The sequence below is a fragment of the Ictalurus furcatus genome, chromosome 2 (assembly GCF_023375685.1).
Source record: "Ictalurus furcatus strain D&B chromosome 2, Billie_1.0, whole genome shotgun sequence".
NCBI classification, from domain to species: domain Eukaryota; kingdom Metazoa; phylum Chordata; class Actinopteri; order Siluriformes; family Ictaluridae; genus Ictalurus; species Ictalurus furcatus.
The window spans coordinates 25,544,091-25,616,179 of record NC_071256.1 but is presented as its reverse complement, the minus strand read 5'-3'; the positions used below and the strand labels follow the sequence as shown (position 1 = coordinate 25,616,179).

General features: G+C 38.9%; 1 protein-coding gene across 4 annotated transcripts; it reads right to left on the bottom strand.

The window, feature by feature from the left end:
* Positions 1 to 19,436: 19,436 nt before the first annotated feature.
* Positions 19,437 to 66,450, bottom strand: plppr2a (phospholipid phosphatase related 2a). 4 transcript variants are annotated; one of them, XM_053610783.1, is made up of 8 exons: positions 65,934 to 66,450; positions 62,796 to 62,923; positions 37,301 to 37,489; positions 24,275 to 24,395; positions 22,736 to 22,986; positions 22,182 to 22,358; positions 21,897 to 22,024; positions 19,437 to 21,051 (listed from the first exon to the last, which is right to left on the bottom strand). In XM_053610783.1, the coding sequence occupies exons 2-8, from the start codon at positions 62,862 to 62,864 to the stop codon at positions 20,943 to 20,945; spliced, it is 1,044 nt and encodes a 347-aa protein (XP_053466758.1). In that variant the 5' UTR covers positions 62,865 to 62,923; positions 65,934 to 66,450; the 3' UTR covers positions 19,437 to 20,942. The 4 variants fall into 4 exon arrangements, with proteins under 4 accessions (XP_053466758.1, XP_053466766.1, XP_053466774.1 ...); XM_053610805.1 differs by having other exon boundaries at positions 20,937 to 21,051; positions 21,881 to 22,024; XM_053610791.1 differs by lacking the exon at positions 65,934 to 66,450 and having other exon boundaries at positions 62,796 to 63,674.
* Positions 66,451 to 72,089: the final 5,639 nt, after the last annotated feature.

The following is a 72,089-nucleotide window of genomic DNA, read 5'->3' as shown; positions in this document are numbered from 1 at the left end:
TGATGTTGATTTTGCCTTATGTTTTGGCTTATTCCTCTGTTGCAGGATAGATCACCATTTTGATTTTAACTTACAATTAGTTTCTTTGTAGAATAAAGCAATATATCCATTTGTTTTCATTGAAAACCATGGTGAATGAAAACATTAGTTCTAATGTAACTGTACATATGTTACTGTTAATCAGCCATCAGTAGATCTTCACTGAAATTTACTGGAAAATAGAGTCACTAAAAGGATGCAGGAAAGTTTATACTATTGCCATGTATTCAGGAATTCAAATAGTATACAGGAACATATACTATTTGCTAAACGACAAAAAGTGCGAAATGTATATTTTTTTTATCCTGCAATCACGTATGGTTTCAGGGGAACGAGTGAATGGAAATTCACACGTGCCCACCTACAACCAGGAGGGCTGATGAGGACAACACACTGCCTCCCCTACTCATCACGATGCCAGCTTGGCACAGTTGAGTACCACAGTCGCCTCTTGTGGGCAGACAAAAAGAGAGAGAGAGGATGAAAAAGGGAGACTAAAGCTTCAGGCAGAAGCTAAATTCAGCTGCATGTTTAACCACTGTGTGCAAATAAAGTTGTGACATCCAGAATTTAGTGTTTGCAAGTATCTTAACCCCAGGCATTGTCAACAACTATTCTGGCATTTAGTTGTGAGTGCGACTCACATGTAAACTCACACATCACACAATCACATGCAAGCACGCACGCATACAAACACGCTCTTTACTGGGGGTGCAGAATACACCGACAGCACACTGAGACTGAGAAATAAAAAAAATTAAAAGAGAGAGATGGAATAGAGTTTGACATATGCCCATTTTGAATGCCCCGAATGAACTCATTTTCTGAAGAATACATGTAGGTCTTCTTAATTCATCTGGAAATCAATGCAAAAGGAAAACTCCTTTCCCTGCACTGAGCAAAGCTAAAATATCAAAGCATAAAAAAACACAGACGCAGCTTGAAAAGCAACCTGTGTGCATCCTGAAAAACACATCTTTTTAAAGGGTTAGATTTCTACAAGAAACACTCACTCTCATGAAAAGCCACATTAAAGACAGAACCAAAAATATGTCAGCCTCTTTGTAATGCTGAGCCAAAGATCCCCCTTTACCTCCCTTCATCTCTCTTTCTGTCTTTCAGTAAAGTCTATAGACTCTGTGTGTGTGTGTGTGTGCGTGCGTGCATGTGAGTGTATGTGTGTGTGTGTGTGTGTGTGTGTGTGTGTAGCTATAAGACTTTGTCGGTTAAAAGCTGCAAATGTGGCAACTTTGATGGTGCTGAAACCACATATTAAAGCAAAAGACTTCATGGGTCTGCTGTAAAAACTTGCTAGCTACATATATTTAAAATAATAAATTGCCGAACCGCTACAAAGGCATATGTATGGTCTTATGTATTTCTAGCCAAATGTAAATTTCATATTTCTCATATATTCATACTAGTGCAATAGCAAGCAATTTGTAAGGAATAGATATGGATAGAAGACCTTAAAAATAACCATTAAGAAAAAACCCATCATTTTCACCAGCTTAATTCAAGTTTGAATTCAACACATAATTTTGTCAATGGCAATGTTAAAAGTGACAGTGGTAGTGGAATCTAATTGTTGAAAAGATATATCTATATCATATATCATCAAATTATAGACAGGAGATGTTTGGCCTGCAGCTGCTGAACATGGTTATGTCAATTTTTATACACATAAATCTTAAAAAAGAATAATAAAAAAAATTCATAGTCATGGACATATCAGCTCAGAGAGTGTGTATTTGGAAACAGGAAACTTGAAGTCATTGCTCGCTTCTTGCTAGAATTATCTATAGTACAATAAGTGAAGCCCACATGTGGTGAAAAGATATAAACCATAGAATATGCAATAATTGCAGTTTTCCTTGTGCTGTTTGTTAAGCCCTTGGGGTGGTATAAATGGTAAATGCACTTATATAGCACCTTTTAACCTTTGCGGTTTTAAAAGCACTTTACACTGTTTCTCATTCACCCACACACCAATGGCACCAGAGCTGCCATGCAAAGTGCTAGCGTGCCATTGGGAGCATCTTGGGGCTCAGTCTAAGACTAAGATATACACACTCACCAGCCAGTTTAATAGGAACACCTGTACACCTACTCATTAATGTAATTATCCAATCAGCCAATCATGTTGCAACAGCGCAGTGTATAAACTCATGTAGATACAGTTCAAGAACTGATGTTCACATAAAACGTGAGAATGGGGGACAAAAATGTGATCTTAGTGACTTTGACCATGGAATGGTTGTTGGTGCCTTTTGATCTCCTGAGAATTTCATGCACAACAGTCTACACGGTTTACACCGAATGAAAACAAAAATAGTGTCTGGCAGTTCTGTGGGTGAAAAACGCCTTGTTGATGAGAGAGGTCAGGGTAACTCAAATAACCACTCTTTACAACTGTGGGGAGCAGAAAATTATCTGAAAATGCACAATACGCCAAGGTGGATAGGCTACAACAGCCGAAGACAACATCAACTTCCACTCCTGTCAGCCGTATATATGTACATATATATATATATATATATATATATATATATATATATATATATATATATATATATATATATATATATATATATATTTATATATATATATATATATATATATATATATATATATAAATTTGTGCATGTGTCTGTTAGATGGGTTATGCGAAGGTGTGATTTAGGGCCACACATAGCAACAGGATCACAGATGTCAGGTCTGCAGCCCAAAGGCTCCCCTGTTCCCTCATGCTGCATCAATTATTTACCATGTTTATCTATGCAATTTGAGGGCTGCTGCTAAGCAAAGCTGCTCACAAATTGGTTGAAGCAGAAGCTGAATTCCTTTAACAACAACAACAACAACAACAACAAAAAAGACCTGGGTAAAAAGATGCATTGTCTGTTTTAATCCACTGTTTTAGTGAAATGTTACAGGTTACAGTAAAGCCAAAACACAGAGGATACTCTGATTTACATCAGCTACTTTCTATTTTAAGTAAAAATGCACAATTTGTATCATGTTATAATTTATTATTTGACATCATAAGTTCTAGTGAAGTAACGGACAATATCCAGCTACCACATTTCCACTCCTCACTACTCTCTGATGTCCCATTGCAGTGCACAAAGAATCATGAAAGCATAAATTAGTGAAAAAAAAAAAACAACCAGAAGGATAACAAACCCTTTCAGCTGTAGCTGTATGTGTTCAATAACGTCAGGCATAATTGAGCCCGCACGGACTGTTCTAATCGCAGCCGCTGAATTGAAACAGGTGCTAATTAAGGGGGCAGCCAATAGACACCTTGAACAGGTGAAGCGGAGGAAGCTCAACTGTGAAAACAGAATGCTAGATTCTCTAGCAACTCAGGAGGTCTCGTGTGGAATGCGAGAGATAGGAAAAATGCTTTTCGTTGAGCAGCACACAAAGATGCATACACACATACACCTCTCTCTGCAGATTCTCTCTATCTCTCTTTTTTTTTTGGAACGCCAAAACTGGCATTTAGCGGAACACAAGCCGAGAGAGGATACAGGGAAGCCAATTACCAGACAGATGTCAATGTATGCGCTACAATACTAAAGGGAGTCCAATTACCACACAGCTGTTCTGTTTTTCCTTCCCTCTCCCACTCCCTTGCTGCCTTCCCATATTCCCCCTACTCTCTCTCTCTCTCTCTCTTCCTCCAGCTCCCTTTCTTTATTGCTACTCCTGTTACTCATCCTACCTTACCTATTAACCTATTACTCCCCTCTCTTTCTCTCTGTGTCACCCACCCCCACCCCTGCTTCATGCCAAATGGAAAGGGTGAGAATGTCAATCTTGACACTCAAATGTGTGTGCATGTGTGTGTTAGAGAGAGAGAGAGAGAGAGAGAGAGAGAGAGAGAGAGAGAGAGACAGACAGAGAGAGAGAGAGAGAGAGAGAGATTTGTTTGAGGGGGGGTGCACACACGCACACATCAGAACCAAGGACAGCTCCCAGAGGAGGGATCTCGGTACTGGTTTGCTGGTTGCTTAACAGGAGGCTCTTATGCCTTGATGCACACATGTGCACACATACATAAGCACCCATTAATGTGGGAGCACGCACACACCCACACATCTGCCACACACACACTACTACTTTCTTTCCCCCTTTTCCTCTCACTTCCTCCCTTTATGTTCATCTCTTTTGCTCTGAAATGGACCTGTCTTCATTTAGATCTTTTGGACTTATTAATTATCCTATTTTCTGCATGGGCCCTCCAATTTTAGGCCATATTAAAAAATCATTACTGATGAGCAATTCCACTATTAAAAAAAAAAACAAAAAAAAACTATCACAATATTCAATATTTTATGCTTCCTATAAAGATGTAAATAGATATTAAATCTGTATATGATATGATTACTTGGACATGATGCACAATTGAAACCAGAGTCCACCCTTTAATTCTAGAGAACTAGAAAGACACTTCACAAAGTCAATTTCATTTCCACGGAACGAATCAAGTAAGCACAGACCTTCCTACCGTCAGTCAGCTCATTTGTAGTATTCCTACAGAATTCGATTCTCTCAGTTCCACTGAGAAATTATGCCATATCCAGATGTTCTTGCAGAGCTCTATATAGCTGTACTCAAAGCTTGGTACGCTTTTAGCTCCGGTATGCTGTGCTTTCCTTTCTGCATTCACAGGAAAGCTGTATTTAAGCAGAGTCAAAACAGTGAACTGAATTGAATTGAGTATTTGAATGCCTTTTGTCTATATCTAAATCTGCCTTTCTCTTTCAGTCTATTACAAAGAACAATCTGAAAGTACGCAGGAAGGCAGGGGACTGCCAGAAGCTAGAACAGAGTGTGTGTGAGAGAGAGAGATAGAGGGAGTGTGTGTGTGTGTGTGTCCGCTTATTCTCTCCCCCTCCCTTGATCAATATGAATCTAACTGAGCAAGGAAGGAGTTCAGAGAGTTCATCTTCACCCTGCCATGCCTACAGGCGCACACGCCACCACACACTGATCACACCATGCCACCTCTCCCTCTGTTTTTCTTTCTATTGTAACTCACTTGTTCATTCCCTTTACTATATCTACCATATCTCATCACCTCGCTTTTTTACACCCCTACTTTCACTGCTATTTACCCATGAACTAAGTAGGCTGAAGTAGAAAGAAAAAAAAACGCATTGCAAAAGTAGGCTATCTGAGAAAAAACGCCCTAATCCAATAGCGTTCATCTTTAGCATCCCAAACCCACGTCTGACCATCTGCCACATATCCATGTCATAGGGCAGAGTAATGTGATCCCGTGCACCCTTCTGGCCAATTTCGAGTGTTATGCACAGAACGGGCTACTTCCTTACTTACTGCTGGGCCAGTGGTCAGAACTCATCTGAATGACAAGCTCATATGTATATGCAGTCCCACAGCAAAAACAAAAGTGACTAGGCAGAATATGTTGACGGACTTAAACACAGTATGAATTGAATTACACATTTCGTTTATTTCCATCACCATGACTAAATCAGACCACTCGACAGACCAGCTCGTTTTGTCCATTCTCTTTTGCTTGTTTAGGAGGTAGGTTGTTTTTGACCTGCTGGACTTATGAGCCTATAGGCCGCACATACACGACACTCTCAGAAATAAAGGTAGCAAAATTTTTCATTGTCACTGGAGTAGTACCTTTAACGGTACATCTTTTGTAACCTTTAGTACCTTCAACCTTAATCGTTTAAGGTGCATAACTGGACCTTAAGGACCACTGATGTACTTTTAAAGCAACACATGCTACAAGCTACTGTAGACCTTCCCAGGTAAAGGTGCAAAAGATGCTCCTTGATGGTACCATCGACCATACCAGGCTACAGGGAAAAGTATAGTCTGGTCGCTTTCTATCTGAGAGTGTAGTGCACACTGGAGTGCACAGTGAGAGTGTAGAGGGTTGCGCCGGCGGAAAGCGCATTGAGCACTGAGCGCTCGGTTACACTCATGGACAACGAGTAGTGAATACAGCACTCAGCCCGAATACAGATCAGCGCACGAGCGGAAGGGGGAAAAGCCACACACACACACACACACACACCCACACACACTACTATTTCCACTTAACGTAGCTTTTATTCCGACAGACAAAGTGTCATTCACGTATAAAGCTAGAAACGAAAGAGTCTCGTGTATTCTTTAACACGCTGGAAACCATAACGGCGCGCGAGCTCGATACCGTTTCAAATAACCGGTTTTCGCATCACTGCGTACTACTGAGTCTTTGGAAATGCTGTCGCGAATTAGAAAACACACAGACACACACACACACACACACACACACACACACACACACACAATCTCTCTAACTGTCTATAAAAGATTTTAGGAATAAACAGTAACTCACCCCTCGCTGTTAAATCCTGCCAACGGGGGTAAAACAGCTGAGATGAAGAAGGAGGCGGAAGAAATCTGGAGGAAGACTACAGAAAGAACACATAATAGCCATACTGGGGAAACGCCCCCTCCAACAACTATACCTCTCTCTCTCTCTCTCTCTCTCTCTCTCTCTCCCATTGTTGAGCCAAACGCGGTCAAAAAGGGGTGCGGTAGAGAAAAGAGGCGATCGAGTTGGGCACAAATCCCATTCAAACAGACATAGGTGAAATGTATACACGAGAAATGCAATTATTTCACGTGAATAATAATAATAATAATAATAATAATAATAATAATAATAATAATAATAATAATATAGCATTTCTGTGTGGCAGCTGTTATTAATCACATTACATCCATCCCATAATCCACAATCTCTAATTCACAACATTACAGAGACCACGCATAGATATAATTGAATTCAATGCAGGGAATTAAAGGTCAATTTCGGAGGAATGAAAAGTAATTAAAGTGGTGTAAAATTGCCAGGATGCCCCCTCCTTTAAAGCAGATGGCCCTTGACAAGATAGTGGTATGATTAATTAATTTCCTCATCATTACATTTCCAAAAATAGATGAAAAGTGGAGCTGCCTATTGGGCTATTAAATGAGCTATATATAAGACTAAAGCAGTAGGGATCTGGCTAGACTTTGCCAAAAAAATAAAATAAATAAAAAATAAAACCAAGCCAAGCTCTTTTGTTAGAAAAAACTAGCTAGATACAATCTAAATATATGTTTTGTTGCTCATTTAGATGTTTGTTTAGGGCTTTGAGAAATTTATGAAGAATTGAATGATGAATCAAAATACTGCTGAAATTGGATTGATCTCAGGATCTTATAAAAATGCTGAGAAGTGTGTTAGAGTAAAATAAGCGTTATGATTTCAAAACAAAACACCAGCTGATCCGTATTGCACTTAAGCGAATAGGTTACTCAATGGTTTATTTATATTGTATAGAATTGTTAGGCTACATGAATTCCTTGAATTAAAATAGGCTGAATTAAACACTGTGCACATGTCCATTTAGAACCAAAAAGGGATTTCAGTCTGATGCCATAGGAGAACCACTTAAGTTACACACAGAATCTTTGACTCTCAAGTTCTTTAGAAAACCATCTATTTATTGGTGCTTTAAAGAAGCCAGAAATGGTTCTTCACGGCAATCCAACACGGTACCATGTTATAATAAGTTCTTTAAAAGAAATCCTTAGTTAGTGTTTTAAGTAACCAAAGTACGGTTGTTAAGAATAATGCAGAAGAACCTTTTCCAGTCCCATAAAGAACCTTATACGGTTCACTTTAACCTGTTAAGGTTCAAGAACCAATACACTGCTCTGAAAATGAACCATGTTCTTGACAAGAAGAAGTGGTTCTTGACAAGAAGAAGGTTCTTTGCAGAACATCTGGTGCAGCAGAGAACCACTGAAGAACCTTTATTTTTGAGAGTGTAGGAGTCAAAATGCCCCCCCCCCCCCCATTGGAAGGACTCACATATCCCTGATGGCATGAACACATTTCTCATTCTCGCTCTCTATCACTCTCTCTATCACTGTCTCTATATATCCATTCAAACATCCCTCTTATTAAATAGTAATTCTTAATGTTCATCTTGTATTTTTGTGTTGCATTACTTCTGCTTTCCCCTTTCTCAGATTGCTCTTACACACAAGACCATTTATTCATCTACTATATTTTACAGTAGCAACCTTGCAAAATCTTTAAGAGTCTATGAGAAACACCACCTACTCCACCTCTTCACTGTAATATTGAGTTTTTCCCACTGATTTTTGGAAAGTCTGCAATATTTTAAAGCTTCTGGCACCATAAACACCCTCTGGCCCACAGTACAGGAGTGTCAGCCTCTTTTCTTTTTTTCCTTTTTTGAGTCGTGATACTGAAGCAAATAGTACAGCAAGCAGCAGCCCACACCCATTGCTTTTTTATAGCTATGATGAATTTATTTTCATATGTTCATCACAAATAACACTTCCTTCTCTTTGTCCCTTATTATGGCATACACACCACAAGTTTCCCTCTCCCTCTCTTTCTCTCTCTGTAGCTATATTTAGCGGCAGGTTAACTGCCCTGTCAGAGGTCTGATTTGTATTCCTGGCATGGTTCAGTGTCTGAGCGTGCTGTGGGTCTGAACAAAAGGAACCGTTTGAATATGAACAATTCTGAAGGCCTAGAGAATCGCCATCCTGTGCACACACCCCCCCCCCCCACACACACACACACACACTGCCACCTGCTAATGGAGGAAGAGAGAGAGAGACAGGGTGGTGGGGGTGGTCGGGGTGGTTGAGGGGTTATGTCCCTTATGGAGATTTTTTGCAAAGAAATCACTGGGACACAATTATACCTTATAAATTAAAACCTTATAAATTAGTGCTTACAAATGAACCATTGACTAATAGGCCTATCACTATCACGGCAGGGGTTAATCAAAGAAACAGAGTAAACTTTGATTAATGAAGCTTTCAGTGGGTCATATTTCTCATTTGTAAGACATCTGGTTGAATGTCAGATAAATTGCACATGATTTTCAGATAATGAGTTGAATACAGAATCATTTTCATTTGCTAAATGTATGTGCTAAAGTAGTTAAAAAAATATTTAAAGATTTTTTATAAATCTCCTTGTTTCTGAAAGCATACGGGAAATAAATGAGGCTATACTGACATGAGAATTTTGATCATGCTCTTAAAAAATGGGCAGAATGATAAATGACAAAACACACAGCCTTGTAACTTTTGAGACCAATCTCCAGTGCCATTCTTGCCCTGGGCTGTAATTTACCTGTGACTGAACACATCAGTTCAATGAAGAGCTCCTTATTTCAGATCATCAGCAAAAATGCAAAGTGAACCAATGTTCCAGTTCTCTTATAGATGGATTCATTGTTTTATAAGGAGGTTCATTTTGGGGTTCTTTCAGTAATACCTTAGCACTTTCTACTGTATCATTAATATATGTGCACTTATTATGGACAATACATTTCAACACATTTCCTAGTACTGAAAGAAAAATGTTTAATAAAATATTCTTCAAAATGCCTACAGAGGAAGCCTAAGGTCTATTGTTGTGGAAGTTATTAAGTGTTTTTAACTGATTTTTTTGGTATAATCCTTTTTGTAGAGGGACTAACAACAACAACAACAACTACTACTACTATTATTATTATTATTATTATTATTATTATTATTATTTTAGTTTTGTGTGGATTCGATCATGTCTGACTACCACAAAACCTAAAGGAAAGCAATAATTAAAAAAAATACCGTATCACTTCCGTGATGAACATTTAAAAAAATTAAAAATGAATTTGCTTTATACTGACACACACACACACACACACACACACACACACACACACACACACACACACACAGCATTTGGTATTTAACAGCTGCCCTTAAACTTTTATTATAAGTACATTTTGAGTCAAAAGGTTGTCTGTTCTTTTTTCACTATTGGGAAATATGTCTAAATTATACTAATGGGCACATATGCTGCTGATGCAGGATACTAATGTGGATACATATTACATAAAAATGGTGGAGTATTAAAAAAAGAAGATGATCTGCTTCTGCTTTAAATTTGAACCTTTTATGCCTTTCTGGTGATGTTAGCAGAGCAAATGTAGCAATTACTGGCTTTTCAACATCACACACCCATATTATATCTTTAACATAATATCCATCCATCCATTCATCCATCCATCCATTTTTTTGTACCGCTTATCCTGAGTGAGCTAGATTAGCTAGCCTTTGGATGTTTACAGTATTAAAGCTATGTGTTTAACTTAAGATGTCCTTTTACTCTTCGGTAGTGATTGTTGAATTAAATATAGTTAAATGCTGCTACAGTTTATAAGTAACGCTCATGGCAATGTGTAAGGGACATCTTTGCTAGCTAGCTAACTTTGTAGCTAGAAACAAGTATGAATGAACTAACAAGCCACTGATACCCAACAGCCATTGGCTACATTTGGCTTTTTTTTTTTTTGTATGCTGTTGATAATGGAGGTGGCTTTTACTTCAGCACTTGGTTAGTTAACATAATTGTTCAAAAACTGCATGTCTTTTTTCCCTATACACACACTATTACTCAGATCAGTGTGTTTTGTACTCTTATCACCACTGGATATGACTCAAAATAATGCCAAATTGATTCAGTGGGTGCTTGACATGATTTTAGTCACCAGTTCCTCTCACAGAGCAAAGCATTTAGATATAATGTAATGACTAGTGTTCAGTGGAGGTATAAGTGTGCTAACATCCAGCTGTGAACATGTATTAATAATGCTTACATTGAATGCAGAAATGGTTAGAAAATGCTTTTAGGTTCATTTAGTAGCAGTTAATAGCTATTATATCTTGTCATATATATCAATATCTATGTCCAGAGAAGAATGATTAAGTTAGTAATTATTATGAGCCTAAAAGAGGGAGGATAGCTGGACACATGTGCTAGTGCTCTTGAATGTACATAAATGAAACCAGTATCTGCTCATTTGTGTGTATGTGGCCACACCGACCACACAGAAAATAAACATGTTTTATTCACCTGAGAAGAAGATATAAGACCAGAGAAGGAATGGACAGTTATGCTATTATTTTCCGGTCACAGATGGCTGTCATATGGATGGGAGTCCCAATTGGGAGAAACTACTTTCTGTCACACTCATGGTGTGTTGATGTATGACCCTAACATTCCACCTAATCTTATCATGACTTCAAATTGTGAAATAGTTGACCACATATTGCTAATGCAGTTATCACGGCAATGCACCACTCAAATGATGAGCAATTGTCAACACCCAAGTGCTCAGTTTTCAGCCCTAATGCCAAAGCCGGCCAGACTGAACCATAAAGACAAATTCATAACTCTTTTGTCTTCGTAATTTCTCCTATCAGGGCAAGCCTTAGCTATTACTTACATCTCTTTTTTTCTACATTTCTACATAATTCACATGGCAGAATAGTCTTTGAGTTTCATTGCATGAAGTGGGATAATTCCTCTATAAACATGACATGACATTCGTGACATTTCACGTCAGTGCCTGACAAACTGTCTGCAAACATCTCCCTCAGTGAGAGCATGATGCAAGTTGGGCATCACGCCCTGCAACAGAGAGAGCGAGAGAGCGAAAGAGAGAGAGAGTGAGAGAGAGAGAAATAGAAGAGAGATAGAGAGAGAGGGAATTGATATTTCCATTATTAACTGAATATTTGAGATATGACTTTAGAATAATATAAATAAGTTATCAATTTCGAATTTTATCACCGGATTATTTAATTTCCTACTTGTTACTCTGTGAGGTTTCAACCTTCCTGAACTGTGACAGTTTAAGTATAAATCTACATTATAGAATATCACAGGTGCCTTTGTGGATAATCATTACATGTCATTTTAATTTATGAACAAGCTTTGTGTGTGTGTGTGTGTGTGTGTGTGTGTGGGTGTGTGTGTGTGTGTGTGTGTGTGTGTGTGGGTGTGTGGGTGTGCAGGCAGGATGACTCAAGAGGATGACAATGGTAGATCGCTCATATTCAAACCCCATAATGACGATGATGATGATGATGAAGATTAGGATCATGGTGATTGATTTGCAGAACAGAAGAGGAGGGGACAAGGAAAAGAGACAGACAGGGAGATGAGGTTAAAGAGAAAGAGCAAGTGAGGTTATTGCATGACAAGGTAATATTTTGCGTCAGTCAGAATTGTACACAAGGGAAAGTCAGAAGCAAAGGTGAAGGCAAGTACAATTAAAGTGTGTACAGTATGTATGCACATTACTTTCTTTCCCTCTCCCTTCTTCTCTGTGGCCTTTGTGTCCACCCATCGTACTTCTTGTAAACAGTCCAAGCTCTGGGATGTGGGATGTCCATCTGGAAGTTTGGCCCTGACAATTCAGTTTCTCTCAATCCCTCCCTCTACAAATGTGTGTGTGTGTGTGTGTGTGTGTGTGTGTGTGTGTGTGTGTGTACTGTACTGTACACACAAGACTGGATGGCTGTCTGTTTGCTCTGATCTCATCCAAGATACTGATGGGTTTTTTTCCCCTCTATCTGTCTGTGTATATGTGAAGACTGTTTGCTCTCTTTGATTGTCAAGGAGTTATGTTATGCATCGTTTATATCTTCGTCTCCTCTTTTCTTGTCCTTTGTTCCTGTTCTGCTGTGTCCTGTCTCCACTCTTCTCCTCTCATCTCCTCTCCTCTCTTCTCATCTCTTCTCCTCTCCTCTCTTCTCCTCTTGTCTCCTCTCCTCTATTTTCCTCTCTTCCCTTCTCCTCTCTTCTCCTCTCCTCTCCTCTTTTCTCCTCTCCTCTCTGCTCTAATTTCTGCCTTTCTCTCTCCTCTCCATTATAGGGAGGGCAGTTGGAGGCCATGGGCCTGCTCTGGAGATCAGGGTAATGGTCAATGTTGAGGAGGGCTAATAACATTACAGAGGCTTTAAAGAAAGAGGAAGGACTGATGGGGGGAAGAAGCGTAGGGTTGTTGGATAATGGGGGAGGGGCAGGTGCAGCTCTAATGGCTTTTTAAAAAGGTTACAGCATGTCTCTCTGCTCTCATAATGGGGCCCTGCCTGTGCTGGAAATGCAATTTCCGGGAAAGATAATGTTGGAGTGAGTGGTGGGTCCTGAGTATTGAGAGAAAGAGAAAGAGAGAGTGAGAGAGAGAGAGAGAGAGAGAGAGAGAGAGAGAGAGAGAGAGAGAGAGAGAGAGATGGTGGAGAGAACATGATAACTGACATGATAACTGACTAGAGATTTTAGACATTAAAGACATTTTGTCCATCTATTTTCATGATTATGACCTATGTTCTGCCTTACAAGTGACACAACCCTGGTTAAAAGTGGTGAGCTCATGGCTAATTGATATAACGTCACTCGGGTTTAGGGGAAAAGCAAGTAGGATGTGAGTCATCCACACTGCATCTGCTTGAATAAAGTACTTGTCTTCCTGCATCATTGAGTACTCCGGCAGTGCCCCGATCCAAACGCCGAGCCCTCCTGCTCACCCCCTACTCACTTCCTGATTTACTGATTTACACTGCAGGTGTACTCACACTTAAGATCCATGCTGGAGGTGGCAAATGTATTTAGGCAGCATTAAAGGCTGCAGATGATATTTGTATAAATGACTACTGGAGTACTTTGGATCAACATTGATTGTGATATAAAAGGGAGAATTATATGCTGTATTGCACAAAAGGTAAAATTAAGCACCTGGTCTGTATGAATATTGCAAATATGTAGTAATCACTGGAGTTAAAGGAAAGCCTAAAGAAGAATCTCTTGACTAGTGTGACTGACTGAGACACATTTGATCATAGTGAATCTAGGTACCAAAGTAATTAGGAAATCATATCCATATCCATATCAGAATATCCTTGACAGAAAGATTTGATAGCTCTTTAGATATTTCTCACTTTCTCTTTTTTCTCACTCAGCCACAAGAAGCAAGTGTTTTATTATAAATGACAAGAACGGAAAAAACAAAACAAAAAGGCCATGTCATGTAAGTGATTGCATCAATGCTTCTTAAAATGGATGAAAAATATAATTATATTACATTTCTTACATCACTGAGTCTCAGTGGTGCCATGATGTTGTTTAGACTTTTAGGTGCAGGGACCAAAGATAATAAGTCATTAACTATTAAAAACAGTTCCACTAGTAGCATGTGGCTATGAATTTAAATTGCCTAGCACTGATATCGCAGCATTCCAGTAATACACAATATTCTAGTAATACACGCTATATTTCAGCTAACTTAAGTCAAGACAACGCATTTTCTCCGGACTTTACATAATAAATGAAAAATAATTCTGTCACTTGTCACCAATATGCATTATTTAGATGAGATAATAAAAATCAAACCATCGTATCTTATGTACCATAATTTATGTATTAGTTTATGTATGTATATAAAATCATAAACCAGATGAGTAACTAATATATTTATGAGAGTAATGCTGTCACTGATCCTCTACTTCAGAAACTTCATACTAATAAGCAGTAATTTTGATTAGTAGTCGGCCAAGACCAAAGACTGCTGTATGGCCAGTTATTGACTAACAAACTAGCTCCATCCAGTGGCAACTTTGCAAACAGCATGATGCTCTGAGTGTCATTGAGTCCCCTCCTGGTAATACTCAGTTTCTGCAATGGACAGGTTTCTAGTACTGGTTTTAGTACTAGTATTGCTACAGTTTTCAGTAAATGGTCTTACATAGCGCCAACCTTAACAGTTCTACAAAGCACTTTGCACTGTTTTCTCAGTGTAAAATGTCTTCACCACGGACACGTTAGCATGTGGAGGTACGTCAGCCGGGAATTGAACTGCCAACCCTACAATTAATGGACAACCCGCTCTACCACCTGAGCCATAACTGCCCAGTTTCAATAAATGCAGGTTTATCAGTTAAACACCTAAGTGTCACAGCTGTGTTCAGAAAGCACCACCAACCCAAAATAATACTATGGTCAGAAAGGACCAAAGATTATAAACACAAAATTCTCTAATTGCAAACCTACTTGGTGGCCCAAAATGGTATGTAGTGTGACCAAGATACTGGTAATTTTATTTCTGAACTACTCACGGAGACAGTGATACTACTTTGTTAAAATGTACTATGTTACCTTAAATACATGACAGTGATGTTAGAATTTAAAAGCTGTGATTTTGAATTTAAAAACATCCTATAGGTTATTTGAGGTTGTAGAAGTTGTGCAGGTTTTGTCACACCAATCGACCCTGCACAACAGAGCGGCCAACCTTTATAAATGCGAGCATAAATGACTACTAAACACTAGTTATGCAAATGTAAAAAGTTGAATAGTTGTTTCTTTTTTGAACATTTTAGGTCATCCTGATATATTCAAATAATAGTTTTAAGTCTCTGTGTAAATGTTAAATATAATTTGAAATGTTAAATCCATCCATTCCATCCATTTTTCGTACCTGGAGCCTGGAGCCTGTCCCAGGGAACTTGGGGCACAAGGAAGGGGACACCCTGGGTGGGGTGCCAACCCATCGCAGGGCACAGTCACACACAAATTCAAACACTATGGACAATTTGGAAATGCCATTCAGCCTACAATGCATGTCTTTGGACTGGGAGAGTACCTGAATACCTGGAGGAAACCTCTGAAGCATGGGGAGAACATGCAAACTTCATGCACACAGGGCAGAGGCAGGATTCAAACCCCAAACCCCAAACCCCAGAGGTGCGAGACAAACATGCTATCCACTAAGCCTAAATCTAAATGTTTTATGTAAATGTTAAGGATGTGTTAAAAATAAATATAAATGTGAAATATAAATATAAATCTCCAGAATTGCCATATGGCACCCTCAATTTGCTTCAGCTTGGTTCTCAGTGTTCCAGTTTACACATAAGTTCCCCAGGCTTTGGACAAGCTCTAAAAAGGCCACATGCAAGTGCCTGGGTGTCAACCCATTCATACCTTGTGTATCTGCACAATGCATATTTCCATGTCCCCATCAACCCAGAACACAGATGTTTTTTGAGGTTCGCCTTCCAAGGACAGGCATTCGAATACAACGTATTACCTTCCTCTAGTCCCGAAAGGGTTCTTGAGCTGTATGCAGGTGTCCACCATTCTCGCACACAATACAGTACATGTGGATGTTACTTTGACACATCTTACCTACCTAAACATTGTTGCAGCCCAAGTACACCCCCTCATGGCAACAATATTCCCTAATGGCAGTGGCCTCTTTCAGCAGAATAATGCACCCTGCCACACTGGAAAAATTTTTAGAAATGGTTTGAGGTGTTGAATTGGCCTCAATCTGATCAAGCATTTATGGGATGAGCTGGACAAACAAGTCAGATCCATGGATGCCCCAGCTTCAGAGGTCTTGTGGAGTCCATGCCTCGATGGGTCAGAGCTCTTTTGGTGGCACAAGGGGGACCTACACAATATTAGGCAGGTGAAATTAATGTTATGGCTGATTGGTGTACGTACAGTCAGGTACATAAATATGTGGGCATTGACAAAGTTATTGTTATGTTAGCTGTCTCTAACAGTATACTGGAGTTGAAATTGAATGACAAAAGCAGCAGGATGAATTATGAAGTGTACAGGGCTATATTGTCTGCTCACATTCAATGAAATGTTTTAAACTCACTGGCTGGCAGTTCCACACTGCAGATGGACAATGACCCGAAGCATACTTTGAAAACAACCGAAGACTTTTTAAAGGCAAAGTGTGGAATATTCTGCAATGGCCAAGTCAATCACATTACCTAAATTCAATTGAGCATGCATTTCACTTGCGGACAAAATGCCCCAAGAACAATCAGGAACTGAAGACAGCTGCAGTAAAAGCCTGGCAGAGCATTACAAGGGGAAAAATACAGTATTTGTTGATTTCTCTGGGTTTCAGACTTCAGGCAGTTATTGGACTACTAATGACTTGCAACCAAGTATTAAAAATGACGATTTAACTTATCATTGTTAGTTTGTCCAATTACTTTTGATCCCTTATAAAGTGGGACCACATAAAAAGTGCTGTAATTCCTACCTCGTTCGCCCAATTTAGATGTAAATAAAGCTGAAAGTCTGCCCTTTGATTATAGATAATTGAATAACAATAACTTTGTCAATGTCCAAATTATTATGTATCTGACTGAATATATATATATATATATATATATATATATATATATATATATATATATATATATAATATATATATATATATATATATATATATATATATATATATATATATATATATACACACACACACCTTAGGTTATACAGTATATCAATTATTGCTCATTATAAGGCCATAAATGATGATGTTGGCTGTATATGGTATAGCCATGTCAGTTTGTTGATTTCCACATGGTGGAGCTGTATCTTAAATATAAAGAATACACCAACTCAATCTTCAAGAATAGACATTTAGTGAGGTAATGTTTTCTAGGAAAACTAGGAATGAAGAAATTCACGAATACTGATTAACCATAAATGTGTTAGTAGACCCTTTAAAAAAAAACTTTACAATAACACATTATTCAATTCATTTGAGCGAGATTTCTTTGTTGTGTGAAAAGGCAGCAATAGAAATGATATCCAAGCCAGTGTATTGAAATATCCATTTAATGTTATCTTCAGACAGACATTTACAAAATGGTGCACACACTGTAACAGCATGAATATGAAACCTTCAGAACACCCCAGCTAACCTTAAAATCAAACCTGATCTCCAGTAATGCAAGAAAGTCCCATGCACAGAAGAGTCTCAAAACCAGTACAAAATTGTGGCTATGTCTTCACAAAAATCACTTCCAATATTGAGTGTCTTCATGATTGTATGTCAAATTCTGGTCAACAAATCACAAACGTCATCAGCTTGGCGTTCAAATCATAATGCCAGTATATTTAATGGTATAATTATATAGTAATTAAATGTTAGATGTCAGGTATTCAGGTACGTCCATCCAATAAACCTTAAATATCTAAATAGCAAAGCAGGTGATGCACTCTGGGTAATGGGTTGAGCAACTGGGTAAGATAAGCCACCCAAAATACAAAAGAGCATATGGAGAATGTAGCAAGTGAGTTATGTTAAAAATATATTATTTTTCCTTGCCACTGAAATGTACGAAAATCAAAGGAGCATTATTTTCCAATAAATTTAAGGTTCAATGTTGCTTTCATAAACTGTGATTAAAGAAAATCCTAGGCAAGGTAAAAAGGCAAGTTAGCCCTATTCTGCTTTGCTGAGCAGTTTAGTCAGAATGTTGGTGATAAGATGAGCCATCAGGCTTGAGGCAGTGAATTGATTCACGGACACTCCACACTCCTATTATGTGTATTGTACAGATTAACAGCATACATGCCATTTAGCTCATGTGCCAGACTTATTTTTCGATGTTAAATAGATTTAAATGAAAAGATGAGTTAAGGAGTAGTAAGGAATCACGCTATGAAAACATTTATTGGTTTACATGTCTTTGTTCGATCTGCTTGGCTGTTAACTGTTATGTGGTGAAAATGCAGTTGAAGTTACAGATTGGTATTTTATTCTATATAAAAAAATATGGATTCAATGCAAGTTAGGCCCTTTGTAGTTTTGTATAAAATGCTTTGTGCATCCTAGAATGTACTGTATAGCATGTAGTAAGTTTTTGAAGAAGACAGAAAATTCTCCATTTGGGGGAGCTAAAAGCACCCAGAGCAAAAAAAAAAAAGCACCTAGATCAGTGACACTGTGTGTCCTTGTTATGATTCAACACCTATGATTCAACCCACTCATTGGCTCATCTTACCTCTCAGCTGGATAAAGTAGTGAATTGTGTATTCAGAAAACTTATTTTAGGTAACTACAAACACTCATTGCTGAAGTCAGTAATACAGGTGCATTAAGCATTGTGCATTGTCACTAGGTTACAATCTATCAATTTGACAAATGAAAGAGTAAAAATGGCTCATCTTACCCGTTTCTCTCATAATGATATTTAAGCTTGTTAATTGTACTTCACAGGTTATTGGTCAGGTGCTACCATATACATAGGCTTTGGAAATGGCTTCACTGTCCAAACACCCCAAACTGGCCTGTTCTGTTTTTATTTCCCAAAATACGGATGATGATTAGCTCCATGGTTAGAATGTTAACTAGAATACTACAGTATCAACTATGGGTGCACAGAGGTGCCAGTGTAAACACACAATTTCTTCTTTCTCTTATTATTATTATTATTTATTTATTTATTTATTTATTTATTTTTACCAAAAACATATATTTACAAAACTGTACAATCATTATATGTAAGAAAGGAGGACAGTCTAATTAAGTATTAGAATAAAGGTTTGACAAAGTGTGCAAAGTGTGTGTGGTTGTGTCTGTAAGCATGGTGGTCGTGTTGGTCCAGCAGATATGTTACCTTACACAGCACAGTGAACAAACTTTACATAGCCAAAAAGAGTAGATATAAAGTTCTTGGAAAGGTATTTCAGGAAAATAGAGTAATACAGATGCATGAAGCATTGTGCAAATTAAAAGCAGCAAAACTGTCAATCTAAGTGAAGACTAGTGCTGTTCATAACACTTATTTTTTACCAAAAAAACAACAACAAATGACTCCAATTCAATAATAAATAAAACCAAAGTCATCATGAACATCCTCTTAAAGTAGGAATGCTGGGAAATTGTGCTAACCAGCTGCAATAATGTCCATTCAACCGTCAACCACCTCAACCGTCAACCACATCAACCTTTTTTTCAGGCCAAGGCAACTCAGAGTAAACAAGCCAGTGGTATAAAACAGCAATGAAAGTAATTAAATAAAAAAAATTCCCCACATCTTATAATGTGAGTGACATCTCAAGGCATTTTAACTACAGCAAATTAAACTGACACAAATGCCTTGTTGGTCCTGTTTTTCTTTTCTTTTTCCTTTTTGAGAAACAGACGTGTATTGGCTTTGATCTGTAAAAACTGTGGCGGGTGTTGAATCTGACAGAGCACTGTTGTGTATGAGACAAGCTTTTCCCGGGAACGAGGGTGATGAAAATGCCATTGCATCAGAATGGTGTCATCGCGGTTAACAAGCTAAATCTGCCACACTCTCAGGACTGGTGGGAATAAAATCCTCGGAGAAGAACCAAGCATTGTGCAGTTACTGTGACAGAGGATTCTCAATGCATCCCTTGTGTCGAATGTACCCTTTTAAGCTGCCTATTACTGATGAGAGAAAGAACGTGAGCACAGACTTAAAAAATTGTTGTAAATTGATTTTAAAATATAAATAGGTTAACAAAACAAAAAAGGTGCTGTCCACCTGAACAAAATTCAGTTTTTCACAATATACACACTGGTGACTGAGAATGACACAGGGGAAACCTTTTCAGATTTCAGTTGTATTTGCCGGCATGGTTATTGAAATCCAAACCTTAAATACATTATGTACATTGAATGCTATACATAAACACTACTTAAACATGCCTCTTTAAAAACACACAATAATGAAACAAAAAGAGGCCTATCAGACACAGTACTTTTAGTCTTTTTTTCTTTTGTTCTCAGGAGTCCAGCACATGGACTCCATATCGGTTCCCCTGGGAATAAGTTGGATGGATTTAGGGCCAAATGTCATTAGGTGGTCCAAAGGCTACTACGCACTGCTCAAGCAAACTGTAACAAACTCAAAGATCTTGTCAATGTCAAGCCTGAGTGCCTGGAAATTATCCTAAAACTTTCAGACTGCTGGACGAGTTTGATTCAGTCTCCATATCTGAGCTTTCTGAAGCAAAAAAAAAGTCTCCTCTCGTTTGTTTGAGAAGTGTGCTTGAGACCTGAGGGCAGCATGGAGGGGGCATGGAGATGAAAAGTGAAGCAAGGAGGAAAATGTCTAGACCTGCGTCGAGTAGGAGCGGTAGAGGGTGCTGTAACGTCCAGTGTGGTGGGCTGCGATGCATTGCTGAGCGTGCTCAGAAGGCTGGTCTAGACTTCGCTGGAAATGGAGCGAGACGGTATGAGGACATCGGGGGTGGCGGGGAACCGATAGGGCTGATGGTCATGTGATCTCAGTGAATGAAGATCCCCTTGGAGTCTGTAAGGATGGAGAGAGAGAGCGTGAGAAAGGACGAGGTGGAAAGAGAGAGATAGACAGATAGAGAGAAGTGTGACAAATAATAGAGTTTGTGGGCAGACAGAAACAAGATCTGTGAGGAAAGATTGTGATGGTGTTGCAATATGGTGCGGTAATATGATCAGATCAGTGGTAAAGGTGTGAGTTAGAGGGACAATGATGAATATATGGGCAGATAATGGTGAAGAAAAAGTGATGAATAGATGAACAGAAGAAATTATGGTGGTGGCAAAATGTGGGAGACACTAATCTTCTTATATCATTTTCATTTAAAGCAGAAGTCCTCCAGGCATCCACTACTGCCTGACTGTCTGAATGAGACAGGCAGTCATAAAAAAATCATGACTGACAGTTTTCTGACAAAAGAAATCAGGACACCATCTTCAAAGTCCATTCATTTCTCAGGTTGCTACAGTATGGGGAATTAAGGTATAGTATTAGAGCCTCAGAGGGTAGTTTGGAGGACGTATGTAATGGTAGTCATAATTAGGGCTCAATGGTGGCCCACCTTGGCCTCAAACTGTTCAGTGTATTACTCACTGAAGGGCAAAGTCACTTAAGGCTTAGAAAACCAATGGCCTCCCTCTGTGAGAGAACAGTAACGGGTAGTCCAGGGTATACAACAGGTTGGTGTTGGGGTTCTGGGGTATGTTGGTGGTCAGGCAGGGGCACTGGTGTGCAAGAAGGGTTAGCGGGTCACTTTGGAGGTCCACTAGGTCAAGAACAGAGGGGACAGGTGTGTGCCACCCTATGTGTGCAGCCCTGCCTCTCACCTGCCCCCACCCCTTACCTGAGTGCCACTTAACTTTTCGAGTGGACTCTCCACACAAGGCAGAGCCACCATGGGCATGCCCAGCACGGATTCAGGACGCCGGAGCCGCATGGGTGGAGGGGATGGCTTCGCATGCTGGAAGTTGTTGATCACGCAGGTCACCTGAGGATTGGAAAGGGCGGGTGTGACTGAAAGAAACATGGATAATAGTAGCAATGGCAAAATGAAAACTAAAGACAGTCTTACACTTTTATGTGCAGCCTAATTCCTCTTAACCTTTCCCTTCTCAACATATTTTCATGTTTACACCTGCTCTCACCAAAAAAACAGCGATGGCTCCTCCAGTGAAGTACCCAGCAAGGACATCAGCCCAGTGATTGCGGTACTCAGCCACCCTCACAACTCCTACCAGCATGGCCAGACACAGCAAGGTCAGACTGACTGTCGGCTTTGTCAGACGTGTTCCCTTCGTCCTGAACACCAGTGTCACGTACATCTAAGACAATGGGCATGCAGATTTGGACAGATTTGGCTTCAAGTTTTAACACACTCGCTCATTGGCCTCACATTATAAATAAAAATTATATAGCACATTAAAAAAAGATAGAAAGAACTTCTAAATTAAGGCAGAATATAGGCCCCAGGGAACAAAAAATACATGGGATAAGGGCGATTCTCAAGAGCATTAAACAGATCACAAGAATAAGGAATTAACCTATCATGCGGTCAAGACTTCCTGTTGGTGTTCTGAAAGTTTCTAATGGTTTCATATTGTTTGTTTAATTTTATTTATTTATTTATTTTTTTACATTTGTTTCAACAACATTTTAACTCTATTTGTAACACTAACAAAGAATCACACACAGAACTCACCACAGTGTAGACAGCAGAGTAGACACTCAGTGCTGCATCCTTTGAGGGGAAGGATTTACGGGCAGATGTCACTATGAGTGGGTTCCCTGTGCAAGCACGACGCTCTGTGATGTACTGAAGATTGGAGTGGCAGCCCAAAACTGTGTAGTTAGGCCTACATGCTGACAAGAAGTGAGGTGTCTGGTTTCCTGTGACCACCTGTCCAGCATTGGCAAAGATAGTGGTAGTGAAGAGGCCAAAGGAGTAGACACCTTAGAGAGAGGACAGACACCTGTGATTTTAAGGGGTAAACTGAACCATTTATTGGAGCACCTATTACTCTGAAGATAGATTGAGTGTACTAAATGTAGTTCAAAGATGACTATAAGCAGCTGTTTTGGGTTTACTGCTTTAAGTAATTACTCAGTCATTTTCTTTGATCAGTAATCAGTGACACCTACACTATATGGCCAAATGTTTGTGGACACTTGACCATCACACCCATATGTGGGGCTTCTCCAAACTTTGGCCACAAAGTTGCAAGCACACAATTGTGTAGGATGTTTTTGTATGCTGTAACACTACAATTTCCCTTCACTGGAACTAAGTGGCCCAAACCTGTTCTAGCAGGACAATGGCCCTGTGCATGAGGTCCATGAGGACATGCCTTGCCAAGGGCGGAGTGGAAAATCTGGAGTCATCTGCACAGAGTCCTGACCTCAACCCAACTGAACACCCTTGTGATGACCTCCTTGCCTGACATCCTTGCCTGACCTCACTTGTGGCTGAATGAGCACAAATCCCCTCAGCCGTGCTCCAAAATCTATTGGAAAGTCTTCCAGAGAACAGTGGAGGTTATAATAACAGCAAAGGGAGACTAAATCTGAATCACATATGGGTGTGATTGATTGGGTGTCCACAAACCTTTATATATATATATATATATATATATATATATATATATATATATATATATATATAAAAATGTGATTCAGGGGTCAGCATGAACACTCTGACCATTCTGTGGCTATACAACCCCATACACAGCAAGCTGCGATGCACTGTGTGTTCTGACACTTTTCTACCATAGCCAGAATTAACTTTTTCAGAAATCTGTTCTACAGTAGCTCTTCTGTGGGATCAGACTGAAGGGCTAGCCTTAGACTGACCCTGTTACCGGTTCACTGATTGTCCTTCCTTGGACCACTTTTGGTAGGTACTAACCACTGCATATCCAACAAGACCTGCCATTTTGGACATGCTCTGGCCTAGTCGTGCAGCCATCATTATTTAGCTCTTGTCAAAGTCGTTCAGATCCTTATGTTTGCCCATTTTTCCTGCTTCCAACACATCGACTTCAAGAACTCTGACTGCTCACTTGCTGCCTAATATATCCCACCCCTTGACAGGTGCTATTGTTATGAGAAAATCAATGTTATTCACGTCACCTGTCAGTGGTTATAATGTTATGGCCGATCGGTGTATACATTAACATTTGCTGAAAAACATTCCTCATTCCTGATCTGAGATTACTGTCCCCTTTTCATTATGGTCCATTACCTAGGAAGCGTATAATGCGTCTCAGCAAAGGACTGAAGTAGCAGCAATCTGCCGTAACAATAGTCTTCTCTCGTGTGCTCTCTGACTTCATGAAGAATGCCATCAACTCTCCAGCCAAAATCTACAAATAAGCAAAGAACAAAAAATTATTAAACAAATCCAGAAACAAAGCATAGCATAGCCAGACACATGATTTCCATGTTCTTGAAAATCTCAATTATACAACAATTATTTTGGCAATTGCAGATGCTGTAGCTTTGAATCAGTACTGATTCCCAATTAATATATAGCACACACACACACACACACACACACCTCAGAATGTGCTAAGCAGACCTCGTCAGTTTAAGCAAGAAAGTGATTTTTGAGAGGCGTCCACACAAGTACGCCCTGCTTACATGCTAATAACATCTTGTCAGTTCCTCATTATCCCATATTCCCCTGGGCATGATTAAACCTCTCAATGACAAATGGCTGCTCATTATTGAGGCTAAAAATAAGTGCAGAATGTAGAGAATGTGCCTGTCTGGTCAGTAAAGCTTGGCTAGCAGGTGTGTTGTCATAGTAGATGGTTCACACCATGTAGATGGCTGGAATTATTGTGGCCCATTGTGTTACTAGGATATGTCTCACAACTCTGTAGTATCACAGACAGTTAGTATGTTTTCACTGAGCTATTTACAATTAATTTCTAGACATAAATGCAATTTCCTGTGTTTAGCAGAATGTGAATGTAGGCTGAAATTCAGCATTATAAAGGGGCATAAAGGTCATGCAACTGTGTGTGAACCTGCAGGGTGCAAAAATAATTCAATTAGGAGAAAGGACAGAGAGACAGAAACCGGGAAGATAACAATGTCTTTGCAAAAGGATAACATTATTGGCACCCAGGGCTCGATTGGAGAGTGAATACAGGGAGATGACATTGTCCCAGTTTTAAAAAATAACAAATTCACCCAGTGAATTCACCTATGAAGCGGGGTATTTATAATGAACTACAAATAAAACCATATCACATTATAAATTATAAAAATGCACTATACAATATATATAGCTACTATATAGCCCAAACTATGTAGACACCTGACCATAACACCCAGGTGTGGTTGTTCCCCAAACTGCCACAAAGTTGGAAACACACAATTGTATAAGATGTTTATTGTATGCTGTAGCATCAATATTTCCTTTCACTGGAACTAAGAGGTCTAAACCTGTTCCAACATGACAATGCACAAAGTAAGTTCCATGAAGACATGGTATACCAAGTTTGGGTGGAAGAACTCAAGTGGCCTGCACAGAGCCCTTATATGCCAGCTTCGCACCAGGCCTTCTTGCTCGGATATCAGTGCCTAACCTCTTGTGCTCTTGTGACTGAATGAGCACAAATCCCCAAAGCCAAAATCTACTGGAAAGCCTTCTCAGAAGTGTGGAGGCTGTTATAGCAGCAAAGGGGGGACCAACTCCATATTAATAGCCATGGTTTTGTAATGGGATGTTCAATGGTTAGATGTCCATACTTTTGGCCATATGGTGTACGTTTACTATGAATTAGGCACAGAAAACCTTGCCCCACTTTTTATGTAGTGATGAGTTATATCATATCTCATATATGTATGAGATTATCATACTACATGAAATGTCACTACTAAACATAACAACAATATACCACAAAACTATATAATTTCACAATGTATGCTCGATAGCTATATATAACTGTCCATCCTCTCTGATTTAATGTCTGCATGTGATATCACTTAGTTAAAGTGTCAGTTAAAGCTGTCCAGAGTTCATTTGAATTTGTAACACTGGGTGAGTGTCTTTATATAATTATTCTATGCCACATTAATTAGGCTATTTACAGTTCATAACCACTGATCGCATTCTTAGGCTTTTGAATTTCTGTCACTGAATCATCTGTCTGTTACCATCTCAGCCTCAACTGTCACAATGACGTCAGATGGTACATCACAAGCTCATCTGAAGGTCACTATTCAGCACCAGAATATCAATACAGAGTCATCATCGTAGAACCAGTACTGAATTACACTGACTATGAATGCTCGACCTGCAGTAATGAGAGACTTAATATGGCGTCAGAGATGAGACAGCAAGAGACAGAGATGGGGACACTGTGTTTAGGGACACACACACACACACACACACACACACACACATAACAGGAATAGAGATTGAGCACTGACATGGACTGACAGGCTATGACATTATTTTCACATGGAAACAAAGGTGGAGAGAGAGATGAGTTGAGAAGGTTAGAGAGAGAGAGAGCGAGAATGAGTGAGCCAGAGGGATAGGGAGCATGGCTTGAAACTGTACCCATGCTCTAGTGCTTCATCAGTCAGATGCAGTTAGTCAGAGAATAAGCAATCAGGATAAACTTGTTTCAGTGTGTGTGAGAGTGAGTGTAGGTTGTACTTTCAATGACCTCTCAGACTCAGTGACTGTGTGTCTGTGTCTACATGTCTCAATCCATGATATAGCTCTCTTTTTTATGCCCTGCGATGGGTTGGCACCCCATCCAGGGTGTCCCCTGCCTTGTGCCCCAAGTCTCCTGGGATAGGCTCCAGGCTCCCCACGACCCTGTGTAGGATAAGCGGTACAGAAAATGGATGGATGGATAGATGGATGGATATCTCTCTTTTATTTTTTATCTTCAATCAATTTTTAAACTGTGATTGACTAAAAACGTCAACATTCAAATGACAAGTATGAACATGAAAGAGATCCTAAAAATACCTGTAATTAATGTTTACCTGTAATTAATGCGACAATTCATCAGTTACTGTAAACAAAGAGAAATTTTGCCTTGCCTCTTTCCCCACACAAAACAAAAAACAAAAAAATTTTTCCTTCCTTCGATAAAGTTGCTATGTGTAGGGGTTGTTTTTTTTTACACAAAAAATAAATGCAATTAAATGGAATCATATGAACATTTTTATTTAAAGCCACTAGCTTACATAGGCTGTTGTAAGAGCTCCAGTTAGAGCACATGGCGTATTTCATATTTCTAAAAATGTGTCTATATGAATATTATAAGTAAGCACACTGTATAGGCAATGGTGGACAACTATAATCATAAACACTAATTACTAACAAAATCTACATACTGCACATTTTTATAGTCATGTTCATATGACACATGACATAAATGTGGGTACAAAATTTATTTAATATTGTGGTACATCCTGCCAGGGTTGGCAGCTTGGCCCTGAATCAGCTATCACACCTTGGCTACCAGATCAAAGCTGAATAAGAAATAACACATTTCCGAATGTTCAGGTCAAATGATTTCATAGCTTTATATGACTATAGCTTTATAGTATTATAATTGTGCCCATTGAGTGCATATTGGAGAAAAAACATCAGTGTTCACTGTTAACTGAAAATATGTTGTTGGCCTATGGTTACCAGGCAGTGAAAGAGGCAACACTGACTCACATTTTATTAGAAGAAGAAGAAGAAGAAGAAGAAGAAGAAGGAGACATAGAAGAAGAAGAAGAAGAAGAAGAAGAAGAAGAAGAAGTAGAAGAAGAAGAAAGTGTGTAATGTGTTGTAGCCTGTTTAGTATCTTTTTCACAAAAGGATTTCCAAGGGATTTGCCTGTAGCACTTCCTTAATTAGTAATTTAATGTCAACAATCAGCCCTACTATATTCCTGGCTGGTTCTGGCTTTGTTCTATAGGACATTTAGTCATTCCTGTAATGGACTTTGCTTTTACATTTTGCATAGCAAATGCAACAGATGTACTATATTGTATATACATAAGGCTTCTATCTTGGCTTGGTGTGATATTGGTCTACATAACACCACCCAACACTGTTTCAGTTGCCTGTAAATTTTTGTGGTGTTTGTTCATGTTCAAAGGCATCTTGCACGTAACCTTCAACCAGTTGAACAAGATAAATTTAACATACTATGTGACTTTTTTTTTTTTAGTATCTTCAGCAGAAAGGAGTCATGAAAAAAAAAAATCAATATCCCCATTTTCAGTGTCCACCCCCTCAGCTTTATAAGGCATCAGCTTTATAAGACATCAGCTTTATAAGACACAATCAGTTCAAACCACGAAAAATATCACAAATATATAATCTCTTATTATATCAGGATGACACAACATTCCCTTCATTTTCCTTATCAATGTTTATCTGAACTCAAATTGGAATATGCAATAATTAATTGGCAAACCATATTCAGCAACCTATTCTCTATGTCCTGCAACACTAAGATTCACATCTCTTCACACAGTAAACAATACAGTACAGTAAACACCAGCATACAGGTTTTAGCACTACTAATAATACATCTAAACATGGCCCAGATTCCATGGATGATTACTTTCATGTTCTCTGGTCATATCCATATATCCAGTTCTTCTGGCCTTGAGCAGGCTGTCTGAGATCCTCAATGCCCCTAATCACTTTAAATAGTCTGACATCGCCACTTGTCCTAACATCACTAACAAATATCCAGAAAATTCATACTATAAATATGGAAAGATAAAATGAAAAGATTCTCCCTGCACTGGCTTAACTTTACAACAGAAACTAGAAACAGAAACGAATAAAATTTAGACACCTTGCTACCATTGCTGATTCCTCCTAAAAACAATCATCTCAGATTTTTTTAAATGACATGTTCTTATAAAACTATAAGAGACAGTAAAATCTGTAACATTTGATCCTGTCGTAATGTTTTCTTACCTGACATTATCCTTAATTGTGTTCCTTATTGCTGTGTGCAGTAGTTTACTCATTCCGTGTTACATTACATACTTATTCTATGTTTTTAAAAAAGGGCTTTGGTTAGGTTTTTTTTATATATAAATATTTTTTATCTAGCTTTTCATGGCTGCTGTATGGGAATGACAATTCTTGATATCAAGGGTGAAGGTGAATAAACAGCACTAGACTCGATCAAACACTTTGCTGGCTCTTTTTTTAAAAGTGGGGCCCAAAAGTCTTCTATTTTGCATTCTTTTCTTATTTAATACAATAATTTTCATTACAAATTTATATTACTGAGAACAACTAGGGTGAAAAATAGAAACTCTGAAATATTTACATGAACTCTTAGTATTTAGTATGTCGCCTTTTTTACATTAATGACATTGTGCACTCGAGCTGGCAGGGACTTCAAAGGTTTGTGCAAAACATTATGATCCATTTTAGATCAAATCCATCAATGTGTTGTTTGAACACATTTGTCAAGTAGAAGAGATAAGGCATGAGGAAAATCTGACCTTTTGTACTAAGCAGTCACAAATACATAAGAAATTTGCATACATTTAAAGAGGGACATAGAAATAGTACAAAATCGTGAATATTAAATATGCAAGATATTGAAAAGTTACTTTCTGTGTGTTTTAAATAATTCAAAATTCAAAAAGCCTTCTGCTTATTCCCAAATTTAAATGAAAAATCCCAGATTTCTGGACCAGACTTTTGGACCCCACTGTATATATACTGTATGTAAAATAAATAAATAAATTATATATATATATATATATATATATATATATATATATATATATATATACACACACACACACACACACACACAAATATATATATATATATATATATATATATATATATATATATATATATATATATATATATGAGAGAGAGAGTGATTATATATATATATATATATATATATTGATATATATATTGATATATATATTGATATATATGTTGATAGAATTTGAACTCATGACCTCCCAATCAGTAGCCAAATGCCTTATTCAATGAGCCACCACTGGTGCCACTAACCTTTCTTTCTCATCATTCTTTCAATTCTTGAAAGGATTACAGTGGAGTCAAAGCATTAAAAATCCTCTGCTATTCCAACAGGCCAATAATCCCTTAGCAATATTCCAGCACTGGATATGTAATGCATTTAGAATACATGTCTGAATATTTTTGTCACACACATTTGTGTGTGTGTGTGTGTGTGTGTGTGTGTGTGTGTACTCATGTCAGCATGAAAGGCTTCCGGTAATGTATGTGCACTTAATGGAAGTGTCAGGAGAGCTGTGTACACGTATCTGTGTGCTAATCTCAACATGAGTATGAATAATCTCAAAGATGAGATCAGATAGATCCATCATTTTGAGAAGGCTAATGGATGATCAAGGTCATGGCTCTATTACAGAGCTCTAAAGTAAGACCCTCTACAGCTGCCTGCTCAGACCAGAACACAAACAGAATATGAGCTCAAACCACCTGGCCCAGATAACACTTTAATTATGACGCAAATGGTTTCAAATGGCCATCTAAGCTTTATCAAAAAGAGATTCATCATGGGAAAACCACATCAGTGGATACTGTGTGTGGGGGGGGCAAGAACAATCTAGCCTTTCAGTTCACTTATTTTCAGAACAATCTAGCCTTAAAGTTAGGAAAGATGACAATGAATAGATTCCTGAATCTGAAAATCTACCCATGATTATTTGTTTAACCTGATGCTCCCATTCAATCTTTGAGCTAAAATCATCTGAACATCACTTGCAACAACTGTTCAGATTTTGTGCCATGAGTATGGATCTGTGCTTGTGAGATTTTTATCTCAAAATTGAATATACTTCCTCCTGAAAGTATATTTTGGCTGCTGGACAGTTTGCAAAATACAGCTATATCAAACGCTTGATGATAAACAATAGAGGAGCCTGAGGGTAAAAAAGAAAGCAAATTGAGGAAATGAATTCATGTCTCACAAGTAAAATAACTACATGTAGTAACGTTATTGTGTCTGGAACGTTTGTACGTGTGTAAGTGTGCAGAATTTAATAACAAAATAAATTGGAACATCTCTTCTGGGTCTCCTCCATCTCAGTCTAACCCTTATTTAGACACAGTTTTTATGACTCATATGACTATCACCTTCTGGTGTCATACTTAATTCTGAATGTGTGTGTCTGTGTGTGTGTGTAAGTAGAGTGAAGATTGAGGACATATCTAATGGCTCATACACAAGAGTAAGCACGTGGTCAATGCAGAAGAGATTATGCAGAGAGAATTTTAAGGAATGCAACAACAAGCACTGTTCTGTATGATTAAGTAATGGAGTTTTTCTGCCTGATCTTTCCAGCAAATCTCATGGTGGATAATGTTGCTGCCTCATAACTCCAGGGATCCCAGTTTGATTCTGAGCTTGGTTTACTGATTCACATGTTCTCTTTGTATCCTTTTTGGTTTCCTCTGAGTTCCCTGGTTTCCTCCCACCTCCCAAAAAACATTCCGGTAGGCAGAGTAGCTACTCTGAATTACCTCCAGGTGTGAATGAGTGAATGAGTGTATGAGGGTGTGTGTGCATGGTGGTTTGGAGGGTGTATTCATGTGCCTCATGCCCAGTGTTCCCAGGATAAGCTCTGCGAACCTGACCAACATAAAGTGGTTACTCAAAACTAATGATGCCTCTATCTATCTATCTATCTATCTATCTATCATATGTAAAATGCTCATCCGTTTTCATTGTCCTATATTCTTTCTAAAAACTACATTAGAAAGATAGATTAGTGTCTCTCTCTCTCTTTGTTTCCTTATACACTCGTCTCTCTCTCTTATTTTTTTTCTATTGCATTTCACGCTCTCTTTGTCTTGCTCTCCATTCTGCCTCTTAAAATCTACAACCCTCATACTAGCACAGTAATACAGCTGTATTATGAAAGTTGCTGAGCGAAGGAACAATTTTCAGGCTGATTGTACATGCCTCCCTTCATTATTTCTTTTCTTCTCAAATTCAATTCCTCTCTGTCAGATCTGTGTCAAGAATAAAGCTGCTTTGCTTTCATGACATGGAGCAACAGCCTGCGTGAGTCAGTTGAGAGCACATACACACATCACTCAGAGGATATTCTGTAGTTGTGAAGAGAGAGTGTGAGCAGGGATTTGTGAAGGTATAAAATGAATATGGTACCCTTTTTAGTGCATGCATAAGACTGAAATGGCATTATCTCTGTGTCACTATCCTGATGTACATTAAAACATGTTCAAACTATCCATCCATCCATATTCTGTACTGCTAATTCTACACAGGGTCTCGGGGGAGCCTGGAGCCTAATCCACGGGACTCGGGGCACAAGGTGGGGGACACCCTGGACGGGGTGCCAACCCATCACAGGGCACAATCACACACAGTTTATAGTTTACACACCCATTCACACACTATGGACAATTTGCCAATCAGCTTACAACGCATGTCTTTGGACTGGGGAGGAAACTGGAGTACCCAGAGCAAATCCCTGAAGCACAGGGAGAACATGCAAACTGTGCACACACAGAGCGGAGGTGGAAATTGAACCCCCAACCAAGGAGGACAAACTATTCTTATATTATATGTTATTATACTATAACTGTTTCTATACTTATATAGGATGTTGCAAGTATATCATCATACATTAATCACATTTATTAAGTGTATCTTTTACTGTACATGTATTTTGATCATGTGGTTACAGTGAACTCCAGAATTATTGACACCCTTCATGAAAATGAGCAACAAAAATTTAATTAAAATTAGCACTGCATGTATTGAATCAAAAGTTCCAAAAAAAATGTACTTTTCCTTACCTTTTGAAAAAAAAAATTTCATACAGACTTTTTTTTAAATTAGCATTTTCTCTCAGAAAAACAAAAACCCATTTGACCATTTGACCATGTCCTGTTTTCATAACGGATAAACACGAGGTTGCACACATATAAAGACCCCTTTCACATCAGTCATGTTGAGGAAAAACAAAAAAGCTTTTAACGCCTCAGAGACAGATGGTGTTGAACTGCACAATTCAGGTAATGGCTATTACATGAATATACAAGCAATTAAAACCGTGTGCTGTGAAAAGGTAAAACCAAAATTGGACTGTTTGGTGAAAAGGGGGACTGAACACATGTAAAATAGCACCTGATAACCGCTATAAAATATAATAGCGGATCATTGAAGCTAAAACCCTGTTACCTCTGTCGGAAGACTTAGGAGTATCTTCTAGATGGATCTCAGACTCTGCATTTGAATACTATTAAGAAGTTATGATCTAAATTGAAATGGGCACATTGTCCGCATGCACAAATCTAATATAAAGGACCTTGAGATGTTCGGCATGGAGGAGGTTCCAACTATAAGTATTCTTATTAAGAAAACCTTTTAATTTGAAGAAATGTGTTAAAAACACTATACAGTGTCCTCATATGTAAAAGCACTCAACTCGCATGCTGAAAATGTAATAGTAATACTAAAAATATTCTTTATTGCATATATATTTTATAGAAATATTCGTCCTTATGTTCATGAAGTGTGTCAATAATCCTGGAGTTTTCTCTGATAGAGGATGAAAGGATTTTCTTCAGAGCCTAGCATTAGTGTTCCTTAGAATTAATTTAGAAAGTATCTGGCAAATATACTGAAATTCAAATGAAAGTAAAATATATTATCACATTACCCAGAGCGTACATCTCCTTTTTACATTAGTGTGTCATTGTGATTAAACAATATAACATAAAAAAAAAAATCAAAGTGTTATAAATAACAAAGTGTTACTGGCTAGCAAAGGTGAAGGTGAAGGCTTAGTTGCTAGTCTCACACACCAATATTTAAAAAAATAATAATCTTGAGTTTATTTTTAGTACAAATGTTTGTTTACAAGTACAGTTGATTGTTTTTTTGTTGCTACTAGACCTAAACAACAGTGTAATTTGTCGATCTATCACACATCACTTTTATTACTAGCCTACTCCTGTTTGACACCATGCCAAGCATATTCACTACACACTCTGTGTGTGTAAGCACAGGACAGAAAGAATTTGAATTGACAGATCCGTTTACATCAGTATATGAAAAAAGAATGAAATTTATACTTGGAATATGTCAAGTAACACATGTACACATATCATGTGTACATTATTAGACAGTAACATTTTGTCATTTAGTCTCTCTAGTCTTACATCGCAGACTTGAAATGAAACAATGACCATGAATTAAAGTAAGAGTAAGGTAGAATTTGCATCTATAGTACATTGGAGCAATCACATACTGTACAAATGACTATAGATCAAATGTGAATTCTCTCATCAAGGCCACAAATGTTCATTATATATATATATATATATATATATATATATATATATATATATATATATATATATATATATATATATATATACACTGACATATGACGTACAAGTTAATGGAAGATTAAAACTATGTAATGATATCTGTCATGATAGAAGAGACTATGGGTAAGTACTAACAAATAATTCATACGTATTTATAGATTATAGTACAAACAGTGAAATAACAATTGTTGTTATTAATTCAGATTAAAAGCTTGAATTATGTGAGTTTAACCCCTGTGTAGCTATTACCACATAAAAGTGTGTAAAGAACAGTGAATCATTAACTAATAACCAGTTTCTTTGCCTTTTTGGGTTTTGTGCTCTTTTCATCAAGTAGTGTTGCTAATTTTAAAGGTGCTGGCATCTCTTTCATCAGCTGTCCTGATCATGCTAATGGTCTTTCTGCCTGTATACTGATCCACCATTATTAGGATATCAGTCTAATGGCTGCTAGCAGACCTTCAGTACTGCTAAATACTGCATATATTACCTACATGGTGAAAAGACTTTTATATTTAAGCTAATGCATACTTAGCACTCAGATTTTTTTTTGTTATTTTTTTTAGTTAGTTAATAAGAGTGTTTGCTTGTTAAGCTCCAATCAAGTCAGTTATTCTCACTGGTTTAAGATTAAGGGAATGACTTAATCTTATTCTTCAATGAGATACAATACTGTGCAAAAGTTTTTTTTGTTTTTTTTTTAATGTTTTTTGGCTTAATGTGTTGTTGTAAAAGAGCAAATATTTCCAAATGTATTTTCCACAAAAAAAAGTTTGAAACAAAGAAAGTACATAAGAAGTAACTTATTAAGTAACCACAAATGACCACTTTTCAGAAGCACTGTGCACAGCAGTGTGTGTGGCAGCTTGGAACAACCTACTAGCCAAATTCTTTTAAAAATAAATAAATAAATAAAAACAAATATCTGCATGACAGTGTACCTAGAAGACATGATGCAGTTTTATAGGTGTACGGTATGGTGTATGGTCACACCTATACTTTGATTTGATTTCACTGTTATTCACTGTTTACTGTGTTCTATAGTATTTTGTATGTAGAAACTTTTCATTACATTTAGAAAGCCTCTTTGATTTACAGAATTGTATTTACATTTACTTAAGACATTGTACAGAAAAGTGCTCACAAATGCCCTCTGTGCACATTTAACGCAAACCATGCCTGGATACAGCTCAACAGCTTTCTCTTACCCAAAACCCAGTTGAATATAGCTATCAATCAAAGTGGATGGGGATGAAAGCAGAGAACATGGCAGATACAACAAATAAACTTTCTGGATTTTATTGCACAGCATCAGGGCTACAACACTGTGGAACAATGTGGACTGATTACCTGATTTCATCTATAGCCTACCTACATATCATTTAAAATGGAGCTATTGTGTACAAGTAGCTGACACTGCCATGGTACATCATTTGTTTTTGTCATGTGATCTGTGATCAGTGCATTTTCTGTTTTGGTGTAATGACTCATTCATTCATCTTTGGGTTGCAGTGGATCCAGAGCCTATCCTGGGAAGACTGGACATGAGGCATACGCCCAGGGAATACAGCCAGGGTGGGATAGCAGTCTATCACAAGGCATCATGCACACAAACATTTACACACTTATTCACATCTAGGTTAATTTAGTGTAGCTAATCCACCTACCGGTGTGTTTTTTGGGAGGAGGGAGGAAACTGGTTTACCCTGAGGAAACTCTGCCATTATTTTCCATTCTCCTATCATTAAGTGTTTGAGTGAGTAATGAACATGTCTTTTGATTTCTCAGATGGTCATAAATGCTTGCTTCTTATACCTGTGCACCCCTGAGGACTTGTACATCGTAGGTCTGCACCTCACTAATGTTACCAAAGTGCAGATTTAGAGGAGGAGCACAGGGCTTAGGGTGCCATTTACTGTAGGACAGGGCCAAAGATCTCAGCCTTCAAAGATTGAAAGCTATAGATGAAATTAATTAGTGTCGAAGAGTTGCCTTTGAGGTGAAGCTGTCACATAGCACTCTGGTGGAACTAGCGCTCTGAAGTGAAATGGAGCATCAGTGGAGCTCACTGACCCATGGTAAACTGGAGCATCAGTACTGGATAGAACTGAGAGCATTTTGCCAAGAACTTGGCTTTACAAAAGACATTTTTGTCAGTAGGTCCTCATCAAGTTGCAGCTGCATTTTGTGTTTGATAGGTTTTAGCTTAGTATGGGCCAGGTTGTTCTGGTGTTCGGTATTCAGTTCAGTATGAGTCAGGTTTTCACTGTGCTATGCTTGAATACTTGAGACTGAGTCAGGTGGGGTTTGTGCACAGACTTTGATTGAGTCTGAATCTGGATAGGTTCTGTTGTGAAATTTTGGCCAGTTTTTCAGTGATAGATGTTTCATTAAAACGGATCAGGTCATGCCTGTGCTCTGTTTCATTCTTTGTAAGAATTGCTTTTGAAATACACCACAACAAACTTCTGAGCCTGAGTGTTTTTGGCTTTTATGAAGTGTATTTTAGCTATTTACTCTGGCAATTTATTTTACACATAGTCAAGTAACAGTCTCTGCAGAGGGAGGGGGGTAAATCCATGTGGTTCTGCAATCTGTTGCCTTTCGTTTACTATACAACCAGAGAACACCAGCAAAACCACCAATTATCATTCTCATTCATATCCATTTATCTTAAATGTATACATATGATTTGTACATTTCCATCATCCCAGTGCATGTGGAAGTGATAAATATAGTACAGAGTGAAAACTTGCCCTCCTTCTCTGAAACATCCCTTCTACGCACACACACTTATCTATGCTCAACCACTTGCACAAATTCATTCTCACACACACACATATACACAGCACACATTAGTGAGAGAAAGAGAGAAAGAAATAGAAACACAGCACTCACCGTTATGGTAGGGATAGCAGTAACCAGCGAGTACACGAGGATAGGTGGCACTTTGCTGTTCTCCTCTGGACCTGGGTAAGGCTTGGAAAACGTCTTGTCATAGCAGAAGAAACCTTGGACATGCACAGGGAAGGTGTCTGTGTACTCGAAGTAGTACGCCAGGAGGACCGTTCCTGCCATGATCACCAGCTGGAAATAGAACATGGTCCTTAGAACTGAGAAGGAGGAGGAATACTCCAACCCTGCACTCATACAACCACACAAACTGGCATAGGAAGGAGAGAGAGAGAGACAGAGAAATTTAAAGAGAAGAAGAAGGAATGAAAGAGAAGGTCTTACAGAAGAGAAATGATTTTAAAATTTCTACATCACACCGGGTAAAAAAGAAAGAGAGAACGGAGAAAAGCGTGTGATGAGAAACAGACAAGGTGGGAATATCTGCCAGGGAAAAGAGAGAGAGAGAGAGAGAGAGAGAGAGAGAAGGCGGTTGAGCCAAAAAGAGGAGGGATTGAGGGAGGGGGGGGTGTGTGAGAGAGGGAATGTGTGTGAGCTGGCACACATTACTCTGGCAGTGTGAACCCTGTGGATGTGTGTGTGTGTGTGTGTGTAATTTTGGCTGTATGTAAAGTGCGGAGTGAGTAAAAGCCATGTGCGAACGTGATCATTAACACATTTTAAATTGATGCTGCTTTCCCTTCGCTCAGTTTCTGATTAGAACAACACACTCAGTGAGTTCCGACTGCCAGGAAAATGTGAAGCAATATCTGCCATGTAAAGGCCATTTATAACTCTGTCTGAGTATTTGTATACTGTATGTGTGTGTGGCAGATGAGGGAAACCCTGAGGAGCTTATGTTCACACATACACTCACAGAAACACACTGTGACAATCAATTTGACTGAAATGTCTTCTACAGCCATTCCTAGTAATGGATGACTGTTTATTGACACTTTGTTTTGTAAAAATGGGGCTGTGAGTGAGAGGGGATCTATTACTGTATGTCCAGCAGTGTGTGCAGAAAAAGGGGAAATAGGAATGTAATATCATTTTTAAAATCTTAATCCAAGTTTATCACACTTTATCACTGAATGCGCTGGTAATAATTGGAATACTTGTAAAGAGCAAAAAAAAACTAACAAAAAAAACACATCACACTTGATTCAAAAACAAATCCAGGATTAACATCTGAACATTTTTCCCCCACAACTCCATTCCAACATTTATCTCCATATTCAGATTTTAACACCATAAAACCAACACTGGAACACTGAAGCAATTTCATTATTTAAACACTATTTCTGCTGTACATACTTTATGCACAAGTGCACTAGTTAAATACTTTAGTTAAATTACTTCCAGCTGAAATTTTCGTTCAGCAGACCATTTATGAAATGTTATGATTCTAGCACATTTTCTAGAATATTTCGTTTTTTTTTCTGTGAATTATTAAAACATTAAAACATACATTGTGGAAAAACACATTCATACAACATTGCTGCAACATTTTGTACTAGTAAAAAATTTAACAGAGACATTTCCATAATATGCATTTTTGTGGATCACATTCATAGAACATTAAGAAGCCAAGTCTTATTACCTCACATGTTTTTGAATACTGTAAGAATGTTATTTATGTAATGTTACAGCTGAACCTTATGCAAACCTGTCAGATACATTGCTGACCTTTCTAATAACATTCTCCGGGTTAGCTGGGCAATGAGGCAGCTCAAAATGCACATAATTATTCTGCTTAACCTAAAACTTAATTCTTTCCTAATCACAACATGAATCATCAGCATGATCAAGGCATATGCTGAGTCTGAAGGCACAGGCTACTGCAGTGTTGCAAAGAGATGCAGCGTTTCTGAAGGTTTTAATAACCATACAAAAGCAAGACATGATGACTCAGACTAACACTGCATACGACAGTTCCATTTCTCTCAGCCTTGGGGGTGTAGAGATTTTTAGACTAGTCAGCTCCCTACAATGAGTTGAAGAACAAAATCATAACGCATATTTAACCCAACATTTCCTATTCACAAAATTAAAAGTAAAATACACAGGATCCATATGCTATTACCAGTCTATCAAGGTCATCGACTACATCATCAATAAAATGTTATGCTTTATAGATAGTTGTAATGGCTTCCAATTTTCTTACAAAAAGGACTAATATGGATTATTAATGCAACCATTAAAATAGTTCAATGTGCACTTAAATTTTCTCAAATGAGCGGATAATGTACTAAACATTCGATTGAAATAAATGATTTTATCCGTATGCTATTACCAGTCTAAAATAGTGTGCAATGGATTTGAGCAATACAACAGCACAATCAAATAGTATCCCACTTCCTGGTTTCATATGAACAATATCCACATTGTTCAGATATTGAGTCAGGTACTGCATGAACAGACTTCAGTTATGGAGGAGGCACTCAAGCATACTGAATAAATTTGGCAGGCATGCAAGGCCCAAATGGCCCTGTATCCCATGGGGCCCGAATCACAATGTGGGTCTCTGCTCATTTAGAAAGGAGGGGCGGTGATTCCATATGGCACTATGTCTATTTTCTGCACCTTTTTTCCATCAAAAGGCTATATTAGTCTGGAGGGTGTATTGTTTTTCATTTTGTTCACATGAGATGTTTGTGAGTTGGATGTCTATGACGTATTTAGTGATCTTTTCATAATTTTTTTTTGCCTTTAGTGTCATTAAAGAGGTGATTTTCTTTGATATTTTGCAACTTAAGCTATAGTACCACTATGGTAAAAATATTTGATTCCAAACTTTATTGTTTCTTTTTCATAATGAGTTGTTTCAAATAAAATATGTGGATTTCCCATTTACTAAATTCTAGGTGAAAAAACCCTAACATTAGCTATAAGTGTGGAAAGCCAGTTTTACTCACATTCTCGTTAGCCATCTGAGCAGTGAACATGTTCATAGCTAGCATTTTGTTAGTCAACTGGTTCAAGAAAAAAACACCTCTATGTATAAAAACACATACATATTAATGTCAAATTAATATATATCCTTCCTTTTTGCTAGAAGTTTGGGTCTTTTTCCTGATGCTGCTCAGGTTAATGGTGTGGTGTTGGGGTGCCCACATTCAACTTCCTCATATAATGTGTATCACACTGTCCCTGATGGGAGCTGGTTCTTTGTTCATGCATAAGATTGTGGAGTAAATCCATCATGATGTAACAGTCTGAACACTGTGCACCAAATCTGACATGGCAGCTCTGAATTTGAATTCATATTTTAAGCCTTCCAAAGTGATTGCGAAATTTTTTGATGACTAAATAATGCTACTCTTTTAATTTTTAATAAAAGAGGTACAGTATGAACTGTAGGGTGAACTATGCAAAAGTGGGACAGTTTTTGCTAGATTCACCATGACACAATGACAAAAGCTTAATACTGCAAGCCTTTGATTTTTTTTTGTAAATACACAGCCCTCCTAAATGTAAATGTATTGAAAAAATATTTGACATCGTGTGAATGTGATTATGACAGACATTTGAACACCCGTAGGCACTGTTTTTCGCTGAAAGAGTATTTTCATTTAAAGTGGGACAGATCATCAGCAAAAGTGGGACAGTAATTTTAAGTTAATAAAAAAATATTTTTGCTACAATTTTTGTTACAAAAGACACAAACACACACAATCATCCTTTTTAAATGGTGGGTAACTCAGTTCTGACTGAAAAAGTGCCTAATTGCAAAAATCAATAGGCCTTTTATGCTTTGAAAAATCATATCTCCATAAACACCACTTGCAGAAAAATGCAGCAGCATCTAATATGACATATTCTTCTGCTTTTGGATCATCACTGGTACCATATTTTCTGTGGCAGCCTTTGCATTCTTCTGAGGTGCTTGTGGTTATTCTATTGGGTGTTTTTTTCATTCTTGTTTTGATTTTTCAACATAAGTAAAGTGTTCTGGGCTTGGTGGAATGTATGACGACAGCTTGGCTCTGGATGTCTTCATGCCCCCTCCTCTTTTTGGCCTGACAACGAGGTCTTTGAATGATGCTGGTCAGAGTTGGTTGGCAAAGTGGAAAAGTGATCAAAGTTTTTTCAAATTAGGCTATATCTATCTACCACAAGATTCCACACAATACCTTAATAATGTAAAACCAAAATACATCAAACATAATATGAATTTAACTGTTGTATGACATGGTTCATGTCATGCTAGCTCAGAATAGTATGATAATCAATAACCATAATCCATAATATTGGCTTTAAAAAGTGTCCCACATTGCCCAAAAGCTACTGCCCTACTTTATCTGACAAATTAGATAAAGTGGGATGATACTTAAAACACAAATTCACTAAAGAATTAAATGTGAATTAAATGTGAATTGAATTGAAAAAAACTTAAATGTGAATTGACCATCCAAGAATAATTTCATAAATACAATAAAAGTTTTGTTTTTATGATTTCTATTCTTTATAGAGGTTTATGTTTAAGAAAACCATTCTCATTTGTCAGTGGACTTAACAAGTTCTTGCTGATGCCATGTAGATTTTGAAACCGGACCACGCCCTAAACAATGTTTTAAGGCACATAAAAACATTTGAGCAGTGACAAAGACCCTTGTGGTAATTATTCATGGCTATAAAAATGTATTGGCTCCTGACATTTAAAGGGCTAGCTAGCATGAAATGTATTTATACCACTTTACCTGATGTCCCACTTTTGCTGAACTCACCCTACTTAAAGCAAAATAAACATTTGTAAAAGAATTGCAGAATTCTTTGTTGGACTAAGACATGGGCAATGTTACTGCTAAACAATTCGCATTACAAATTCAAGAATGCAATGGTATTCATGTCCCACAAGCTATATTTCATTTCAGGATTATAAGTTAATACAGACCAATGGTTATTTTTCCACCTGAATCTCAATCTGTTTTGCCAGTTTGCCAGCTTGGTTCACTGTGTTCCTCAATAAAGGTAATCAACTACATCATCAATACAATTTTATGCTTTATAGATAGATGTAATGGCTTCAAACTTTCTTAACTCATATTGGCCTCCTTCATTGATTTTTGATGAGTGTGTGAGTAAGGACAAGAGCCGATTTTTGGATTGTGGTCTGTAATGCCCCTTATACCACTGACTAATATGGATTATTAATGCAAACATGAAAATAGACATTAGACTGAATTTGCACTGGAATTTTCTCAAATAAGAGTGTACTGCACTAACTATTCGAATGAAATAAATTATTTTAAGAAAAAAAATGCAACAGTACATTATTTAGCAGTTAGAAATCAATAGAATAGACATGGGGGGGGGGGGGTGTTGCTTATCATGGTAAGATTCCAAAAATAATACCAAAACAATATTAGTTATTAATTTCTAGCTAAATATTTAATCTAGAAGGCATTTACTATATTATCCTAGCCTCTAAATCTAACTATGTTTTTAAAAATGCTCACTAAGTCCTAAGGCATTAAGAGGTTGACATACAATTTGAAGACTTTTTGAAAACACAACATGATATGCTGACAGCATCTCAGGTAGTCAAATGAGAAAACTCTACCCCACATATATCTTGATGTATATTCAGCCACCCTTCCACTTTATAACAAACCACAACTAGTGGACATGGTAGCTTATGCAATAATTTAACTGACAGGCTTTTCTATTTATGTACAGCTTATTGAAATCCTTAATTCTGACTGACAAGTAGAGCTTAAAACATACATGCAGACCAGTGTTTGATGAAGGACAATGGGTGGATATAGATGTATAGATGATATGTGGATCTGTGGGAACAGCAAAATCATTTGAAATATGACATCCATTTTTGATTAAAAAAATAAACTGAAATAGTACTGACATCTCATCTCAGAAATGGTGGCCATTATCATAAAACATTTTTTACTGTTTAATATACACTCCATGCTGGCAGCACAAAGTCAAATCTGTCTCTAATGCAGACTGAATAAAGAGCAACTAGCCTTATAAATGCGCATCACTGTATCACTAACAGAGCAGTCAGTACAGCCTGTTGGAAACTGCTAGACGTGTCATGCAGTTGCTTGTGAGCCACCTTACACAGAGCTTTCAATAACATGCTCAGATCTAATTGGCCTGATGCTAACATTGAAGTGTCGCACATCAGAGAGAAACTGTCTGTGTATATACTGCATATTGGGGGCCCAGATACTTTGAGTGCTTTCTCAATTTAAAGCACAAGTTCTACCTGGTGAAATCTAATTTTGAGCCCTGCATTAAAAATATTTAGCAGCAGAAGTGTTGCTTACTGATGAATCAAGACAATGCTATATAAAAGAAATTATGGAAGTATACAAAAATGAGCTGAATAGTTTTTTTTTTTTTTTACTTTATTGCTTATTTGATTGCTGTTGTTTATGTGAAAGCAGGGGATAATTAAAACAAGAGAATCATGGAGAAAAATGTCTGCAGGCTACAGCAAAGGAAGAACTGCAGTAGTTTGGTGTTATAGAATGTTATAGAATAAATTATGGCTATAATTTTCCTTTTTATGTGGCATTATATGCTGGATGTTATGCAGCTTCATGCTGGAATACAAGTTAATCCACTTTCATTTGTTATTTTGGATAAATGTAGGGTTCCTTTAGGGTTTAAAGCAAATTCCTGCTGATTTTTGTTCCCAGTCTATTCCTAATAAGTAGTTACCACTTGTATTATACCTAGAAGAAAGAGTAAACCAAAAAGAATAAAAGGCACCTAAAAATGCACACAAAATCCTTTTTTACCTCAGAGATAATTTGTTGTCCACTTAATCATGAAAATATAGCAGCCCTTTTTGAGCTGAACCACCTCAACTCCTGCGTTACCATGTTCCATTTCCTTTATCTTTTCTTTGTCTGTACATGCTTATTGTCCCTGTAGTGCTGGTCCTCCTCATTTCTCTACTCTCAAACTTAGTGAATTTTTGCTTTGCTGAATATTTCATGGAGCTGCCACAGTTGATTTTGCCGCATGACTGCCACATACATGGTTGTACAATTTAATCATACAAATCTGTTGTACCCAGAAAAAAAATACATTCTGTACCACAAAGAGCTAAGATTAAATTTCTTATGCTTTACATTAATGAAATATTAAACTTGATGATGTTAAATTAATCTGGCAAAAATCTGGCAACCTTGGACATGATTTATATAATCTGTATGGGGTGCCTGAAGCAGTTGAATAACCCCATTCTGAATGAGTATCTATATATACCACATATATATTGACATATCTTTTGGACTTAAGTCACTAAACCTGAACATGGCTAATTACTCTTCCTAAGCACAAATCCTCTGCATAATCTTGCTGTAGCTAATAGTGCCAGTATTTACTACTGAAATGGCCCCTTATATTTCAAATTTACTTATCCCTGAAACTCTCAGGATACCGGCTCCAGACTTGCATTCCTTACTCTCATAACTAGATAACTTTTTTTTATTAGTGTTACTCCCTTAACTGAATAACAGTAATTGCTGAATACTATTTTTATGAATAAAAAAAATTACAATACGCTGAAATGTTAAGGGTATGAACCTTAAAGAGCTATCTTCTCATTAAATTCAGTCATTGATTTTCACAGAAGGTAGTTTAGGAAGTTTTGTGTTTTAAATGCTCAACTTGATTATTCTTATTAAATATTCATTTATTATTCATATGTTCATATCACAGTGTCCATATAGTCTACATAAATTTATACAGTACATTTATTCAAATGCATATGCACGTCCCATAAAGAGATTATACCCAAGTCTTACCCATGATTTATTGGCTAAGCTCACCTTTTTACTGTAGATTTGTTACTAAGTACTGCTGCTGTAATCACAAAGACTTGTGCTAAACTCCCGACGCTTATCGCAATATGATCATACGGAACATCCTTACAACAGATTGCACTGATTTCCTTTAGTCTTCTACAGCTGTATACTGTAATGATTTATAAGCTCACTATCTCTCATCTGGAAAAGGATAGGTCCTCTTTTGAGTCTGGTTCCTGTCAAGGTTTCTTCCTCATGTCATCTCAGGGGGAGTTTTTCCTTACTAATGCCACCTCTGTCTTGCTCATTATGGATTTAAATCTGCATGCAGATTTTTGTAAACTACTTTGTGGTAATGGCTGTTGTTAAAAGCACTTTACAATAAACTCTTTTTGAGGACTTTCCTTTGACATATTTATTAATGCAGCTAATTAACCAAATGGAAGCATTTTGGTTCTTTTATTTTCTTAAATAAAAGCTAGACCAAAAAAATAAAATAAAATAACTGTCACATTATAACTGATACCTGACTGACTTGCATTCGAAATCTACATCCCTTACTCATAGTTCACAGCTGTCAATGCTCCTATATGTTTCTCAAATGTTTAATTTTCAGATGTAACACAACAAGAATTTCCTTCAAGTTTATCTTAATGATGTGATTTCAGATGTAACTTCTACAGAAGATCCTTTAATTTGCTCTCTTGCTATCTTACTCTCCAATAGCAGATGTTTAGAATATATTTTGCCCACTTCTTGTCATATTCTTTCAAACCCTTTACATGTTTCTGACCCATCTGGACCAAAAAGGCATGGGTATGAGAATCCTGTTCATTGACTTTAATATTCCATTTAGCACATATCATAGAAACTGATGGATTTGGCCTGACCAAATCTGTAACTGCAATTACTAACACCATCTCCAGCACCATGACACTGAATTTTGACACCCCTCAGGGTTTAGCCCACTGCTGTTTCTTCTGTTGACATCTGCAGCAAAATTCATGAATTCATGAAATTTGCTTATTACACAAGAGCAGGGGACCTTATTGGTGACAGTTCACCATTTAGAAAGCAGGAAGGAACCTGGTGACTGGTGAAACTTAGGGTCCTGACACACCAAGCTGACCATAGGCCATTGGATGCCATTAAGCACTGGTGGTTGATCATTTCCTGCAGTTTTTGTGGTGTGCTCCTTTTACTGGGTATATGCTGTTCTTTCTTTTGTTGGAATACAGTCTACTTTCTTCTTCTGTTATGATACTGATAAGTGTTTCCTGGCTGTCAGCTGTTAGCAATGAACCCATGTGCATATTTTAACAAAATCTGAAGACCGTCACTCATCCATGGCTGGAGCTTATTTTTTAAAATCAGCTAAATGTGATTAATTGTTGACGATTAAATGACCTGTGGTGATCACTTTCCGTTGCACATTCACAGCTTTTTTTTCAGTTTATTGAATGATTACAAACATTTTGATTTGCATGTTACAAAGGACTAGACCTGGACTAGCCAGTGGAGCCAAAAATCCAGTAGATCTCCATTTTTACATTTACATTACATTTATTTACTTAGCAGACGCTTTTATCCAAAGCGACTTACAAATGAGAAATATACCAGCAAAGCGATATATCAAGCAGAGAACAATACAAGTAGTGCTACCATACAAGATCCATTAATTGAATTCCATTTTTCATCAGAAACAGAGCAGAGGAAACTCCCTTAATTCCATCCCCACTACATTCTACAGGGGATTTGCACTGATAAAATGCTCGCTGAATTTACTTAATTCACATTTTTCTTAAATCTGACCGACCAAATATTCCATTTCTTTCAGTGTAGAGAGAGCATCCTGTAGACCTTTAGAACTATACTTATGTATCATTACTCTTTATGCAGCTACATGTACTGTATATGCTGCTACATATGACACTATAGAGTTTACAATCCTGCTAACAAAAATCTAAAGTAACTCAGCAAAGCCTATACGTAATTGTCATTTCAAACTGACATCATTGAAATATTGAGAATATTGAGATGATAAGAAAGTACATTTTTTGAACAGTGGCCAAACAAATTAAATATTTTTATTCTATAAGATAAAATACTACTGTTTGATTATATAAGGTTCTGTCTGACTCAAAAGTATGTTGACACCTGACCATTACACCCATATGTGGGTCTTCCCCAAACTGTTGCCACAAAGTTGGAAGCACACAAATGTATAGAATGCCTTTGTATGCTGTAGCATTAAGATTTTCCTTTGCAGGAACTAAGGGGTTATTAGTTAGTTTGTCATTTTTATATTTTGTATAAAAACTATTTAAAGTATAACTTTTATTGCCATGAAGTTTTCTAACATAAGAGCTTAAAGGTAAAACAAATAAAGATTTATTTCCTGGGTCCTCACTGAATTTGCTTCTGGATGAAATGATTTTAAAAATCTGAAATAGATTTTGGGAAGTGGGATGCTGGGGCTCGGAGTGCTGTATTCAGCTGTGTGGTGGACAGGGCGCTTCTGTGGGAGGAAGAAAGGGAGAGCATGGGGGAGGCGGAGGAGGAATGCAACTCTAGTAGAATGAGTAAAAAGCACAGAATTGGAGGACAGTGCATAGAGAGAGAGGGAAGGAAGGAGAGTAGGATGCTGGCATATGAAGACCTTCATTTTGCTAGTATTGGAGGGTGAGAATTTATCTGGAGGCCTTGTGTGTGTATATATGTGTGTATGGGCTTAAAGAAGAGGAAGCCAAAGGATTGAAACAGATTTGATTCTCCTTCAAGATCTTGGCAGATTCATACAGTGTACATATGTGTATATTCACATGAAGGAAATATGAGGTGTGTTCTTTATTTCTTGATTTATTATCTCTAGTAGGAGTTTACATTTCCTCTATCTAATCTCATTTTCTCTCCCACTCAGCAAATAAAAAGGCATTAAAACTAATTCAGGATTGCCTGGCTGATTACATGGCAGGGTGGCTTTGTGGGTGTTTTCATTTCAAAGACTTATTCTCTGTGACGTGTAAATGAACACGTGTTCTCTTGCACACAATATAGATATATTTTTAGAGACGAGGATGGTAGCCAGATGCATGAGGTACAAGGTGTGTGATCCCGTAGTATGGTGCTAATTTGCTGGTGTGTGTGTTTCCCTCTCTTTCTGTGTGTCTATCATTAATCATGTCTATCAGTAGTAAGTTTTTACATTTTCCGAGATTAAAATGAATAATTTATGTGAATTTCTTTCTCTGTAATCAAGAGAGGGTTAACATAACACAGTGGACATAAGCAGTATTGCACCAATAAAATACCAAAACACATATTATTCCAACAGTGCCCTCCATTGGCATTTGCAAGAACTGTGCTTCCTCAAGTGTGTTAAACTGGACACACTAATGGATAAGACACATAAGAGATTTTCAAAAGTTTCTGAGGGTATAATATCTAAAGTTTATGAGAAATGCATGCTACATTTCAGGTGAGTACTAAACACAAGGTATGTATTTTATGCAATTTATATATTACAAACTTGATGTCTTGCAAAACCACTTCACTGAAAAATGCACAACTGTAACATTCAAGACTTCAATTTAAGATAATGAACAAACAGAATTAGCCAGTCACAAAACACACACACACACACACACACACACACACACACACACACACACACAATAGCAAACATGCTGCTACCAAAACAAATCAATTCTTTGGGTTATGAAAACACCAAACACACATGTGTAAGCATTTTGCATGGATAGACCATTAATGACTAATAAGAGCCTGAGGAAAAATAAAGTAAGAGTGAGAAAGATGGATATGATAGACAAAGAGATATGCAGATCGACAAACAGGTGTGCGGATCGACGGAAAGTGAACAATACATCCAGTTGGTCTCCATAGTAACAGCAGCAGAGATATCTGTGCGTGTGTGTGTGTGTGTGCGTGTGTGTGTGCGTGTGTGTGTGTGTGTCTTTGTGGGCACCAAATATCCAAATGATAGGAATACATGAGAATTTTGAGGGATATTTGGCAGAACTCCTTAATGAAAAATGCCACAAGATGTCCTGGGTTGTAGGCCATAATTTAGTTACAATACATGACTCAGTGTTACCCTACAAACATAACAATACAAGTGAATGAGTTTGAGTGTCTCACATTCTAGACTAGCAAAGTCAAACATCTCCTTTTGTTTAAGCCTTTCAAAGTGAATTTGAATCATATACCACCTCATGTAAAGGATACATCTACAAGCTAATTTAAAAATGCAGTTAGCTTAGCTACAAGTTATATCAAATAGCTAGGATTATAGGTAAGAGAAATGTAGCTTGCTACACTAAGATAATGGCAAAATTAGCTTAGCTAACTAACATTAAAGCTACATCCATGACTGATATCACCTGCTAATTACAACAAAATACAGTCCCCTTTAAATGTATTGGAACAGCAAGGCCAATTCTATTGTTTTCACTATACAGTGAAGACATTTGGGTTTCAGATGAAAAGGTGATTATTAGATGATAGATTAGAGTTTTTGAACTTTGCTTGTATTTTCTCATTTGTAAGTCACTTTGGATAAAAAGCATCTGCTAAATGAATAAATATAAATGTAGAATTTCAGCTTTCATTTCTTCATATTTACATCTAGATGTGTTAAACACCTTAGAACATAGCACTTTTTATTTGAACCCACCCAGTTCCCTTTCAAAGGGACCGTCGACGTTGCGTTTAGCATAACACTATGGGGCGTGCCTCTCGCGTGACCGGCATCTGAAGCTTGTGTAAAATCATGCCTATTTATAGGCCTGCCATGATCAATGATGACGTGGCAATTAAGCGTGTCACCTGATATAAATAAAGCACCTGTGTACCGCACCATCAGCCTTATTATCTTCAGTGAACGACTGCATAACGGTTGTTTGTGTAAAGAAACAAAAAGACGCTTCAGTTACTCTCTTTCTTTTCTCAAAATCGCAGAACTTTTCTATCCCTTTAAAAAAAAGGAGAAGGGGGGAAAAAAGGAATGAGCGAGAGAGAAAAATATGAGTGAGAGAATTCAGGAAGTGTGTTACGACTTGCTCCCGTTTCAACACGGAGGAATAGTGCACACTTTCTGGGTGAAGTGTTTAGGGATAGAGCATGCGATGGCAGCCTCGAGAGGCTGCGCATTGTAACGCTTACTTCAGGCAGCTCTGCTCGCTACTCGCGCTCTTCTCTGAAGCCGAAGCGAGTTGGGTTTCAGAGCCTCGCGGATCTGGGTTCTCTCAGGTTCGGGGGATCTCTTATGGATCCGGAAGAGGAACCGGAGACGAGCGTTGCTCTATCTCTTGCTCTTCCGGGTCCAGTTCTTCGCGGGATTTTGGAGCTTGTGTCGCGGCGACTCCTTCCGCTATGGAAAGCCAAGGGGGGGGACCCACACACACACACACACACAAAAATAATAGTAATAATTCCTCTCTGACTCCAAGGAGCCAGAATGGTGTACTAAAAACTGAGAGCAGCATATAAAGAGTTGCTTGAAGTAATTACTAAGGCTGGATGAGCTTTTTTCACCCCAGTGAAAGTAAATCCCTCACACTGCAGAAAACTCCCTTTCTTCCAGAAGTGCATGACAAAATATCAGGCTTCTGAGGGAAAACCATGCATAAACCGTATTTATAACACCACGATGGCCATTGCGGGGAATGAACGGCATGGCTATTTAGCTATGCTGAAGGTGGAGGAGGCGCTTGCGAGCTACCTCTCTCCATCGACGGCAGATAATTTAGGGGGGCTGGCTTTGCCATCCAAGCCATCGTGTAAGGCCACCATGTCATTGCAGTAGTAGTCTTGCTTGTGTGTCACTGCAGACAATGACAGTGTTGCAGGTCTTCCAAGCAGAACTGCTGAGTGAGCTCAACATATGGCGGCATTCAGCCAGTTCCTTCCCTGTTGTGTCGAGTTCACCCGGGCATCCATGAGTGGATCCTGGGCCAGCACTAGTGCAAAGGAGACACAGAAAGCAAGTATGGCAGCCCGCCAACCCCCGCAGGCAGCCAGGGGAACCGGGCGGCCACAGTCGCGGCCTGCTACTTGGCCTGATCTGAGAATGGTCATAAAGGCCAAGCAGACAAAGAAGAGCAGTCCTGAGGGGCTGTGGAGGGACATATCAGGGGACATAAGGTTGTTAGGGCAGTTAGCCCCCAGTGCTACTGTAGGGCCTCCCCTAGCCAAGGCTGTCCAAAGTTTTCAGTGTTCTATGGTCAGCAAGCTGTCACAGGGCAACGAAAATCTAATGCTTTCCCTCCAATAGAATGTGGAATAGTTAACGTCACTAAAAGACCATCTGGCAGCGTGGAAACTACTGCCAAATGTGTCTCCATAGGTTCTGTCTACCATAGAAAAGGGTTACCGGATCCAGTTTAGAGCTCGACCCCCTCGGTTCAGAGGTGTGCTCACCACAGTAGTCAGCACAGACCAGAGCCCAACGTTCGCGCAGGAAGTAAGATCCCTCTTGGACAAAGGGGCCATAGAACATGTACCCCATACCCTGAGGGAGAGAGGTTTCTTTACAGCCGTTATTTCCTGGTCCACAAAAAATAGAGGCGTATGCGGCCAATTTTAGATCTGCGTCATCTGAATTGTACTCTTCGGACATACAGGTTCAAGATGCTGATGCCCAAACTTATCGTTCCACAGATTCAATTTGAGAACTGGTTTGTGACGATAGATCTAAAAGGTGCATATTTCCACATAGAAATATCGCTAGCTTTATCCCCTGGCACCTTCACAAAATGCATGGATGTCACTCTGGCTCCATTGTGACTTCAGGGTATCTGTGTACTAATCAACCTGGACGACTGGTTAAGTCTAGCACGATCCAGGGAACTGGTGAGATGTTCTAGCACGATCCAGGGAACTGGTAATTCTAGCACGATCCAGGGAACTGGTAATTCTAGCAAGACCCAGGGATCTCGATGTTGTTCTCGCCCACATGAAGAGCTTGGGGCTCAGGTTGAACCTCAGAAAAGTATGCTTTCTGAAGTGCAGTGGACAACTTTTCTTGGGGTTATAAGGATTCGACTACGATGAGGGTGTTTCTATCCCCAACATGCATAGGGTCAATCCTATCAACACTGAGCAAGATAAAGCTGGATCTTGGGAGACTTTTGGAGCTTATGGGCCTATTGCACAGGAGACCATTCAGTGCTGGCTGAGAAGTTGGGGTTTTCGAGAGTAATCAGTGTCACATGGCGATGCCTACATGCTCTGAGAATTGGAGTGTCGCCGGTTTCTAGCCTTGGGTCACACTCTAGGGGTGTCTCCTTAGAGCAAGACGGTAATGACAATCACCTCCCTCACAGGCTGGAACACCGTCTTACACAGCTGTCCAGCTCACGGTCTCTGGAGCGGCATATAAATTGCCTAGAAATGTGGGCTATATTTCTAGCACTGAAATTCCTTCTTCCTCAATTGAGAGGTCACCATGTGTTCACAGACAACACAGCAGCAGTCTCATATATTGACCACCAGGGAGGATTATGTCCGCGCACACTGTTCAGGCAGGTGCAACTAATTCTTCTCGGGGCAGAAGGAAAGTTTGTCAATGAGTGCAATGTACATTCTGGGAATATGGGAGCAGACATCCTGTTGAGGCTGACGGCGTGAAGTGGTGGAGTCCATATGGTGAAGTTTGGCCAAGCGGGACTGCATGTGTTCGCCTCCGAGGAGATGACACACGGCCCACTGTGGTTCGCCCTCACTCCTCCCGCACAATTAGGGCTGGACACCATGGTGCACATGTGGCCAAGGTCACATCTGTACGCTTTTCCCCGATCGCTCTGCTCCCACAAGTTCTAGCGAGAGTTTGCCAAGACAGTCTATATCTGCTGCTAGTAGCACCTTATTGGCCAGCTCCAATAGGTTTCTCAGAGATAATATCCCTGCTAGATGGCACTCCTTGGGAGATTATCATTTGCAGGGATCCACTGTAGACCCAGTGAACTGCGCAATAGCTACAGTCCTGGAGTTCTTACAAGAATGTTTCTCAGCGGGTTGGGCTACTTCTACAATCAGGGTTTACATGGCCACCTGTTGATGGAGCCTCTGTGGGGCAACATCCTCTAACTTCGAGGTTTATGCGTGGTGTCAGGTGGCTGAAGCCCATCTGCAGGCTGCGCATACCTTCCTGGGACCTTTCTGTGGTCTGTCAGGGACCCCATTTGAACCCTTAGAGTCAGCCTCTGAGAAGCTTCTGACTCTAAAGGTAGCTCTTCTGCTGGCCCTGACATCTCTCCAGTGAGTACGAGATCTACAAGCTCTCTCTGTTGCCCCTTCCTGCCTTGACTTTGCTCCTGGATTAGCCAAGGTCTTCCTGTATCCTATGCCGGATTATGTTCCTAAGGTGCCTAAATCAGCTGCCCACCCTGTGGTGTTGCAGGCTTTCTGCCCTCCTCCATTCCCCACACCGGATGAGATAGAAGAGAGGTGAATGATCTAGAATAGAGGAAAAGGAGTTGGTGATGATTAAAAAAAAATTATGATGCGTTGTAGACAAAAAGTGTCCAATTTTGATGGATTGTTGAAGTTCCAGTGTTTTGTTGTACAGCTGGCTTTTATTCAGCCTTCAGAGAACTTCTTTCAGCTGCTTTAAGCTTGTATTGTAAGACAGTGTGTCAGTCAAATACCAGACATACAGTGGTGCTTGAAAGTTTATGAACCCTTTAGAATTTTCTATATATCTGCATAAATATGACCTAAAACATTTTCACACAAGTCCTAAAAAATGATAAAGGGAATCCAATTAGACAAAAATTACTGAGACAAAAATATTATACTTGGTCATTTATTTATTGATCCAATATTACATCTGTGAGTGGCAAAAGTATGTGAACCTCTAAGAGTAGCAGACTAATTTGAAGGTGAAATAAGAGTCAGGTGTTTTCAATCAATGGTATGACAATCAGGTGTGAATGAGCACCCTGGTTTATTTAAAGAACAGGGATCTATCAAAGTCTGAGCTTCACTACTCATGTTTGTGGAAGTGTATCATGGCATGAACAAAGGAGATTTCTGAGGACCTCAGAAAAAGATTTGTTGATGCTCCTCAAGCTAGAAAAGGTTACAAAACCATCCCTAAAGGGTTTGGATTCCACCAATCCACAGTCAGACAGACTGTATACAAATGGAAGAAATTCAAGACCATTGTTACCCTCCCCAGGAGGTCAATCAACAAAGATCACTCAAAGAGCAAGACATTTAATAGTCCACAAGGTCACAAAGGAGCCAGGGTAACTTCTAAGCAACAAAAGGCCTCTGTCACATTAGCTAATGGTAATGTTCATGAGTCCACCATCAGGAGAACACTGAACAACAATGGTGTGCATGGCAGGGTTGCAAGGAGAAAGCCACTGCTCTCCAAAAAGAACCTTGCTGCCCATCTGAAGTTTACTAAAGCTCGTGTGGACAAGCCAGAAGGCTGTTGGAAAAATATTTTGTGGATTTTGTGGAGACCAAAATTCTATTTTGGTCTCTTCTAGCCTAACACTGGACTTCTGTATGCATTTCCACCTCTTTTGCTCATTCTACCCACATTGCACATAATTCAGTAGTTAAACCAGAGTTCTTCTCATTTCCCCGAAATGGCCAGCAAGACCCTGGCTCTCACTGTTACTGTCACTAGTGATTGGAACACCCTGACGATGTCCTCCATGGACAAACATATTGTCTCAGATAAGAAGAGAAGTGTGGTATCCCTAGCCAGACTATCTGAGTCTGTCGGATTGGCCCCTTGGAGCAGTGAACAGCTTGATTACTGCAATGTAGCAGTCCAGAAAATTATCCCGAATGCTAGTGCCCCCTAGTACAAGGGCCTTATACGTTATCAGGTGAGAACTGGTCTGGAAATGGTGTGTGCCCTGCCAATCAGACCCAGCACACTGCCCAGTGCCTAAAGTGATGGAATTTTTGCATGGACTACTGGATAATGGCAAGTCACTGTCTATGCTGAAGGTGGCACCCATTTCAGCCCATCACAACATAGTGATCACATAGGATCTTATTTGTCCCAGCATTTGGGATTTGTATCAGCATTTCTGTCATGGTCCAGGCCAGAGCCACTGTGTATGTCCCTGCATTTCCCTGTTTTTCCCCTTCTCCATATTTCCAGGTATCAGGCCCAGCCCCACCTTGCCTTCCCCGTGGCTCTCCTGCTCTGCACTCAGCTCTCACGCTGCCAAACCGAGTTTGAGCCCAGCTCAACCCCGCTCTCCCTGTGACATATCGGCTGTGCACTCAACTCTCACGCAGTGGATCCGAGTTTGAATTCTGATGCCGACTACACATTATCACACTTCTTTCCCCACACACCCCAGCTTCCTTCAATAAATCCTGTTTAACTTCAGTCTTTGTCCTTGTTCTGCATTTGGGTCCCCTCGTATCTGTGTTCATCATAACCAAACAATCTGGCCTAGCAGAACCAGCTCCCTTGCAGTCAGCCCTATCCCATCAGGGCACCCTCCTGGATCAGCATGAACTACAGCTCTGCACACTCACTGAGAACCACCAGGCCATGATGGACCAGCTCGGGCTCCTCACCCACTCCTCAGTCCAGACACCCCCTGGCCCCAGCTAAGTCACCCTGCCCCAATGGTCCAGTCTGCCACCTCTCTCAGTCTATCACAGCATGATGCCTATGTCCCAGACCATGAGCCCTATGCAGATGGCCTAGGGGGATGAAGGTCCTTCCTCCTTCAGTGTTCCCTCGTGTTTGCTCAGCACCCTAACACCTATGCCATTGACAAAGCCAGGGTAGCCTACAACCCCAATTTCAAAAAAGTTGGGACAGTATGGAAAATGCAAAAAAAAAAATCAACCAAAACATTTGAAAATTCAATTCACTTCCTGTACTATATTGAAAACACATTATTAACAAATTATTTGATGTTTTAATTCATGAATTAAATTTATTTTTTGAAAATATACACATTTAAAATCTGATGACTGCAACACACTCCAAAAAAGTTGGGACACTTGACTGTTTCCCTCTGTGTAACATGACCTTGTCTTTTACTAACAGTTATCAAGCGTTTGGGCACTGAAGACACCATTTGGTTAAGTTTAGCAAGTGGAATTTTCCCCCATTCATCCACTATACATTTCCTCAGCTGTGCAACTGTACGGGGCCTTCAATGCTTTATTTTGCGCTTCATAATGCACCAAAAATTCTCAATCAGAGACAGGTCAGGACTGCAGGCACATTCAGAAGTGGTTTTTGGCTTTGACCTTTACGCCACGAGATTTGACACTTTGTACACTGTAGAAGGTGAAATGCCCAAAATCCTATCGCTTTATCTTTGGGGAATGTTGTTCTTAAAGATTATTTGCTGACGCATCTGTTGGCAGATTGGAGAGCCTTGACCCATCCTTGCTCTTGAAGGACTAGGCCTTTTTGGAAGTTCTTATATAATATGATTAGACGATTGCCTAACCTGTTTCACATCACCTTCTTATTTCAACTTGTCACATTGCTATTAGTCCTAAATTGCCTAAATTGTCCCAACTTTTTTGGAACGTGTTGCATGCATAAATTTCAAAATAAACATTTATCTTCAAAAAACTATGCAGTTGATTAGGTAAAACATCAAATACCTTGTCTTTATACATTTTTATTTAAATACAAGTCAAAGTACATTTACAAACCAGTCCTCTTTGTTTTTATTAGCATTTTCCATACTGTCCCAACTTTTGGGTGGTTGGGGGGGTTGTATATATTGTGGGGCTTCTTATTGGAGATGCCCTAGCCTGGGCCACTGCCATGTTGGATAGGCAGCCAACTCTGTGGTCCTCTCTTACTTCCTTCACCGCAGAACTTCAGAAGGTTTTTGACCACCCTGTCCAAGGGAAGGAAGCCACCAAGTGCCTGATTTCCCTCCGCCAGGGGCCTTGCAGTGTGGTGGAGTATTTGGTCAGGTTCCTGGGGTTCGTTATTGTGAGTGGGCAAGTGAGGGCTGATCCCGAGAAGATCTGGGCTGTCTTCTATTGGCCCACACCTACCACCCTGAAGTAGATTCAATGATTCCTGGGCTTTGCTAACTTTTACCACCGGTTTATTTGAGACTACAGTCCATTTCAGTCCTGGTATCCCTCACTAGGCTAACCTCCACCTCTACCCACATTGAGTGGACACCTGAGGCCAAATCCACCTTCACCAAACTCAAGGAGCTGATCACCTCAGCCCCTGTGTATATCCAGCCTGATCACAACAATTCATTGTAGAGGTGGACACCTCTGACTTCAGTGTGGGTGCAGTGCTCTCCCAATGATCCACCCTTGGCCAGAAACTTTCCCTGTGTCTTTTTTTGTCATTGCCTCTCCCCAGCAGAATGCAACTACATTGTGAGGAATCAGGAGTTGGTAGCCTAAGTTAGCCTTGGAGGCGTGGAGGCACTGGCTTGAGGGGGCTGAGCAGCCCTTCATCTTCTGGACTGACCATAAGAACTTGACGTACATCCAGACTACCAAGCGCCTCAACTGCCATCAGACATGCTGGGCCCTGTTATTCGGGCGGTTCAACTTCATGATCACCTGCCGTCCCAGTTCCAAAAACGCTAAGCATGATGCCTTCTCTCGCCTGTTCACCTCCAAAGAAGAGAACACCTCAGACCCCGACACCATCCTCCTTCCGGCCTGCATGGTGTAGGCAGTCACATAGGAGATTGAGTCCGTGGTCCAGAGAGCACAACTCAATCAAACCCGATCCAGGTAATAGGCCTCCTGGTCGCTTGTTCGTCCCCGACGCTGCGCATTCCCAGGTCCTCCAGTGGATTTACTGTTCCTGGTTCACCTGTCACCCTGGCTCCAGTCACACCGTAGGCCTGTTGAAACGGCACTTCTGGTGGCCTATGATGGATGCTGACACCTGAGCATTTCTCACTGCCTGCACCATATGCACTCATAATAAGGCCTCACACCACCCACCTGCTGGCCTACTATGATCCCTGCCTGTCCAGTCACCCTTGGTTACACATTACCAGTCTACCCCTTTCCCAAGGTAACTCTGTCATCCTCACCATACTAGACTGGTTCTCGAAAGCAATACACTTTGTGGCCCTTCCCAAGCTCCCTACCACCCAAGAAACTGCAGACCTCCTCATCAGCCATGTCTTCTGGCTGCACGGTATTCCCAAGTACATTGTCTCTGACCGCAGCCCTTAGATCATTTCCCAAGTCTGGAGATCATTCTGTAATGCTCATATCATTCTGTAATGCTCTTGCGGCCACAGTCAGTTTACCAGGAACTGGAAACAGTGTTGCGGTGTGTCACTGCCAGCAATCCCACCACCTGGAGCTTCCAGTTTGAGTATGCCCACAACTCCCTAACTAGTACAGTGACTGGCATGTCCCCCTTTGAGTGCTCCCAGGGCTGTCAGCCTCCCTTGTTCCCAGTCCAGGAAGACTACATCGCTGTCCTATCCGTACAGGCTCACCTGCATCGTTGCTGCATGGTATGAAGAGAGAGGCCTGTTCCGCCCTGCTCTGCTTCACCAAGCGCAACCGTCACCTGGCTGACCATCGTTGGGTTCCAGCTCCTAACTACCAGCCAGGCTAAAAGGTGTGGCTTGCAGCCAAAGACATCCCGCTCAAGACTGAGGCTAAGAAACTCTCCCCCATTATCTGGGCTCTTTCACCATTGAGAGCATTATGAATTCCACTGCCATCAAACTCATACTCCCCAGGTCCCTGCCCATCCATCCCACCTTTCATGTCTCCCATTTTCAGCCAGTTCACAATAGCCCTTTGACAGCACCTCCATCCACCATGCTCCCCCAAGAGCCCGAGATGTTAATCTGGAATTGACATAGCTGAAAATGGCCTTTTTTTTAACAACTGGGCATAGTTGATGTAGGGAAAATTAGCTTTTCCTTAGATTGAGCTCAAAATGGGGGAAATGTTCAAACTTAATATTTCAACAACTGATCAACTATTTGTCCACCGATGAGTTGAAGTTAATGTATCTTATTAAGTCTGGCTAGGATATTAATCCTGTGGCCACTGATAATAATATCCTGATGTTAAACATGAATTATGAGCACAGTAACAAGATTGGACAAGAAGAACTTAAGACAGTAAATGATAAATATAGACACTTGCTATTAAAATCAGACAAGACTTTATTAAACTACTCTAATATACAGAAACTAATCTAACAACACACACACACAGACGCACACACACAAAGGGGGTGAAAATAGTTTGACAGAGAATGAATAGCACCTTAGTTTTAACATTGTATGCTGTTCTTAGACCTCGACCTGAACAAATCATCGGCAATTAATTTAATTTTCACTCATTTTAGAAGGGCTCTATTAAATAGACCAGCTTCGACTGAGACCTGGAGGTGCTTACTTGCATTTCCGGTTGGTGGGAATTCGTCAGAGGTCTGGTTGCTTTTGAGTGGCATCTAGGAGGCCCAGTCAGAATGGTGAATGGAGTGGAGTCTCGTAGGTGTGGCAACAGTTCTTCTGGTTCTTTCACGACTGGTCTTAGGAAGCTTAGCTGTAACCACTTCACACATTTTTGCAGAGCTCTCTTGCAGATGTTAATTGAAGAGAGAACTCCTGAAGAGGTTGAGTGGAGAAGTCCTGGAAGATGGTGGTTGACGAAAACTCCTTAAGATGTGGGTTTGAAGAAGACTCTTGCAGCTGCTGTTGATGAGGACTCCCTGAAGATGTTGATTGGGGAGTACCTTTTTAAAAAGTGTTGGAAGAGAACTCATTGTTTTCATGGTGTCCAAGGGTTTTTAACTCTTCCTAGTTGGGCGGAACCCGAAAGGTTTTGCTCCAATAAACTTCACGTTGGAACTATGGTAGCGTCATGGCTATCATTATGTACTATAGTTAAAAAATAGAGGCCTCATGGTTACAATGAAGTAAAATTGTGGTAACCCTTGGGGAATTTTCCTAAGAAGCTAAAGAAGGTATACACATGAAGCATTTGTGTGGGACATAAATGCATAAAAGGCAGCTACATTGTACCATTCCATCTCTAAAACAAGCAAAGAAACAATTTCAATAGCAAATATATCAGGATAATAATTTCCCAGCTTGTTGTATGGAACTTTATATAATGTCATGACATTTTCAGTAGGTTTGAAAACATTTCTGAAATTATTTAGGTGTCTTCATGAAATGGTGTTGACATCAATGAGAGAATGGTATGATCTAGACGCTGTCAAATTCCATCCAGCAGCTCACTGGATAAAAACATTATGGTTGACACAGGCACTTTTGATTACATTAGTTGTGCACTAACCATCAATATCAGACCCAAACAGCCTAGACCAATCTAACATCTGGATAGGTTTGGGCACATCCATCTTATCATGTAACCAAATGGTGCATGAGTAAAATATTATCTGGATATGAATCTGGATAAAATAACGCCTTTACTACGTCTATGCCCCTAATAGCAAATTTCTGAAAGTTTTGTTGGACTAAACCTCTTTTTAAAATTTTCCAGCAACAAGAGCCACATTAGTTTGGCAAAAAGCAATCTGTCAATGACTGTCACTGCAACCACAACTGTCAAATCAGTTTGGCTTAAAGTATCTGACCAGCTGTCTCCTCTGCCTCCCATGTAAAGTCTAGTCAAAAACATGATGTACCCATAAGATTAATTATGTACTGATAATGCACTATTAGCATCACTATTATGATATCTGTAAAGAGTTTTCCAAAAGCCATTCAGGTACCCTGTATCCATATTGATTTTAGCAGGCACATAGTCCTCATGTAGCTCTCTCAACACAGTAGGAATATCATATCACATCCCCATCCAGTTTTATGAATCTGCAGCTCGCACATGAACTCCATTTCAAATTAATTTTCTAAATTAGCCATGTGTGCATATTGTAATTCTTAACAGTAATGTATACACCCAAAACAGGCAGCAGTCTTCGAAGAACAAGACTTCATCCAATCACTGGCTTTATTTCATGGATCTTGATCTGTATGCCTATGTTTTAAGACAAATGCTATGTCGGGGTTGCTTCATGGTTAAGGCTCTGTGCTGGTCATCAGAAGGTTATAGTTCGTATCCCAGAAGTGCCACCTTGTAAGTTTTTTTTAATTATCCTATACTGCTTAGCCTGTATGCTTAAATCCTGCCTCTGGAGGAAAATTTGATTAAATGCTCAGAAAATTAAATCTCAGCCTGCTCTTGGATTATTCTTGGTTGTAATCTATTGATTTTGGCTTTCATTTATTCAGGTATCTGGTAACTGTCTAGCACTCTGTTTTCTACATTCCAGGTAATGAAGCTCTTTTGCTGTAGGGATTAACTTGGGGAGACCTCATGAAAGGAGAAAATCTGACAAACAAGAAATACTGAAAACACACAGAAATAGATATTGAAAACTTGTTTGTAATCACATTTCCATGATTCCAATTCATATAATAACACAGAAGTTGTTTGCACACATGACCGAATATAGTGCTCCCCCACTTCCTACATCCCAATTTACCCTCTCGCTCTAATAAAAGGTGTGGGCTAGTGGCTGTTTTGTGTCTGTGTGTGTATTCAAGCATTTGTCCATACTAGTACATTTGACCCTAACCACATCTTCTGATTAAAATATATTGTGAAACACCTTAATGGTCTAACAACTGCACTCCAACTTGATCCTCAAAGCACAGAGTAAAAGAGGAGGCAGGGGAGATACAGTATGACACAACACATCTCGCTTCCCACAGTCACACTACATACTCACTGCCCTGAAATATGTACCAGAACTGCCTTCTGTACTTCTGGGAGTACATAACTACTGTAGTCAGTGGTTCAATTTTTAATCAAGATAGGACACACTGCTTTACACAAATAATTGGTAATTACAGTACATGAATGGCTCTTGTGAGTAAATAGAGTAAATATTGGAGCATTCAATCAGGCTGAAAAACAACCTGGGTTAAATGAACACTTCGTGTTTACTGGATAATAATAGAGTAGCCCCATTAATTGTTAATTCAAAGTACTTTGTAGTACTGGGTTTTCACAGTAGCTACACACAAATAATATACCATTTGATGATTACTAAATAACACAGGGATAAAATTAATACTGTCAGGTCATCCTTGGCCAGAGGTTCTGGAAAACTGCTTTCTCATTTAAACTGGATAACTGATGAGTCCCCCTTATACCTACTTAAACTTAACCAATATATTTTTATTTGTTTCATTCTTTCAAGATTTATTTCATTCATGTTCAGACAAATTTTTCAAAGCAACTTATAATTGAAAAAGAATACAAACAAAGCACAAGGGCCTTGCTCAAGGACCGAATACTGATTCTCTAGTCATCCTCAGATTTACACTCACATTGACACCACTCTTGTCACTTGTTACAGTAGTTCAAAATTTCAGATAGGTATTAGGATGTTGTGTAATTTGTAATTTAGGATGTTGTGTAAGTAATGATGACCAAATTAGTTAAATAAGGCTCTAAATTGTAGACATAGGAATCCAATTTATGGGAGTCTAAAGGCGATTTGTTAACATTCTTGTCCATTGACCCATGACCAAAAATACCTCTGTTGTGATTCTGAGAAACCAGCTTGAGTTAACAGTTCCTATTAAGTGTATTTCTGGCCATGGTGCCATTTTTCTTCCACAACAAGCAGTAAACACATTTGCTCCATCAGAGGTGTAAAAAAGTGATCTCCAGGTCCAAGGTTGCTGACTCACCTCCACAAACAGGAAGCATGGCACAATGGAGGTACTGCTCTTAACACCAGGCTTTTCCTCGGCTGCCATATTGAATCACTTTTACTCTTTCTCTGTACACCTTCTGCTTTCTCTCCTATGTTTCACACCTAATAGAGATAAAAGTAGTGTTAGCCTGAGACCAACACAACACATAATAAAAATATACAATATAAACATTGTATGGTCTATGAAGCATCGTTGCTAAATATGCCATGCCACTCGTCTGTCAAATGTGCTGGAATATCTCATGCAACATTCATTACATGAAAAATCTCTAGTGAAACAGTTATTGATTTGAATTTGTTATTGAAAGTGCCTGGCTGAACTGTAGAATGAAATCACTGAAACCTGCCTCATATTTATAGACTACCATTCCTTGGAATAGGAAAAGGTCTTATTATTTCTCTTAGTTATTTAAAAAAAAAAAACAAAAAAAAAACAACTATTTAATTTGATTAATGCCACTTGTTTTTTTTTCCCATCCAAAAAATGTCAGTAAAGAACTGGCAAATTAAACACCCACATTTAACAACACCAATGCCATGTATCAAGAAACTCTGGACTCCAGTTCCCATCAGCCACTGCACTGCACTAGCTGTCACATGACCACCTGCACCTGATTCACGTTTTGTTAATGAGCACGTGTGTGTGTGTGTGTGTGTGTGTGTGTGTGTATATATATATAGTCATTGTCTGCACTGTTTGCAGGTCTTTCGTTGTCTTAGACTCTTGTCGTTTATGTCTCGGTGTTTTGTTTCATGCCACAGTGTTATACCAAGTTGTCTTAGTGTCTTTGTTTCATAGTACGTTTGTTTAAATAAATGTCATTATCTGCACTTGCTTCTGCCTCAACCTCGATACGTGACAACCAAACTATTAACGCTAACTTCAGTTGGAAAATATTGTTGATATTAATATTGCAATATTAATTAATATTGCTGGCAAAAAAAAAAAATTATATTGTAATAAAAATTTACTAAATAAATAATGAACAAATTGTGATTAATTCAATGAACAAAAATGTTGCTATTGGACATCCTGCTATAAGCTGACGTTCCATTGATTTGCTTGCCTTTCTAGATGTTTCGAAATTGTGGGGAAGCATGCTCAGGGTTGCCCAAATTGGACTAGTTTAAAAATACTCTTCAGCTGCCAAGATCTTGTTTTATAGCAAATAATTTGAATTAAATCTAATAAATTAATGCAAACAACACTTACAAGGCATAGACTAAGTGCATACTGTGCTCATTGTGCTCATATGATGTACAGAACCATTTCTATTGTAAGATATATTGCAAAGACTGGGAAAGGGGGAATTATGGAGTGGATAACATGCTGAACTTATTTCTCATGAAAAGACTGAGAAAAAGAAGAAAAAATTGTCCAATGCCCATTATCCATTGTATGTATTTGTGTGGGATTTTTTAGGCTGGACATTTTGCTGAAACCTGGTAACCATGGTTAATGATATTAGTTCTTTGGCAAACACAACTGCTGAATCAAATATAGGTACATCTAGAGCTGATCAAAACAAGCTATTAAACGGTATGACGGATGATCGCTCTCAAGTGCCTATGATTGGATTACTTTAAAAATTCACAAGATCATGGCATAAGTCAAGTGTCATAGCTTCTTGACTTAATTTTGTTTGACACTATGTTGTTATTAATGTTATCCTGCCCCACCAAAATTTATGGTCAAAGCCCACTGTTGGATGAATTACAAACTTAACTGCTGAATGGCCATTTCTAGTACCAGGATGTTGACCAGTTGACCATGTTTCCTTCATTTCTAAACAAAAATCAGGTCAGTTCAAAGACTTTGGCCAATATGATTCATTTGTTCATGTACTCTATCCACACTTCAAAAGAATACAATGTGGTTAAGGTAAATAAAAAAGATGAAGCATTTGTACATGTTTCACTAAGTGGTAAACTGAGAATATTCACACAGTTCTCAGGTAACAAAATGCAAAAAAAAACAGTAGGACATTTATTGCACAGAAGGACCTTTTCAGTTGCATGAAATGTGGACAAATAAATGTGTAAAATCGATGGAGAGCTTGAGTTTGAGCAGCTGGTGATTTTATATATATATGTATATGTAATATATATATATATATATGTGTGTGTGTGTGTGTGTGTGTGTGTGTGTGTGTGTGCGCTCAGTTGTATTTCTTTTTTTTTTTTTTTACTTTTAGCCTGAGCAGAGTTGCCACTAATCTAATTGATAATTTCATCCATAAGGACCTACAACACAGAGAGCATGCTGCCACATTAACAAACCACATCACATTAACATCACTGCTAATAATGAATGGGGGAAAAATAAGACAAAAGACAGAGGGAAATAGGAGAGACACTTTAAAAAATGCTAAGTGTATGGTAATGGGCTAAAAAGTGAAAGAAAAAACTCATAATACCGTAAATACAGCTACTCTGCCATTACGTTATTATGATTATAGCTGGATATATGTTTTAACTCATACAGACGGGTATGTAGAATTACTTCAGTACTCAAGTAGTCCCTTTCATCTTCCTATCCTTTGATTAATACTTTTCATAATTCAATTTTTCTATTCCCTCTTTCTTTCAAAGATAATGTGCAGATGGAGCTTGTAATTTCCTTGGCTGCAGTCTCTGGATTGGATGATGTGTTGTCTGTTGTACTATTGCTTTCGCATTTGATTGGAGAATGCTGTGTCTCTCATAATGTTGTAAATTCACATTTATCAGGCAATCCCTAGCAACACACACACACACACACACACACACACACACACAGCTTACTACCTAAATTGATATTCCTATCTATTAATCTAGAATGAAAGTCACTGAGAAAAAAAGCGAGAGAGAGAAAAAAGTACATAAGATTTTGCCAAGCAGGGTAATTAGAACTGGCATATTGGGAATACTGTGCCCCGTCTCTCCATCTTTCTGTCTCTCTGTCTCTCCTTGTCTCCCGCTATTTCACTGATAGATGTGTAAATTATGCACACACATGAAAGCCAAGCACAGAACAATAGTAAGCAAACTGCTGCAGGATAGAGACAATGCATTATGCACAGATGCACATACAGACAAATGCACACATGCTTGCTCAGACAGCCCCCCTCACCTCATGCACACGGCTGCCGTGGTGATGGATTCCTATGCAGCAGCCATGGTGGAGGAGGGTCTCACGACTGATTCCAGCTCCGGCACACAAGCTTTCCTTGCTCTCCTCTTGCTCTTTTTTCTTCTTCTTTCTTTCCCTTGCTGCTCTCTTTCTCTGCTCTGCCCACGCAGGCTGGCTCTGAATGATGGGTGCTCAAGCACAAACACTCTTCTCTTGCTCAGTAGCGACATACACCCTTTTATGTAGCATACACGCTTGTCCTTCCCTAATGAGGCTGTTCAGTCAGCGACAAATGAACTGGGAACCCACGGGCTCTGCTGCAGCTCTCCAGCACAGCTGCAGAGAGGTGGGGAATGTGTGTGTTTGTGCATGTGTGTGTGTGTGAAAGTGAGAGGGGTGAGAAGCTGAGGGCAGGGCATGGGAGGATCTCATTTGTGTTTGAAGAAAGCACGCCCCCCTCTCCCTCCATCCATCCCTCCATCCACGTTCTCTGGGGATTCAAGTATGACCGCATTCGATGTAGTGAAAGTGGGTATATCAGTATTGAAATGAAGCTGGTCAGCTTTCATCAAGCCTGTGTTTTTGTGTGAGAGAGAAAGAGAAAATAGTGCAGATCAGTGTCTGGGAAACTGAAAAGCATGCATGAGCACATTTCAGATTTTTTGCTGGACCCCAAGCAGGGAAATTTAGGAGGTACATTTCTTCTCACTGACTGACTCACTGATTAAATGACTGAGTCCCATTGGTAAAATATGCATGTGCCCTTTATTGAAGAAAAATATACAAGTCAGCAGCTTTAGGTAATGTTCACATCAACCATCAGAAAGGGAAAAAATGTGATCTCAGTGATTTTGACCATGGCATGATTGCTGGGGCCAGATGGGCTGGTTTGCATATTTCTACTGCTGATCTCCTGGGATTTTCATGCACAAAAGTCTCTAGAGCTTTCTCAGAATGGTGCAATAAAGAAAAATCATCTAGAGAGCAGCTCATCTATGGACAGAAACGTCTTGTTGATAAGAGAGGTCAACGGAGAATGGACCGACTGGTTTGAGCTGACAGAAAGGTTACAGCAACTTAGATAACCACTCTGTACAACTGTGGTGAGCAGAAAAGCATCTCAGAATGTGCAACACATCAAACCATGAGATGGATGGGCTACAACAGCACAAGACCATGTTGGGTTCCAGTTCTGTCAGCCAAGAACAGAAAGCTGAGGCTGCAGTGGGAAAGGGCTCACCAAAACCGGACAGTTGAAGACTGGAAAGACGTAGCCTGGTCTGATGAATCTCGAATTCTGCACACAGATGGTAGGGTCAGAATTTGGTGCCAAATTGAATGCATGAATCCATGGACCCAATCTGCCTTGTGTCAACAGTCCAGGCTGGTGGAGGTGGTGTAATGGTGTGGGGAATGCTTTCTTGGCACACTTTGGGCTCTTTAATACCAATCAATCATCACTTGAATGCCACAGCCTATTTGAGTATTGTTGTTAACCATGTCTATCCCTTCATGGCCACAATTTACCCATGTTTTAATTGCTACTTCCAGCATGATAATGCACAATGTCACAAAGCAAAAGTCTCAAATTGGTTTCATAAACATGACCACGAGTTCAGTGTTCTTCAGTGGCTTTCCCAGTCACTGGATCTGAATCTGAAACACCTTTCGGGTGTGGTAGATTGGGAGATGAACATGAAAGTGCACCTGAAAAATCTGCAGGAATTGGGTGATGCAATCATGTCAACATGGACCAGAATAAAAGGAATGTTTCAGACATCCTGTAGAATCCATGCCACAAACCTACAGTACCCAGTATTAGTATAGTGTACCTAATAAAGTGTTCAGTGAGTGTATATCTCCTCATGTCCTCATGCCCACTAAAATATCAAAAGATACAATATATATATATATATATATATATATATATATATATATATATATATATATATATATATATATATATATATATATATATATAATGGAAAAGTGTTAATTTAATAATGCCACATGTCAAATACAGTATATGAAGGCTTATATTTGAAATAATATCAACACGTACCGTATATAAATATATTTCCTTGCATATGTGCCTGGAGTTTACACCAGGACATCTCATCAACGAATTGATGAGCATTGAGAAGAAGAGCAGCAAGCACTCTATCATCACTCATATTCTGACAAATTCACACCATTTTGTGCTATGATAATTCCCACCTCTTGTGCTAGTAGTGCTTACAAGCAGTCTGACAATTGAACAAATGAAAAGACAGAATCTGGAAAGTGTATACAAATATCCAGGAAAAGGTTTGTTTGTTTAATTTCTAGGAATAAAAGGGGAAAGGTTAGTACTTTCACTGCAATGTTTGATGGAGTATCACTACAGACTTACGGTGTGAAACTTTGACTTTGCTGAAATTTGGCGCAAGAATTGCTCTCCCCATGCTTTGCGGTTTCCTCCAGGGTGTCCCCCACCTTGTGCCCCGAGTTCCCTTGGATAGACTCCAGGCTCCCTCGTGACCCTGTGTAGGATAGGAGGTACAGAAAATGGATGGATGGATGGATAATAATAATAATAATAATAATATTATTATTATTATTATTATTATTATTATTATTAACACTCCCTGTTTTTTATTGGTTGTTGCTTTTGATTCGAGAGACAAGTAGGTCCACAATGCTTTGTAGATCTGGCACATTTTTGCTGTCTCATACATTTTTATATCTACGCCATGTGTGGCAGAAGATTGCTAGTCTCCGAGCAGTAAAGTTCAAATGAGAATATTAAAGAGAGCTCCTGAAAAGCCTTTATCAAAGGTCCAGCCATGAGTAATGCTCCTACTCTCTGTAATCTATTGTGTCTGTGCATTATCATTTATTGTAACCAGTGGGAGGCTAAATGGCCATCAGCACCAGAAACCTGGCTGTCTAGTCTACTTGACCTGTTTAAGAGATATTTGGATCATGACTGTACAAAAACACTACAAAGGTCTCTCTTATTTTAGTTTTGAAAACCAGAAAAGGGATTAAATGACTAATGCAGAAAAAGTATTAACCTGAAAAATAGCAGGCATAAAAAACCCTGAAAATTATTTAGCACATACAGCACACTAAAGCTGAAGACCTGGTAATAGTCCAGTAACTGTAAATTACAGTGTAATAGCCTTTTTGACCGTAGGGCTCTATATAGCAGGTGTGTGTGTGTGTGTGTGTGTGTGTGTGTGTGTGTGTGTGTGTGTGTGTACAACTACAGTCCCCAGAGCATCTCTCTGCCTTCAGACAGCTTTAGCACTACTGAAACACCATTATAGAGGGGCGTTTTGAGAAAGGGGTGTAGAATGTGATTTTATGTTACTACGGCAACCTTGTATCTTCTGAGGCTGATGCAAGCTTTAGGTTACACAGATACAAATGAAATACAGTGTTACATATAAATCATGAAGATAGAAATGATGTACAATGCATGTTTGCACACATTCACAACCACATTTTATCTTAACACCTGTGTGGCTCAATTTATTCACATCCATTTTTTATTTTTATTTTAATGCCTATGGGCTATTTATGCCATTCAGTAACAAAATCATTAGACTAATAGCACCTGAATGCACACACACAGTTCCCTGGTCTAGACATGCCCAGACCATAAAGCCTATCATAGCATATTAACTTTAGTAATAAATATTCTGTAGTCTAGACAGACAGCTTTAGTAGAATAACCAGAAAATGGATAAGATGGATGAGATTTCAAGTGTGCATTCTTTCACTTTTCACTCTCATGATATCTGCAATATAGTTTCAGATATGGTTCTTTAGCACTGACGCTCCTTTTTCTGTTTTCTTTTCTTTTTTTTATTTTGCATACGAATAACAAAGTATAAATAATGTATATCAAGACATTAAGATTCAAAAACATGGTGCTTATATTTTTCTCTCTACATTAAAATTCTGAATTTTACCTTTTAAAACCAGAATTAACAACATCTTTCATGCACTATTCTTTGAAATTATAACCAAGAAGGAAACCATGTCTGGCCTTGCTCAATGCATTGCAAATGGAAAGGCTGAGTATGTTACAACAGAGTCTAAATTATTCACTATCCTTTTAATCATTTGCACTTCACTGAATTCAATCAGGAATCATGTGACCATTTCCCTCTTACAGTATATCCCTCAAACAACACTGATCATTGCTACAGCAGTTCACATATTTTGTGAGTTTGTTGCAGTGTCAGTGGATGAGGATTGGCTATCACGTTCCATAATAGCGAACGGCTCATTTAATTATAGCCTGTTTGTCTTCCTATAACATCTTGAAGGAGCAAGCTCTCTTGCTCCACCAAAAAAATGCTATGAATATTTTTTTTTCTTCTGCCCATGAGAAATGGTGCATGCTATTTTATACAAAATGCCAGATGGACAGCTGAAGTATAATGCAGAGAGTGAGCTATTATATTAATAACATGCAAATCTATTCTGTCTATTACTCATTAAAATTCATGGCACAGCAAGGCAGCAAGGTTGTGAGGGTCAGAGCAGACAAAAGTTACTATGAACAGGTTGCACGCTTGCACTGAGAGATTTGCTTCCACCAAATTTCCAAGTAATTTTTGCCACCTGAGGTTGTATGTTCACTTGCAGGACTGTGTTCTTATGTATTCTGAATGTGAAACACTTGCAATGAATGTAACAGTTTAAATGTGATGCTTGTAGATTTTTTTAGGTTTTGGGGACACTTTTTGACTGTAGCAGTGAGTCATTTAAGTAAGAAAGCACACGAGATTTGCTCCATATCCATTGTACTGCACATATAAAGTTACTTAATGTAGCATTTGATTCCTCTGAAATTTAAATAGTTTTGCAGTTTTTATGTTTTTCCCCCAATTATTTCAGATTTAACTGGGGGGAAAAAGGATCCATCTAGCATTTCTCCATTAATGGTTCTTTGGTTTGTCCCATTGGTGAAACCTTAAATGATCTACTTAAAAACCCTGCAACAAAGGGCTTCCTTTTCAGAAAAGGTAGAAGTAGAACCTCTTTAGAAAGCCATCTGGAGAACCCCTGGGGAAATTTTTTTCTAAGAATATCGAGGAGGGGTGTCCAATCTTATCTGCAAAGGGCCGGTGTGGGTACAGGTTTTCATTATAATCAAGCAGGAACCACACCTGATTCCACCTGTTTAAACAGTTGATCTTGGCTTTCAGTAGACTCAGGAGTGGTTTCTGCTTGGTTAGAATGAAAACCTGTACTCACACCGGCCCTGTCCAGATAAGATTGGACACCCCTGATATAGAGCAAATCTTGTCATTGATTGTCCTTAATGAAGTCAGAAACTAATAAAGACCTGAATGTGTCTGGGTAAGAGCAAACCCCTAATTAATTCTTCCCCAAATTTTATGCTAGATGTCATTGTAAAACTTATCTTGATTGGGCTTGTTTGTTTGGCTTACTGGTAGCAAAAGGTGGATAATTAATGGCCTCTGATTCAATTGTCATAATTATATAGTGAAATCAGAATTTGAATGATTGCAACCTTGTAAAAAATTTAAATAACTGCTTATCACCATGACCACAACATGCTGTTCATTAAGCAGAACAAGATAAACACAAGAATGGATCATAGTTGATAATTAAATATATTACAGCTGTTGTTAATTTCATTTCATTTCTGTGCTGGGCTTATTTGGTCATTTTTCTTGCTCGTTTCATTTCTTGATAAGAATTTCATAATAAGCAGATGGGGATTAGCCATTATTATTTATATAAGAACCAGGACAGAAAACATGGCCAATTTCAACATATGGTGTGTCTTGCACATCAGTCATAGCTAATCAGTCATAGGGGGGAACAGTCTTTCCAACATTGACATTCTTGGGAAAGCAGTCACTTGCCAAATAACAGAGACAAGTTAGGTTAGTTAATATTTGCTAATGGGGTTTGCTATCCTGGGCTGGTGCCAAATAAACAAAAAAATAAATAAATGTGTATCAGCATTGATGGGATTTTTTAACACTATATATTCTTACTGGATACTTCATTAGATGCCTACCTTGTTAGTCCACGTTGTCTTGTCTATGTACAGTTAGAGGCCTTAGCTCATCTTTTTCCATGCAGTCTTTGTTAAGCATCCTGAGTTAAGCACCATAAGTTTTGATT

What these genes read in the sequence shown, in the direction of transcription:
- plppr2a (XM_053610783.1), bottom strand. Translation starts at nt 62,864, where the DNA reads ATGGCAGCCGAGGAAAAGCCTGGTGTTAAGAGCAGTACCTCCATTGTG. An exon ending in ACTCTGCTGTCTACACTGTG is followed by an intron (nt 22,359 to 22,735) that starts GTGAGTTCTGTG and finishes CCATTGTCTTAG; the next exon opens with ATGTACGTGACACTGGTGTT. An exon ending in GAGCCATCGCTGTTTTTTTG is followed by an intron (nt 22,025 to 22,181) that starts GTGAGAGCAGGT and finishes TCCAATCCTCAG; the next exon opens with GTGACCTGCGTGATCAACAA.